Genomic DNA, 68,916 nt, shown 5'->3' with positions numbered 1-68,916 from the left:
ACCTCCCTTCAGCTTGTTGTGGAGAGCGATGAGGTCTCCCCTGTTCCTCTTCTGCAGACTAAATAATCCCCGTTCCCTCAGCTGCAGCTCATCAGGCCCATAGTCCGGACCAGCCAGAGCTTAACTGCCTTTCTCTGAACACTCTCCAGGGCCTCACTGTCTTGTGGTGATGTGCCCAAAACTGAACTCAGTGCTCAAGGTGCGGCCTGCAGGTGCTGAGTACGGAGAGATGATCCTTTCTTTGCTCCAGTTGGCAGCACCACTTCCATTAAAGGCTGGGTGCCGTGGGCCTTCTGGACCACCTGGAGTCACTGCCAGCTCTCCTTCTGATACACCTGCTACCAACGTTGGGTGGTATGGAGCATTCAGCTGCCCCGGTTCTGTCTCCTCCTTGTGCCTTCCCAGTCCCTCACTGGCAGCGCTGTCTGCTGGGCTGAGAGCGATGGAGGATGACCGGAGGGTCTGTGGTCGTGGTGCCCCATCCCTGGAGGTGCCCGAGGCACTGGGGAGGTGCTGGGCAATGTGATCCGGTGGGGCTGGATGGTCTTCAAGGCCCCTCCACGACCCAACCGTTCTGGGAATGTGAGCAAGGGGCCAAATTGCAAATGCTCGCGTCGAGCCAAGAGAAGGCAGAGAGGGAAGCCGCCTCCAAACGAAGGTGGGGCGGGGGAGGAAAGGGATCTGGTACCCGCACGCTGTCGTGGGGTGCTGTGCTCTGGGTGCTCCGGAGAAGCCCTCTCTGACCTCTCTCTGTTGTTCTGGTTTTCCAGGTGAAGACGAGAAACTTGCTGCTTCTTTGCTGGATGGGAAGTTTCCGCGGAGCACGTCGATGCAAGACACCGTTAGGGAAGGGCACGGGATCCCACCGCCCCCCCAGACGGCCCCACCCCCGCCTCCTTCTCCATACTACTTCGACACGGGCCCCCCTCCATCCTTCTCTCCACCTCCGCCCCCAGGGAGAGCTTACGACACCATCAGGTCGAGCTTTAAGCCCAGCCTGGAGGCGAAGCTCCACGGGCTGCCGCAGGTCATCAGCGCAGCTGAGATGTACGATCAGGCGAGGACGTCCATCCCCTATCCCGAAAGGCAGAAGAGGGCCCGATCCATGATAATCCTGCAGGATTCCTCCCATCTCCCCGTGGAGCCGACGGAGATCCCCCGGCCCGGCCCGGCCGCAACCCCTCCGGAGAAGCTGAAGAGGAAGGGGAGGGTGATCGACAACCCCTACGCCAACATGGGGCAGTTCAACGTCAGCCTGTTCGCCCCCACCAAGCCGCAGAGGAAGAAGAGCCCTCTGGTCAAGCAGCTGCAGGTGGAGGACGCGCAGGAGAGGGCGGCCCTGTCCATCACGGGGGGCTTCGCCAGGGAGCCCTCGCCCACCCGCAGGAGCCATCGCCTGAGCGGCGTGGACTATCAGCACCACGCCGGCATCGCGCAGGTCGAAGCCACGAGCATCCCCTTCGCCACTGCCATCGCTGGGGTCATGAAGGACAGAGACCGACGTCTGGACGAGAAGCGCAAATCCACTGTCTTCCTCTCGGTCGGGGCCATCGAAGGCACCCCCCCCAGCAGCGACATGCCATCCCTGCAGCAGTCCAGGTCTATCGATGAGCGGTTGTTAGGAAGCCGAGATGTTCTACTGCCTTCCCCCGTCTCAGCTTTAAAGCCATTAATTAGCAGCTCATCCTCTACGTTCATCCACCCCCTGACGGGAAAGCCCCTGGATCCCAACTCGCCACTGGCGCTTGCGCTGGCCGCAAGGGAGAGGGCCCTCTCCACCCAAGTCCCATCCCGGTCGCCCACCCCGATCCACAGCCCGGACTCCGACAGAGCAGCGCCGCTGTTCGTGGACATCCAAACCAAAGAACCGGAGAGGGTGGAGCTGGAGAGCTTGGTGTCCCCCGCCTATTCGCCCGGAGCGAAAGGGGCCGCGGCGGCGGAGGCGGCGGCTTTGACCCCCGCCAAGAGCCCGTGGGGAACTCCGTCCACGCTGAGGAAAGAGGCCGAGGCGAGGGTGGAAGCGCCCGGCAAGGAGGAGAAGAAGCCGGAAGACAAGAAGTCCATGATCATCAGCATCGTGGACACGTCGCAGCAGAAGACTGCCGGCCTGATCATGGTTCACGCCACAAGTAACGGCCAAGACGAGATCGGACTTGAGCTGAAGGAGGAGAAGCCGGCGGTGCCCGAAGCGTGCGCGGAGCCGGCGGAGCCGCCCAAAGCGGAGCCGCAGCCCAGCCCTGCGGGAAAGGCCCCGGGCAGCCCCGCCGCCGACAAGACGCTGGGGCAGGGCAGCTCGGAGGAGGAGGTGGAGCCCTACACCGTGACGCTGCCGCCGGCGCAGCTGTCCTCGAGCGACGAAGAGACCAGGGAGGAGCTGGCCAAGATCGGGCTGGTGCCTCCGCCCGACGAGTTCGCCAACGGGGTCCTGGTCACCACCCCCGGCACCCCCGTCAGCCACCTGGCGACGCCCAGCACGCCATCCGCACCAGCGGCAGCAGGAGCTCCTCCGACCGCGGGCGGAACACCCTCAGGGAAGCCCCCCGATGCCCCCGCGGCCCCGGAGTCGGCGGCCGACTCGGGCGTGGAAGAGGTGGACACCAGGAGCTCGAGCGACCACCACCTGGAGACCACGAGCACCATCTCCACGGTCTCCAGCATGTCGACGCTGTCCTCGGAGAGCGGGGAGCCCACTGACACATACACTTCCTTTGCGGACGGACAAACTTTTATACTCGAGAAGCCACCAGTGCCTCCAAAGCCAAAACTCAAGTCCCAGCTCAGCAAGGGGCCAGTTACTTTCAGGGACCCACTTTTGAAGCAGTCTTCGGACAGCGAGCTCATCTCCCAGCAACATGCGGCCACGCTGGCGTCCGCCAGCATTGGCCGGCCACGCTACCTCTTTCAGAGAAGGTCCAAGCTATGGGGGGACCCCATGGAGAGCCGCCCGATCCACGGGGCTGACGACGACAAGCCAACTGTGATCAGCGAGCTGAGCTCCCGCCTGCAGCAGCTGAACAAGGACACGCGCTCGCTGGGGGAAGAGCCGGCCGGCTCCGCGCTGGATCCCGGCAAGAAGTCTCCGGTGGTCGCGGCACGGTAAGAGGCTGCGTGGCACCCGGGTGGGCGTCGGGGCGTTCCGGAGGCGTCTGTCCTGCTCGGATGGGGAGCGGCGCGGCCGTCCTCCCCCGGGGCTGCGTGTGCTGCCCGCTGCTCCGTGCTCGGCTCCCGCGTCGGCCGCCCCTCCTCTGTCCGCTCTCGTGAAGCCGCTGCGTTCTGTCGTGGGTTTTCCTTTCCAAATGTTTTCTCCCGAGCAATTAACAGCGACGTGTGTTTCCCCGGTGCTTTTCACCTGGAAGTGCTCTGAGCGTTGTCGGGCCGCGGGGCGGCACTGCCGGTGGTGGGGCACGGCAGCGGTGCCGGCTGCGCTGCGGGGCACCGAGGGTCGGGGTTCCATTTCCCACATGGGTTTGTGCTCAGACTGACAGAACCCAGAGCTGTAGGGCTGGAAGGGACCCCTGCAGCTCCCTCCCCCTCCCCAGCAGCCCCCCCAGCAGCTGCGCACAGAGCTTCCAGGTGGGTTTGGATCCCCGCGGAGATGGAGACTCCCGCACCTCTGTGGGCAGCGGTGCCGGGGCTCTGCCACCCCCACAGCACAAAGTTCTCCCTCACGCTCACACGGAACTCCCCGCTTCCCCGCAGATCTACGTGTAAAACTCAGCAAAACCAAAAAAACTCCCGATTGCAACCTGAGGTGGGAGAGCAAACCCTCCGAAGGCTCTGAGATGCTCAGTGAGTGCCCCGCTGCCCTCCAGTGAGCAGCTCCCACCCCCCCGGTGCCCCCCGCCATGCCCACACCGTAGGGTCAGCCAGGAGCTGGGAACGGCGAGCTGAAGGGAGCATTGAGCCGAGGAGCTGCGCGTGCTGCGCTCGGTGCAGCGGCGGCTCTCCAAGCCGTGCCGTGCGCTCACAGCTGGAGGCGTTTTGGAATGGAGAGGGGGGGTACCGTGCCCTGCAGCCCCCCAGGAGCGGCCCCCGCTGCCCTGCTGACCCACTTCTGGCGGGCACCAGACCCGTGGTTGCCATCACAAAAAGGAAGGAAGCCTCTGGATCTTGCCGTGCTTTCGCTCTGATGGGTTCGGCCCCACATCGGCGCTGCGGCCGCTCCCTGCAGAGCGGTGGTCCTCACTGTGCTGCTCAGCTGGGACCCGGGGTCCTGTGCTGGGTCAGCTGCATCCGAGGGCCATCTGGAGCAAGGCGTGCACTGCTCCAGTTCTGGAACACTCTGCAGCAATGCTGGGCGGGGGGGGGGGGGTCCTGATCTTCCGCTGGTGCCCGGGCACGGTGTCTCAGTAGCCCACCTGCAGGATTTGGGCCCTTTGCTGGGAGCGGTGTGAGGCACGGCCAACTCCCCCACACCTGCTGGTGCTGGGGGCGCTGGGGTGTCCATCTCCCCCCTTTTTGGGTCTCCCGGAGCGATCAGTGAAAAGCACCCACGGCTCCCACCTGCAAACCCTGCTGTCCCGCACCCACCTCCCCCCTGCCTTCCCGTGTCCCACATCACTGCGTCCTGGTGCTGATCCCCCGGCCCCATAGGTGCGTGAATTCCCCCATTCCTGGGGACCTTTGTCCCATCCCTGCCCCTCCTCCATGCCCACGGACCACCTCCCGCACTGCAGCACTGCATCCCCACCCCCATCTCCCTTAACAACCCCCCCAAAGCTCTGCCCTGGCTGTGGATTGCTGCAGTGACCCCCTGTGCTGAGACTCTGTCCTCTTTCTCCTCCTCCTCGTCCTCGTCCTCCTCCTCCTCCTCCTCCTTCTCCTCCTCCTCCTCCCCCCCAGCTGCAGGGAACGCCTTCCCCCATCCATGCCCTCCCCAGCCTGAGCACTCCGTGTTCTGTGCTCCCATGGATTGCAGTGCTCCTCATCCCCTCGGGGAGCCTTGCAGCTCTGACATTATTTTGCTCTCGGTTGAAACTCTTGCAAAGCTCCCCAGGAAATCCACTGCAAATGGAGCACGCCATGACGTCGGCCGCTCCACCTCGTTGTGAGAATTCCTCTCTTCTATGAAACTGCTGTAAATTCAGAAGGTGATGCGAAGAACAATCGGATAAATGTAGGTGACCCATTGCAGGGCACGTGTTCCAGTCCCTGGACCTGTCCTGAGATAAACAGCATCACCCAGCACTGCCACAGCGACCGCCCCGCAGGCTGCAGTGCTGCAGCGCAGTGGGACCTGCAGCCCTGAGCCCTACAGGGGCTGTGGGATGGGCACAAGGAGAGCACAGTGCTGCAGCCAGGGCCTGTGGAAGGCAACGGGGCCGTGCCCTGCCTTGTGCTGCAGCTTCTCTGTCGTGCTCATATTTTGCACTGCTCCAGAAAGAACCGTGAGCTGAACTGCAGCTCCTACCTGCAGCCAGCACTGCTCTGGAGCCAGCACCGTTCTGGAGCCAGCGCATGTAATGGAGCCAGCACCACTCTGGAGCCAGCCAGTGTCCCGCAGGGCTCAGGGCTGAGCAGGACCCCTGGCAGAAGCCCCCCATGAGCTGCCGTCACAGTCGGTGCCTCCCCAGGCTCCGAAGTGCTGCTGCAGGGGGGAGGAGCGGGGCGGTCGTTGAGCGCTTGTGGGGTTTGTGGCTGGAGTTCATTTTGAAGTGCATCGCATCCTGAATTTACAGCAGTTGCATCCAAGAGTGAGGGATGCTGCCGTGCTGCAGTGCACACTGATGTGTTCCTGCAGAGGGCACCTCCCGGAGCAGAGGACAGAAGCGCTTTCTCCATCTCTCTAACTCTGTGTCTCCTCCCAAGGCAGTCTGTCCCAGGAGGACCTTTGACAAGAGGCACTGGAAAAGAGGCCAAGGAGTACTGAGAATGAGAACCTAAGCTCAGAGTTGAGGCAATCAATAGAGGGAACGTTTGTCCCACCCTCCCCAGCCCCTCCATCCCCGTGCAGATGGGCCGAGCGTGCCGAGGAGGCCCCGCTGCAGCCATGCCTGCGCTTTTGCTCGCTCCCGGCGCAGCCCCCCGCCCAGCGCGGCCGCCGGGTGCCCGCGGGGCCCCGCCGTGTTGTGGGACCGCGGGATGACCCCAGAGCTGGGAACACCCCGACCTCGCTCCCCTCTGACCGCTGTGTGCGGAGCAGCTCCCGGGGGCCGCCCCGAAGCCCGCAGCAGCGCGAGGGTCGGGCGCGCGGAGCTGCTGACCCCCACGCGGTTCAGGAGCCACCCGCAGCTGTGCCATCCGTTACCACAATAAAGCTGTCGTGAACCAACAGAGGTGTAACGTTTCTGATTAGCGCCCAGTGAGTCAGAGCGGCGCGGCGAGGAGCTGCACGGAGCTGAAGTCGCGCTCCCCAGCGTGACTCACAGTTCCAAGCCAGCTCTGCGTGGCTCGGAGGCGTTGCTCTTCAGGGTTCCGTTCTGCTCTTGGCCGTGGCCACCTGGCCCTGCAGAGCTGTGCCATCCTGGTGGAGCTCCCGGGCTGCAGGGCTGCGTGTGAGCTGTGCTGGCTGGAGCCAGGAGCGCGGCAAGTGCCAACACGGGGGCACAGAATCTCGGGGCGGCACGCAGCTCGTCTGATGGCAGCCCCCAGCAGCTCTGGGTTGGGCCAGCGCAGCTCTGGCTCAGTGTGGGTGTGAGGTTTTTTGTTCGCCCCTTTTGCGTCTTGGCGTTTCAGCGGCAGCCAAGCGGATGAAAAGCGGAATTTCAGCTGCAAAACTGAGTTGTTCGGGTGCTGTTTCAGGAGAGCCACAAGTGCTTTGTGTCTGTGCAGAAGGGAAAGAGAGGAGAGAAAAAAGCCTTTAGGCATCTAGCAGCCAGGGCAAAGCCTCCTCTTCCTACATAACCCAGCGGTTAAACGTGATGCAGTGAAACGCTGTGGGATGGATTTGTGCTTATCCAGAGTGGGATTCAGGAGGAGCGGAGCAGCAGGCGGCCGAGCTGTGGCTGCCAGCATGGCTGCACTGGTGGCCCAAAGGGAGACAAATGGGAGGCACTCAGTGATGGCAGCCCCACAGTGCAGGGATGTGCAGCCCGGTGCAGGAGAAGAGCTGTAAGGGGGGCTCCTTCTGGACGGAAGACCTCCAGCCCAGCTCCATCATCAGCTGCAAAACCATCTGAGGGAAAGCAGGCGGACGATGAGGTGCTCCGGAGTGGAAAGGATGAAGGGAGAGAGCTGGAAGCGCGTGTTGGAGTCCTCTGCCTCTTCTGGCTCACTGCTTGAGCACAGCATGGCACAGCACAGCATGGCACAGCACAGCATGGCACAGCGTGGCACAGCAGGGCGTGGCACAGCACAGCATGGCACGGCATGGCATGGCCTGGCACAGCAAAGCATGGCACAGCACAGCGTGGCACAGCACAGCATGGCACAGCATGGCACAGCGCAGCATGGCACAGCACAGCAGGGCATGGCACGGCACAGCATGGCACAGCACAGCAGGGCATGGCACGGCACAGCATGGCACAGCACGGCGTGGCATGGCGTGGCACGGCATGGCACAGTGCAGCATGGCACAGCACAGCATGGCTCAGCACGGTACAGCAGAGCAGGGCATGGCACGGCACGCCACAGCACAGCATGGCACAGCATGGCACAGCACAGCATGGCGCAGCAGAGCATGGCACAGCATGGCACAGCAGAGCAGAGCATGGCGCAGCAGAGCATGGCACAGCATGGCACAGCACAGCATGGCACAGCATAGCAGGGCACGGCATGGCACAGCAGAGCAGAGCATGGCGCAGCATGGCATGGCACAGCATGGCACGGCATGGAACAGCACGGCATGGCACGGCACAGCATGGCACGGCATGGCATGGCACGGCACAGCATGGCACGGCATGGCATGGCACGGTATGGCATGGCACGGCACAGCATGGCATGGCACAGCACGGCACAGCATGGCACGGCACAGCATGGCATGGCACAGCACGGCACAGCACAGCATGGCACGGCACGGCATGGCATGGCACAGCACGGCACAGCATGACACATCATGGCACAGCACGGCACAGCACGGCCCAGCATGCCATGGCACAGCACAGCACGGCAGGACAGCTTGGTGGCAGTGCCTGGCGCTCCCAGGGGATGACAGCACTTCCTCCAAGCACAGCCTCCCCCCTCGGGCCGCGCAGGCTGAGCTGGGCTCCTCCACGCACCGTTCCTCAGCTCTGGCTCAGGGACTGCGCAGGGTGCCCGGCAGCGCCTGCTGCTCGCGGTCCCTTCTTTGGCCAAGCACAGCAGCACATCCCGTGATGAGGACGCAGCAGGGCGGTGGCACTGCTCCTTCCTCCCCGCTGGATCCTGGTGCGGGTCTGAGAAATTCCTGCCAATTTCTTTGCATTGTGAGCACGACCTACGGGACGTTAACAAAAAAAGCGAAGCTGTGGATGAACCCAATGATTGCCTCGTGACGTCGGCAGCTGCCGAGCCGGTGCTGAGCTGAACCTTGGGCACAGCGAGGGCTCCAGGCTACGATGTGCTGCTGCTGGGGGTGGTGGGAGTGTAGGAGGAGCCCGGGGGGTCCGCAGTGCCCACCCGGCCATGCATTTTGCCCCACCTCCCGGCCCAGTGCTGGTGCTGTGCTGTAGCTCAGACTCCTGGCGAGGCGTTCACTCAGGCTCCTCTCCGCCGCAGCAGCGATCGTCCCCTCTGCAGAGCTGTGACTCACACGCAGAGCCCCAGCAATACCTGCTGACCTTCAGCTGTGCTCCTCACAGTCGTAAAGAACAAAGCCCTTAACACCCATACTCGGTAGGGTCCAAAGATGTTGATCTGTATTTGCCACTCTTGTTCCTGCCGTGGACCATTTTTTCTCATGCTTATGTTCTCTCTTCCCCATTTTCCCCCTCCCCTGCTCTGTCCCCGATTCTGCTCCCACCCCATCCCTCCTCCCTCCCTCCTTCTCTCCCCCCGTTCTCAGCCCTTCCAAAGAGCTCCGTCCAACTGTTCAGGCTTTGGCTGTTGACCTCACGCAATGACCGATGTCCCATTTCCCGTAGCACACACACAAACGTAACTTCAGCGAGTGCGGAAACCGCCTGAACCCAGAGGGGCCCCCAGAGCCCCTCAGCATCCACCCCGGCCCCGGAGCCGCCGGGCGGCCGCACGCCGACGTCCGCTCACTCCGTGTGGTCGCTGCCCCGGACCGGAGCTAACATTCTCTCTCATTGCTCTCTTCCTGCTCTCCATCTGCATGTCCGCGCTGCTCTGTCTATGAACCGCCTCTGGCCTCAGGAGGGTGGGCGAGTTGTGTAAGTGAGCACGTTCTCATCTCATAGCAATCTCACGTTGTCCCCGCCCGCCCCGCTCCCCGTGTGCCCCGTAGTCTGTCCGTGTCCCCGTCTGTGCCGTTGTGTGCTGCTGCTGCTGCTGCTGCTGCTGCTGCTGCCCCATGGCGACGGCTGAGGAAATTCCCTCTGGCTCTGACGGCGCTCGGGTGGGACCCCGTGCCCCACTCTGCCCTCACCGCGGCCGTCCCTGCAGGGCCGCAGCCCCCAGGGCAGCTCCTGGAGGCCCCACAGAGGGAACGGAGCGGCCCTTCGTGCTCCTTTTGCACCCAAAGCCATACAACCCAGAGCTCAGCTCATTGGCTGCCAGTGAGGGGTCTTCATGGTGGCCCACAGGGAAGTCACTGCCATGGTAACGGCTGACGTGGGGAAATCACAGCACGGAAAGTGCCCTTCTCCCACTCTGCTTACTGGTTGTTGCTGGAGGTTGTGCTGGCACAGCCCCTTGGCCTCGTTCCCTGTTGGCAGTTCTGGACTGGCCAGGTTGGAACTGGATGATCCATAAGGCCCCTTCCAACCCAACCCAACCCAACCCAACCATTCTGTGGCTCCATGATCTATAAGACCCCTTCCAACCCAACCCAACCCAACCCAACCCAACCCAACCCAACCATTCTGTGGCTCCATGATATAAGACCCCTTCCAACCCAACCCAACCCAACAATTCTGTGGCTCTGTAATCTACAAGACTCCTTCCAACCCAACTCAACTCAACCCAACTCAACCCAACCCAACCCAACCCAACCATTCTGTGGCTTTGTGATCTATAAGACCCCTTCCAACCCAACCCAACCAACTCTATATCTCTGTGATCTTCAAGATGCTTCCCAAACCAACTCAACCGTTCTATGTCTCTGTGATCTTTTAGATCCTTCCCAGCCCAACCCATTCTGTGGCTCTGTGACCTATAAAGGTCCCTTCCAACCCAATTCATTCTATGAATCTCCAGTTCCCCAGGCCGGACCAAGCCCCGAGGCCCCTTTCTCCCTGTGGGATTCCACCTGGGGCATGTTCTCCCACCCCAGGCCGCTCTCCAGGTGAATTTCCCCGGTGTGCATGGCCAACTGTGTGGTCTTGGTTGTGCTTCTTCCGTGTTTGTCTGTCTGTCTGTTCCATCCCGTTGGCTTTTTTTGACCCGTAGTGTGTTTGAACGTAGCTACATCCACCTGTGTTGCTCCCACGTGTGATAGCACACCCAGAGCTCTGGGCAGTCTCCTGTTTGATTTTACTTGTCATTTTCTGCACATTGCTGGATTTCCAAGTACGCACCCCTCGCCGGTGCCCGGCTGGACGGGGCCAGTCCCCGGGAGAGCAGAGTGGCAGCACGTAGGACTCTCAGGCCAGATGCCACCCACCACCGCTGGGCTGCCGGTTCCTCCTGGATGCCACCTGCATGGATCAGGTCTGCTTTGCTCCAGGCTGTGCCGCACCGCAGCTTCCAGCAGAGGGTGGGAACTCCAGTGCTGTCTGCCCAGCGGAGGTGGTGCAGCCTACGGCTGCGGCTGGGGACCGGGCAGTGCTCTGGGCAGGGTCGTGCCTCGATCTTAGCGCAGCACATCTCACTTTGTTCACCCATGGTTGGCAGTGGGAGGGCTCCTGTCTGTGCGCTCCGTGCTGCTGCTGCTGTCACACAGCATGCTGTAGGTGGGGAAGCTGTGGGCACGTGGGCTCTGTGATGCGGGCAGCGGTCGGGGCCAGTTTTGGGGCTGAGCAGAGCCGGCTGCTGACCCCACATCAGGACAGCACTCATCAGCATTCACGTGATTAGAGCTGTTTGCAGTGCACGGCAGGCAGTTCCATCCTCGTTCAGCTGAGCTGACATTTCAGACAATGGCACAGCCTGCACGCGTCCCTTCGGGGTCACCCAGCTGCCGCCCCGCTGCTTGGCACAGCTTCCGACAGCGTCTCACCCGAGCTCAGCACGGCTCCGCTGAGCCCTGAGTGCAGGCAGGACAGGGATGGGCACTGCGTGCAGCCCAGTAGGGCCGTGTCGGTGTGGGCAGTGGGCAGTGCCCCCACACAGCCCCTTTGTGCAGCATTGTTCCCACTGAAAACATCCAACAGCAGCGGAACGAGGTGTGCGATCCGCTCTGGCTTTCACTGGTGCTTGCTTAGCTGAGTGCCTTTTCTTAGCACAGGTTTTGCATTTACTTTTTGGGAAGGGTGGGGAGGTGTAAAACGGGGTTACTTGCTGGTTACACTGAGGAGGCTGAGTCCTGCAGCATCCCCAAGGCGTGGATGGTTCAGGTGTGATTCTGGGAGCGCGTCACAGAATCAGGGAGCTGTAGGATGGTTGTGGTGGAAAGGACCAAATCAGTCATAGAGTCATGGGATGGTTGGGTTGGAAGGGTCCTTGAAGATCATAGAGCCATGGGATGGTTGGATTGGAAGGGTCCTTAAAGATCATAGAGCCATGGGATGGTTGGATTGGAAGGGTCCTTAAAGATCATAGAGCCATGGGATGGTTGGGTTGGAAGGGTCCTTAAAAGATGACAGAACCACAGAATGGTTGGGTTGGAAGGGTCCTTAAAGATGAGAGAACCACAGAATGGTTGGGTTGGAAGGGTCCTTAAAGATGAGAGAACCACAGAATGGTTGGGTTGGAAGGGTCCTTAAAGATCATCCAGTGCCAATCCCCTGCTGTGGACTGTGTGCCCCCCAGCATGGGCTGGGCAGTGCCGGGGCCACACCGCTCTCTGATTAAATGCCTTCCTGGCATCTGACCTCGATCTCCCCTCGGTGTAAAGCCATTCCCCCACGTCCTGTCACTATCAGTGCCCCTCCTGCTCATGTGCTGCCTTGGTAAGTTCTTATAAGAGGTTTGGGAGGAGTGAAATAAGTAAAGGAACGCTGCTAGAGCAGAGGTGGAGGCAGCTCTCCCTGGCACAGTCTGTGGAGCAGGGGCAGCACGCAGCCACCCCAGTGGGTCACATCCTTTGAGCACTGTGCTGGTTCAGGACCGGTGTTGCTTGTGCTGCACCAAAGCAGCCCCCACCCATAACGTCCCGTAACTGCCCTGTTTTGCTCTCCCGTGACAACGTGCTGGCCTCAGCAGTGGATTTATGGAGAAGAATTTCATACTTCTTTTGAACTGGTGAGGCAAGAGTGCAGGAGGTGGTTTGTGGCACAGCCTTCTCTGGATTGGTGCGAGGTGCTGTTGGGTGAGGAGGGATCCGGGCTCTGCTGTGTGTCCGTGGGGCAGGAATCTCCCATCAGTGCACCCAGCTCTGCTTGCTGTGCTTGCAAGGCCTCCAGGTCTCCCCCCATCGCTCCTGTTGAGTCCACATCATCGTCCAGCCCAACACGTGTGCCTTGTTTCCATTCACACCCGCTTACCTCCGGCAGGTGTGGGTCTGCTCACTGCCCTGGCCCTGTTGTGTGTTCCATTGACAGCGTTCTGTTTCCACCTCTTCTATCTCTTCCCGACCTTCCTCTGAGCACAGAGCGTGGCTGCATTGCCGCGCTGCCGACCTGCGGGCGCAGCTGTGACCCACAGGGATTGCCAGTCCTCTGTAGGGCTCCTTAATCATTGAGTCAGAGGATCACAGAATGGCCTGGGTTGCAAAGGCCCACAGCGCTCATCAGTTCCAACCCCCTGCTGTGTGCAGGTCGTCAACCTGCAGCCCAGGCTGCCCAGAGCCACATCCAGCCTGGCCTGGGATGCCTGCAGGGATGGGATGAGCATCCACAGCCTCCTTGGGCAACCTGTTCCACTGCCTCACCACCCTCTGCATGAAAAACTTCCTCCTCACATCCAACCCAAACCTCCCCTGGCTCACTTTAAAGCCATTCCCCTTGTCCTGTCACCATCCACCCTCACAAACAGCCGTTCCCCTCTGTTTATCCGCTCCCTTCAAGCACTGAAGGCCACAATGAGGTCTCCTGGAGCCTTACTCTTCTCCAAGCCAAACAATCCCAGTTCCCTCAACCTTCCCTCACAGCAGAGCTGCTCCAGCCCTCTGACCATCTCAGTGCCTCCTCTGGACCCGCTCCCAGAGCTCCAAGAGCTTCACAGCTCCTGCTGTTCGGATGGGGATGTTCTGCTCAGCACAAGGCAGCACGGGGCCAGCCTGGTGCTCACACGGCTGTCGGTGTTTGGTTGTGCTGCTGGCAGCAGTGAGAGCCGTGCTTTTCCTGCCCTGCACAGGCCCGCAGAGGGCAGCTCTCCTGGGTTGGCCCCCAGGAGCAGGGCTGGCGATGTGGGACCGCGCGTTGTGGCACTGGGGATGCTGAGAGCGGTGAGCAGCACAGAGCGAGGCGGTGCTGTTCTGTGGGGAGAGGACAGGGATGAGGAGCAGGAGGAGCTCGATGCTGTGGGAAAAGGTTAATAGCAGAGTCAGCGTTCCGTATCAGCGTCCCATTTGGTTTTGCGGAGTTGCTAATTGTAAGAGAACCACGGTGCTTAACGAGAACTCGTGGTTTGCAGAAAACATGGAAGCCGGGGGGACACCGAGCCGTAGAATCGCAGAATCGTTCAGGTTGGATGAGACCTCTCAGATCACCACTCCAGCCCGTCCCCACCACGTCCCCAAGTGCCCCACGGAGGATTCTTCCCATGGGCAGCGATGGTGAAAACCATCTGCAGGAATGGGTTTGTGTGGATCACTGTTTCCCGTGGGGACGTTCAGGTTGGATGAGCTCCACGTTGCTTGCAGCTCCACGTGGGGCCTGAAGTCAGAGGAATGGTGGTGTTGGAGGGGAGTGCTGGGGGGGCACCTCCAGGTCTGGAGGCTGTGCCAGCGCTGGGCCGTCCTCGCAGTAAAGAACCATTTGATGTCTTCCTATGGAAAGTCTTTCTTCTTTCTGTATTCTAAGTGTGCCCATTGCTGCTCGTCCCCTCTGGGCACCGCCTCCCCCTTCTTCATTCCCTTCCATCAGATGTTTACACACTGATAGAGAGCCCCCAAAGCCTCCCTCCAGCCAAGCAGCCCCAGCTGTCCCAGTGCCTCATCGCCATCACGGCCCTCTCTTGGCTCTCCCAGAGCCCACATCCCTCTTGCAGTGGGGAGCCCAGCGCTGCCCCAGGCTCTGGGTGAGCCCTCACTGTGTGGGATTGGCTCTGTGAGCGGCCCCAGGACACGTTGCTGGCTCCTGGTCCTGCAGCACGGGGTTCTCCCACCCCCTCAGGTGCAGGATTTTGCTTTTCCCTTTGCTGGGCTTCCTGAGTTCGCTCCCAGCTCATTTCTCTGATCACCGCAGTCTTCGCAGCCGTTCAGTGCATCTGCCCCTGCACCCTATTTGGAAACAAACTGCTGAGGGGATCCTTTTCCCCATCGTCGGGGTAATTAAAGAGGACATTGGGATTTGTTGGCCGCAGCAGCACCCAGCAGCACCCACAGTTCTCCAGTGTGTGCTGCACACCGTGCTGCTGGCCCCGCTCCTGCAGCCCCGCATCTCTGCACTGGGGGTCCTGGCTGTGTGCTCACCTCAGTCGTTCCCATTGCAGCCATGCGTGCTGCCACGTTTCCCTGCCGTTCAGCAGCAGCGTCCATTTCCAGGTGACACGTGGCCCACGTGCTCTGACCTTTGCTTTGGGGGTTTCCTTTCCTTTCTCTTTCGCCCTTCCCTTTCACCTTCTGTTCTCAGAGCCAGACGAGGGGTTTCTGGCAGACCAAATCCCTTTGAAAGGAGAGCTGTAGGGTGCGATGCCGTCTGTGCGTGCACCGCCCTGCGCGGGGGGACTCAGCACCTCCAACTGCATTTGGGCAGAGAGAGAGGGGCAGTGCCTGCCTGCAGCCCACCCTGCCCATGGCCGTAACCTCTGGGCTCTCCGGGTGCTGCTGGAGAACCACAAGTGCAGCCCCACAGCTTAGTGACACTTCGGGGGTGGTCTTGGTGGGAGGAGAATCAGAGAATCAGAGAATCGGAGAATCCTAGAATGGCCTGGGTTGAAAAGGACCACAATGACCATCCGGTTCCAACCCCCTGCTGTGTGCAGGGTTGCCAACCACCAGACCAGGTTGCCCAGAGCCACGTCCCGCCTGGAGAATCCTTTTGCTGTTCCGTGATGAGCGCTGGAGGTGTTTTGGAGGGAGGATGAGAACGTTTGGGCACCAGGAGTGGTGAAAACGAGAGCAAGTGGCAGAGTTCTCCTTGTGGTGACTGGAAGGCGTTGCCTGTTGCTGGGTCTGCTTACTGCTGAAGGAATTGGGACCGAAATACCAAGATCAAAGAAAGGAGACTCAACCATCAGTGGCGTGCACAAAATCTGCCTTTTAATGCCTTCCGTCAGAGCGTTCCCAAAGGGTTCAATTAGCAGCCGGGCAAACACAGCATCCCTCTTTGCTTGGTGAGAACGTGCTTTCCTCGTGAGATGCTTCCCGTGAGAGCTGTTCCCTCTTTTTGCTGATTGCAGCCCGCGCTGTGAGACGTGTGCTGGGTCCTGGGCTCCCTGTCGGGAGGCAGAGCTGTGGCAGCCACCGTCCCCTTGCTGCTGTGGTCCTCCAAGGTGCAGCCGGAGCATCGTCGCGCACGGGAGGTGAAGAAAGCATTTCATTTTCCCTACGAAGCTTCCGGGTTGTGTTTACACTGAAATGTGCCCAAAGGAGCAGTGGGCAACACTGAAGAGACCTGGTAAAGACAAAGCCCTTGATAGAGTCACCCTAAAACAGAGCAGCACCCTCAGATGGAGCAGCTCCTGAAGACGGAGCAGCGTTTGGCCTCAGCTGGGTCCTGGCGTGTCCGTATGAGTGTGCAGACCTCTGGCCAATTGCATGATGTGCCAAGGTGAACCCACAGCGAGGAGCACTGATGCAGAAGAAGCCCTCTGAGCAGATATTGCTGCTCTGTGTGATGCGTCAGAAGGGAGGCGGTGCTGAGCCGTCGCTTGTGAAGGATCCCATCCAGAAACACCTCCCTGGCTCAGAGCAGAACTGAGTGCCTGTGAGCGAAGCACTGTGCTGGTGGTCGGTGGAGAAGTCATCTTCCAGAGCTGGGCAGCGGGGAGCGGTGTCCTCTATGGCACAGCACTGCTGGCGGAGCAGAGCTCCTGCAGGCACTGGGACAGCGGTGCTGCCAACTGTCCTCCGTGCTGAAGAGGATGAGCTCTGCAGAGCTCTTTCCTGAGCTGGCCTGACCCTGGAAGCCACTGGACACCAAAGGATTTGTGCTGACAGCCACGGAGTCCTTGCAGCTCAGCATGCTGCAGCTCTGCACCCTCACAGGCAGTGACAGCAGTGCTGAGGTCGCTGCATCCACACATGCCAACCTTACCTGGCTCTGGGGAGAGGGGTGGCCGTGACACCGGAGCACAACTGACAGCAGTGCCTCGCTGTGCCCATCTGTGGGGATTTCCAGATCCTCTGCAGGGATGCCACGTGCTTGTGAAGCTTTCCTGTTTGCAGCTGAAACTCAAAAGAAGCTCAGGACAAATTGCAGCATTAGTGGGGCAGGTCTCCCCTGTCTGAACTCCCATCCTCAGCTCCTGGGTCCTCCAGCAGTTCTTGTGGCAGAGCTTGGAAGCTCTCAGAATCATTCAGCTTGGAAAAGAGCTCTGAGATGCCCAGTCCAACCCCGGCCCATCCCACTGCCCACGTCCCCCAGTGCCACATCCTTGTGGTCACTGAACACCCCCAGGGATGGGGGCTCCCCACCGCCCTGGGCAGCTGTGCAGTGCTGACCGCTCTTTGCAGCACAGCTTCTGCCCAGGCTCCAACCCGACCCTCCCCACGGCACCCTGAGCCCATTCCCTCAACACACAACACAGCGTGTTGCTGTCCTCTGAAATCCTCTCTGCTGCGGTCGTCATTCATCCTCCATCAAGATTAATTCACATTTGGACACAGATTTTGGCTTGTTCTGCAAGTTCCATGGAAGATGAGCCCTCAGACCGTAACTAATTGCATCCCTCAGCAGCGAGGCTGTGGCGTTGTCGCATCACATTGCTCCTGGCAGCCACAGCCCTGCCCTCATTCTGCAGGTATGACAGCTGGGTGTCACCTGCTGCCTGGTGAGCATTCCTGCATGGCATCCTCGTGCTCTCCCACTGCAATCTCTCCTTTCCCAACCTCTGGGAGCAGTCCCCCCTCTCCATCCCATCTTCGCCAGGCTGAGCAAACTCTTGGCAACCAGCTGCCACTGCCTGCAGCCGCTCCTCTTCACATTTACCTTTCTTGAACGTGGGGGACCTGAACTGTCCTCCAAATTCCAGCAGAGATGGCAGCGGTGTCTGCTGCGGTGATGTGAGCTCACATGTAGGTCTTGTAGCATTCCTGCTGTGCCAGTGCCTCCGGGCTGTGCCAGCAGACCCAGAACTTTCTCTTCCTTCATCATTTCCTATGGATGAGCTCAGGCTGAAAGCAGAGATCCTTTGCCAGCCCCGTGAGCTGCATACCTTCCGTTTGTGTTCTGTTTCTCGTACCGCAGCCCTCAAGGTCAATCAGTTGTTCCTCTTTCATATTGATGGCACTTCCCAAGTGTGACTCACCGTCACGCTCCTTTGTCACTCCTGCTTTCTGTGCCAGGGTGGGAAGAAGATCAGCACAAGAGGCAGCGTGGCTGAGCCCACGGGCTGCAGGCAGCCCTTCCTATTCCTGTGAAGCTCATCTTAGTTAGCACCTATGGGCCTCTCAGTACGTGGCTCTGACGCAGCATCTGCGTTGGTGGCTTTGGGCACTGAATGCATTTCTGTTGCCGTCGGTTTGTTCCAGGAGGGGAAGGCAGAGCTGCAGGTGCCCCAGTGCCTTCCTGCCCCTCCGTGGCTGGGCTGGAGGTTGGGTTGCCGACTGGCCAGGAGCAACGCACTCCATTGGCTGCTTGTTGGCAAAGCACAGCCTCGTCAAAGAGTGGCAGTCAGGGCAGCTGGAGGCAGCACGGGGCAGAAGTGGCTGAGCTGGATGCTGGGTGCACAGAAGGACCATGCAGAGTTCCATGGCCTCGCTCAGCACCGAGGCCCCGATGGCCCCACAGGTTGCCACCCCCGGGCTCCACGGGCCGAGGGGCTCACTTTGGTCTGAGCACTCCAAGCAGTTGCCCTCTGCTGGTTTTTTGTTTCATTTATTTTCTCATTGGGAGCATCCTTGTTTATGCCAGGCGAGGTTTATGACAAGCAGGTGATGGCAGAAGGGAGGTGTTCTTGCAGCACCATTTGTCTCCTCTCAGATCCTCCAGTCTGGTGCAGAGCAGACCTTGGCTGGTGCCCAGGGACACCGCGCATCCCCGGCGTTGCTGCAGAAGGGACTGGCCCAGCACCACACTGCCCACACACAGCCCTGCAGGTCGGAGCGTTTATGCTCATGGGGGCAGAGCAAGATGCAGACAGGTCAGGCCACTCCCTGCCCCACGCACAGCCTGCAGCAGAGCTCAGCCCCATTCTGTGATGGTCGGATCCTGCTGCCCCACACCCGGAGCTTTGCGCCGGTGCCTGGGGAGGTGCTGGAAGTCCCTCTCATCCTACAGAGGGGCTCTGTCCCCGTAGCAGACGTGCTCAGGCGGTTTGTGTTGCTCTGGCTGTGTCTGTCGCTCTGCCTTAGTGAGGGGAGGTGGTCCCAGCCGGAGGGGGCAGGCGGTGGTGCGAGGTCCTCAGTGTGGCACTTCCCAGTGAATCCGCAGAGGGCTGCAGGGCCAGGGCTGCTCCCAGGAGAGCTTTGGGTGTGCGGAGCGATGGCAGTGCAGCCGAGATCCAGAGCTCCTGGAGAAAACTCCTGCACCTCTTTTGCCTCCTCGGAGCAGACCTCGCAGGGCTTGCAGCAGGTCTTGGCCAGAGCTCCGAGCCGCGTCCCCGCGCGTTGTTTGTGTGCTCTGTGTCTGGGGACCTGGCCTCACCCCGCGCTCTGCTCTCTCTTCTCTCTCTCTCGCTGTACCGTTCTTTCTGCAGACTTTTCAGTAGTTTAGGAGAACTCAGCACCATTTCCCAGCGGAGCTCCGGGACCACCTACACGGTTCGACCTGGCAGTCGCTACCCCGTAACCCGACGTACCCCCAGCCCCGTGAAGCCGGCTCTGGATCGGACAGAGCCGCTCAGCACCGTGCGGCCCTACGGCCTGACCCCTCCCACCATCCTCAAATCTTCCAGCCTCTCCATCCCACACGAGCCCAAGGAGGTGCGCTTTGTGGTCAGGAGCGTGAGCGCCCGGAGCCGCTCCCCGTCCCCGTCCCCCTCACCAGGGCCACCCCTGCACACCCTCCACCCGCCGAGGCCCTTCATGCAGAAACCCCTCCACCTGTGGAACAAGTACGACGTTGGGGACTGGCTGGAAAGCATCAACTTGGTGGAGCACCGAGACAAGTTTGAGGACCATGAGATCGAGGGCACGCATCTGCCCGCCCTCACCAAGGAGGACTTTGTGGAGTTGGGGGTGACACGGGTCGGGCACCGGATGAACATCGAGCGGGCACTCAAGCAGCTGGTAGACAGCTGACCGTGCTAGGCAGCGCCGGCCTCTTCCAGAGCCACCAACAGGGCGGGGGGATGTTTCTACCAGACTAATAAAACCCATTTTGATTCTCTTTCTACTCTGAGCACTGCACTGAAGGGTGCGGAGCCTGACGGCTCCCACCCCCTCCCAGGCGGCCCCGCGCCGCGCACGCGCAGCCCCGCTCAGCCCCGCCGGCCCCGCGACGCCTTCGGGAAAAGGAATGTTGCATGAAATACATCCTCTTTTCCGTCCCTCCCAGAGAGTCCGGCCTGTATATCGCTTGATGTGCTCTTGCCTGGGGGCGTCGCCGGTGGCCGGAAGGGCCGAGGAGCCACGTGCCGCCATGCCATGGCTCTGTGCCTGGCCTGTGGCACGGTGACACCTGGCTGGGGCTGGGGGCCGGCCCGCCGCCAGGCGAGGAGCCTGACCCTCCTGCAGGCACCTCGTGTGGCAGGTGGGAACGGGCCGGCCAGGCCCTGGGGTGTGCAGCACAGCCAGGCCCAGCAGTGCTGCCAGGCCCAGCAGTGTGGCTAAAGCCAACAGTGCAGCCAGGCCCAGTGACATAGCTAGGCTGGATGACACAGCTAGGCCTGGAAGCACAGCTAGGCCCGGGAGTGCCTCTAGGCCTGGTGGTGTGGCTAGGCCCGGTGGCACAGCTAGGCCTCGTGGTGCACTTAAGCCCAGCAGTGCAACTAGGCCCGGTGACATGGCTGGGCCCAATGGTGCACCCAGGCCCAGTGGCATAACGAGACCTGGTGGCACAGTTAGGCCCAGCAGTAAAGTTAGGCCTAGTGGCACAGTTAGGCCCTGGTGGCACAACAAGGCCCGGTGGCACAGTTAGGCCCAGCAGTACGGTTAGGCCCAGTGGCACAATTAGGCCGGTGGCACGAGGCCTGGTGGCTTAGTTAGGCCCAGCAGTACTGTTAGGCCTGGTGGCACGAGGCCCGGTGGCTCAGTTAGGCCCAGCAGTAAAGTTAGGCCCAGTGGCACAATTAGGCCCAGTGGCACGAGGCCCGGTGGCACAGTTAGGCCTAGCAGTACGGTTAGGCCCAGTGGCACAGTTAGGCCCAGTGGCACGAGGCCTGGTGGCACAGGTAGGCCTAGCAGTACGGTTAGGCCTGGTGGCACGAGGCCTGGTGGCACAGGTAGGCCCAGCAGTAAAGTTAGGCCTGGTGGCACGAGGCCTGGTGGCACAACGAGGCCTGGTGGCACAACGAGGCCTGGCGGCGCGGCTTGGCCCGGCGGCGCCGCCTGCTGCAGGAGGCAGGCAGGGTGCTGAGGGGGGGGAGCAGCCTCGGTGGCGGGGCGGCCCAGCGAGGGGTCTCAGTGCCGTGGGGGTGGCCGCCCCGCTCCCGCCCCGCTCCGCCCTGCAGCCCCTCGTCCGGCTCTCCCGGCAGACTGGAGCCGTGAGAGAGAGGAGAGGGAGCGAAACCGCATGGATTGAAGCATGTTTGGGGGGTGTCGAGGGAGGCTGGTGGGGACCCAGCAGCAAACGCTTTGCCAACGGTGAGGGTGGGGGGGTGGGGGGAGGTGTTTGGTTTCCTCTTGGTTTGGGGTCTTGTTTCCAAGGGGACGCGTTGATGGGTAATATTTAATCTCCGTGCATTTATATAGAGAGCAGCTGATGATCTACAAGAGACGATTCTGACCTACGGGATTCCCACTCTGTCCTTGTCATCCTTATTTTGCATCTTTTTAATCGATCAGCTATATATTTGAAAAGAGAGAACAAATATCTATATATCTATATCTATAGCTATAGCCACCTGATTTTGTTATAATTTTACTAAATCTATATATCTCTAGACTTGTTGAGATGCTGACGAGGCGGTGCCCGCACCCCTCCCCCAGGACGCCCATCGCTCATGGGAGTTTTTAGCGACTGACTGAATGAATGTTAAAAAAAAAAAAGAAAAAAAAAAGTCTTTTTAAAAAAAAAAACTTTAAAAAAAAAAAAAACCAACAGCTCCTTTCAGACACTCTGGATTTTAAAGATTTAGAAACACAAAGCAACGAAACCGCTCGGTTTTTGGGACACACCACGTCTTCCATCCCCGCAGGCAGAGGCAGACGCATGGAGGTGGAGAGCTTCCAGTCCCCGCTCCTGGATGCTGCTCCCCCTCCGGTGCCGGGGAACCCGCAGACCCACGGCCTGGGGCAGCCCCAGTGCTGGAGGGGCAGCAGCCCCATTCCTGTTCCCGCGCCCTATGCGCTCCCCTCGCCGGCATCGCGCGCCCAGGCTCAGGGGTGGCCAGGGGACGGCTTGGTGACTGGTGTTCCCCAAAAGCCGAGTCCCCCATGAAGGCATTAACTCTTCTGGTGCTAGAGGGAAGGACAAGGAGGTTCCTTCTGACCCTCACACATCTACGAACCTTTACAACCTTCAGCCAGTGGAAGGCCCAGGGCTGGGGCTGCGGCCCCTTCCCCTGCGCGCGGCCCCGGGCTGAGCCCCTCGGATGGGCCCCGGTGGCTGCGGTGCTGTCTCCTTACCCTGAGCTCTCGGCCTCTGAGGCTCCATCCAGAGCTCTCCGGAAACCACTGAATTCTGTGTATCCACAGCGCTTCTTCCCTCCCCAGGCGATGCCCCAGCACTTGCACGGGGAAGGCAAGGGGCTCCCAACTTGTTCCTTCTTATTCTGCAAGCAAAAATCCCGCTGTAGATACCCGGGGTACTCCAGGCCTCCCACCCAATAACGGGGGAGCCAGGAGGCATCCCAGCTTTGACTGCAGCCATCGCGTCCACCCGAGGCCACCTCCTTGCTGGCCAGCTTTGCCACTGCGCCCGCCCTCCTGTGTGTGCCAATGCTGCGCTGTCGTGTGCCCACATCCTGCCCTGTGCCGTTATCACCTCCGGTCCCATCCAGCCCTGCCACCACGCTCCCATTTGCCCTCTGTACCCCACCACACTCCCCATTCCCTCCTGATGGTCTCTTCCCATTTTGACACAAGCATCGCATTGTCCCCATCCTTCACCCTCAGCTCCCTGCAGCCCCCTGCCCCCCATTACTCACATTGCATCCCCTGTGCCCACCCTGGCGTGAGTGAGCACCCTCTGGTTACCGGAGTTTGTTGGCATGCTCGTGCACAGGGACGGTCCTGCACCACGGACGTGCAGCAGCCACCGCTGCTCCGCGCTCCTCCATGCTCTGTGTGCCCCCACCTGCTCTTGTCGTCACCTCCTGCTCTGCAGTGCCCGGATCTCAGAGCCATGCCGTGAGCCAGGTGTGTTCCCCGCAACCCAAACTTTCCTTCATGCTGCTTCTGTTCCATCAGCCCACGCCTGGCGAGGTGGCACGGCCGCATCCTGTGGGCGCTCGGCATCGCTGCATGTCCGCAGCCCTGTGCCCTGCAGGCTCTGCCACAAACCCTGCAGAACACTGGGATTTCTGCAGACCGTCAGTCCACCCTCCTGTTCCTCACGTTGCTTCTGCAGGGCCGCCCCGCGGTGCTGTGGGGCTGCGCATTGCCTGCACCGTGCCATGGGTGCATCAGCCTCGTGCCCCACGCTGTCCTCTCCTGCTGCACGTCCCATGCTTGCCACTCATGCACTGTCCTGCATGTCATAACTCATCGTACTGCAAACCTCTGCAACAATGCAGGTTCTGCCTAGGCTGCCCAGCTTGGTTCTGCAGCCCTGCTCCCACCTCCTCCATCCCCATCCTTACTCCCATCCCTATTTCCATCCCCATCCCCATCTCCAATCCCATTCCCATCCCCAACCCTATTCGCATCCCCATCCCAATTCCTATTCCCGTCCCCATTCCCATCCCCATCCCAATTCCTATTCTCGTCCCCATTCCCATCCCCATCCCAATTCCTGTTCCCATCCCCATTCCCATCCCTATCCCTATCCCCATTCCCCATTCCCAACCCCATCCCCATTTCCCTCTCCCCATTTCTGCAGGTAACGCAGACTCCAGCAGCCCCCACCCCACAGAGCAGCGCAGTCCCGCTGCCCAGCATCCCCCCAGCATGGCCCCGAGCCCCCAGTGCTTGGTGCACAGGTTGGAGTGTTCCGTGTTGCCCTGAGTGCAGGCAGCTCCTCAGGCTCTGTCTGAGGAGTTCGGGTCTCTGCCCCTTCCGCAGCTGCTTCTGGGGCGACCCACAGAGACCCCCGCCTGCAGCCGCCCCTCGCCACGAGGGGCCAGAAGACTGCAGAGCGAAACTTTTCTGCAGGACGTTCGGTCTGGGACCAGGAAGCTGGACGCCTTCTTGCCATTTCCAAAGAGCCTTCCTTGCCCCTCTGCTGCCCCGTCCTCCCACCAGGGCTGGAGATGGACGGTGGGCACACACTTCTGCCCGGCGCCCGCGCCGCCGTGTGCCCCCCAGCTCCCACCGTGCCAAGCAGCTGCAGCCGTACCTGTGTTGGAAAACACTGGGTGACCACGGGGCAAAGCCCCACGGCACCACGGCTCGTCCCAGTCAGGAAAACACAAAAGAAGGCGACACCCAACCACGGCCGTGCCATCACCCCGTCCCCACGGCTGCTCGGGTCTGCACCAAACCCTGCTTCCAGAACGGAGCAGTGCCACTTCTTCAGTGCCTGTCTCCTCCCTAGCTATATCTTCCCATCTCAGTGCCCATCCCTTCTCTTCTCCTGTCCTCCCATCTCATTGCCCATCCCTTCTCTTCTCATGTCCTCCCATCTCAGTGCCCATCCTTCTATTCCCATCTCCTCCCATCTCAGTGCCCATCCTTCTATTCCCATCTCCTCCCATCTCAGTGCCCATCCCTTCTCTTCTCATGTCCTCCCATCTCAGTGCCCATCCCTTCTCTTCTCATGTCCTCCCATCTCAGTGCCCATCCCTTCTATTCCCACATCCTCCCATCTCAGTGCCCATCCTTCTATTCCCATCTCCTCCCATCTCAGTGCCCATCCTTCTATTCCCACATCCTCCCATCTCAGTGCCCATCCCTTCTATTCCCACATCCTCCCATCTCAGTGCCCATCCTTCTATTCCCACATCCTCCCATCTCAGTGCCCATCCTTCTATTCCCACATCCTCCCATCTCAGTGCCCATCCTTCTATTCCCACATCCTCCCATCTCAGTGCCCATCCTTCTATTCCCACATCCTCCCATCTCAGTGCCCATCCCTTCTATTCCCACATCCTCCCATCTCAGTGCCCATCCCTTCTATTCCTATCTCCTCCCATCTCAGTGCCCATCCCTTCTATTCCCACATCCTCCCATCTCAGTGCCCATCCTTCTATTCCCACATCCTCCCATCTCAATGTCCATCCTTCTATTCCCACATTCTCCCATCTCAGTGCCCATCCTCTCTATTCCCACATCCTCCCATCTCAGTGCCCATCCTTCTATTCCCACATCCTCCCATCTCAGTGCCCATCCTTCTATTCCCACATCCTCCCATCTCAGTGCCCATCCCTTCTATTCCCACATCCTCCCATCTCAGTGTCCATCCTTCTATTCCCACATCCTCCCATCTCAGTGCCCATCCTTCTATTCCCACATCCTCCCATCTCAATGCCCATCCTTCTATTCCCACATCCTCCCATCTCAGTGCCCATCCCTTCTATTCCCACATCCTCCCATCTCAGTGCCCATCCTTCTATTCCCACATCCTCCCATCTCAGTGCCCATCCTTCTATTCCCACATCCTCCCATCTCAGTGCCCATCCCTTCTATTCCCACATCCTCCCATCTCAGTGCCCATCTCCTCCACATTCGCACCCTCCCATCTCAGTGCCCACCCCCTCCATGGCCAGATGCACACGGAGCTCCACGAGCGTGGGCTCAGGGCTTTGGAGACGGCCCCGCACAGCTCCCCACGAGCAGTGAGTGCGGATCGGCCCCAACAGTGGTCGCATCCCACCATCATTTCTGGTCCCACCCAGACAGAAGCGCACCGTTCCAGCTCATGCAGCTGCTGCTACTTAACCTTTTTTTTTTTTCTCAGCTGAAGCAAAGAGGGTTTTTTTCCCATGTGTAGATAGCTCTTTTCTGACTTTAGATCTACTCTGATGGCATTGGCATCTCCACCCCGAGCATCCCGGACCCAGTGAGACGCTTCGCTTTGACAAGCCATTCAGGAGGAGGCCGAGCGCGCGGCGCCCGCTGCCCTCACTGTGATGCTCATGGCTTCTCGACATTGGGTTACTTCTGTACAAAGGGAGACACTTCTTGGGGTTGTTTTTTTGGGTTTGGTTCTTTTTTTTTTTTTTTTTTTTTTTTTTTTCTGGCTTTGAAGGGAATTTTTAAGGAAAAAAAAAAAAAAAAAAGTTGTTGGTATTTTTCCTTTGTCCAAACAAAATCCATCGATCCTCATTCTTCATAACCCCTCCTCTGTAACTCTGACGTTAGGAGAAAAGGAACCAAAACCCAACGCACTTTGTTGCTGATGGCCGTGGGCAACCAAAGCCAACGTGTTTTGTTGCTGATGGCCGTGGGCAACTATAGCCAATGTGCTTTGCTGTTGGTGGCCACGGGCAACCAAACTCAATGCACATCATTGCTGATGGCCACCGGCAACCAAAGCCAACGTGTTTTGTGGTTGGTGGCCATGGGCAACCAAAGTCCATGTGCTTTGTTGCTGATGGCCACGGGCAACCAAACTCAATGCACATCATTGCTGATGGCCACCGGCAACCAAAGCCAACGTGTTTTGTGGCTGGTGGCCATGGGCAACCAAAGTCAATGTGCTTTGTTGCTGATGGCCACGGGCAACCAAACTCAATGCACATCATTGCTGATGGCCACTGGCAACCAAAGCCAACGTGTTTTGTGGTTGGTGGCCACGGGCAACCAAAGCCAACGTGCTTTGTTGTTGATGGCCACGGGCAACCAAAGCCAACGTGCTTTGTGGTTGGTGGCCACGGGCAACCAAAGCCAACGTGCTTTGTGGTTGGTGGCCATGGGCAACCAAAGCCAATCTGCTTTGTTGTTGATGGCCATGGGCAACCAAAGCCAACGTGCTTTGTGGTTGGTGGCCACGGGCAACCAAAGCCAACGTGCTTTGTGGTTGGTGGCCATGGGCAACCAAAGCCAATCTGCTTTGTTGTTGATGGCCACGGGCAACCAAAGCCAACGTGCTTTGTGGTTGGTGGCCACGGGCAACCAAAGCCAACGTGCTTTGTGGTTGGTGGCCATGGGCAACCAAAGCCAACGTGCTTTGTGGTTGGTGGCCACGGGCAACCAAAGCCAACGTGTTTTGTGGTTGGTGGCCATGGGCAACCAAAGCCAACGTGCTTTGTGGTTGATGGCCACGGGCAACCAAAGCCAACGTGCTTTGTGGTTGATGGCCATGGGCAACCAAAGCCAACGTGCTTTGTGGTTGGTGGCCACGGGCAACCAAAGCCAACGTGCTTTGTTGTTGATGGCCATGGGCAACCAAAGCCAACGTGCTTTGTGGTTGGTGGCCACGGGCAACCAAAGCCAACGTGCTTTGTTAGCAATGGCCACGAGCTTTGGCAGCAGCAGAGTGCGTCCCGGTTTTATTCCTCCAGCACATGTGCATCCCCCATTGCTGGCATGCATGTAGACATGTGCGTATATCCCCACACACACACGGCCCCCGGGCACGTGCACACTCACAAGGACTCTGCATGTGCATCGACACGCTTGCACCTCGCACACGCGTGCGCGGAGCCGCAGGCCTCGTCCCACCACCGCACTCGATCCCACCCGGACGAACTCACCTGTGGGTTTTTGTTCTGTTTTTAATTTTACAGGGTCAGTTTGACTTCACCCTTATTTTGTATGGATTTTCGGAGGAGATTTCTCCTTCTCCAGAGTCATGGAGGTGTGGCCATTCGCCTCCCGCCCTTGACGTTGTGATACACATACCCCACAGAGATCTATGTTTCTTATATTATATTATTATTATTATTATTATGTAATAAATTTATAAGAAAGCTTCACTTTGTTCCGTGCTCTCTCTCTGTCCCCACACCGGCCCCCTCCTTCCCCTCCTCAGATGAGGACCTGGGCTCCCATCACCGCAGGGCTCTGGGGCTCTGGTGCACATCCCTACGGGCAGCGCTGGGGTCTCACAGTGCCCACTGCTCACCCAACGTCTGCCCCACAGGAGCTGCTGCCAGGGGGTGCTGGGAGACCCCAGCACGGCGTCCCAGTGCCCACCACCGCCGCTGCCCCTCCTCACACGCAGCCATGCTGCCCTCCAGGCTGGCGCAGAGCTGGTGGGGGTCTCATCACAAATGACAAATCCTGTCCTCGTGGCCCAAACCTGGTCCCAGTCCTCCCCACACCACCTGACCCCACCACCCCCTCCCCACACCACACTCTGCTGTGCCCGTTTTGGTAATGGGGATGGGGTCCCTCCTGTAGGTCCCATGTTCCCATAGGGATTCTTCAGCTCCTTCCTCCAGTTTCAAGGCACAGAACTCAGCTGTAGGGACCCCTGCAGCTCCCCCTGCCCAGCCCCCCCAGCAGCTGCACACAGAGCGTCCGGCTGGGTTTGGATCCCTGCAGAGGGGATCCCCCACCTCTCTGGGCAGCGGTGCCAGGGCTCTGCCACCCCCGCAGCACAAAGTTCTGCCTCGCACTCACACTGAACTACCCAGGCTCCATTCTGTGCCCGCCGCCCCTCGTCCTGTCACCAAGCAGAGCCCGGCCCCCTCCTCCTGACCCAGAGCTCCAGCGGTGCCCCCCCATTGCAGAGCAGAGGGGAGCAGCACCTCCCCGCCCTGCTGGCCGCGCTCTGTGCAATGCACCCCGGGGTCCCATTGGCCTTTTGGCCACCTTTTGGTTGGCTCTTGGTCAGCTGTGGGCTTCCAGGACCCCCAGGTGGGGGACTCCTTCTCTGCACAGCTCCTTTCCAGCAGCTCAGCCCCCAGCCTAGAGTCATAGAATCATAGAATTGCTCAGGTTGGAAAAGACCTTAAAGATCATCGAGTCCAACCACGACCCAACCATCCCACCCCAACCCTAACAGCCCCCCGCTAAATCACGGCCCTGAGCACCACATCCAGATGGTTTTAAACACATCCAGGGCTGGTGACTCAACCACCTCAACCACTGGGCAGCCCATCCCAGTGCTTCACAGCCCTTTCTGTACAGAAGCTTTTCCTGAGATCCAACCCAAACCTCCCCTGGCACAGCTTGAGGCCGTTTCCCCTCGTCCCGTCACCTGTCACCAGTCAGAAGAGACCGACCTCACTCTGCTGCAATCACCCTTCAGGTACTGGCAGGGAGCAGTGAGGTCTCCCTCAGCCTCCTCTTCCCAGACCCAACAGCCCCCGTTCCTTCAGTCTCTCCTCGCAGGCCATCTTCTCCAAGCCCTTCCCCAGCCTCGCTGCCATTCTCTGGCCCCGCTGCAGCCCCTCCGCGTCCTTTCTGTGCTGAGGTGCCCCAAAGCGAACCCGGCACTCGAGGTGAGGCCTCAGCAGAGCCGAGCACAGGGCAGGATGACTTCCCTGCTCCTGCTCGCCGCTCCTGATCCCAGCCGGGATGCCGTTGGCTTCTTGGCCAGCTGTGCGCACCGCTGGCTCACACTCAGCCCACCGCCCGTCAGCACACCGAGCTCCCTTTCCATCGGGCAGCTTCCAGCCGCTCCTCCCGGGGTCTCCTGGGGTTGCTGTGCCCAAAATGCAGGACCCCACACTTGGCCCTATTGAAACTCGCACAGTTAACCCCGGCCCATCCATCCAGTCTGTCCAGGTCCCCCTGCAGCGCCTTCCTCCCCTCTGGCAGATGGACGCTCCCTGCCGCCCCGGTGTTGCCTGCAGACTTTCTGAGGCTGCACTCAATCCCCTCATCAAGACCGTTAATAAAGGTGTTCAGTAGGAGTGGCCCCAGCACTGAGCCCTGGGGGGCACCGCTCGTGACCGCCTGGATTTAACTCCACTGACCAAAGCCTTTGTGCCCGGCCATCAGCCAGCGTTTCAGCCAGCGGAGCGTCCGCCCATCCAAACTGTGTGCAGCCAGCTTCTCCACGAGGATGTTGTTGGGGACGGTCCCGATGTTTGGGACTGGATGATCTTGAAGGTCTTTTCCAACCCTGGTTATTCTGTGACAGTGTCCAAGGCCTTACTGAAGCCCGGGTAGACCACACTGACAGCCCTACACAGAAGGCTGCCACAGAATCACCGAAGCTGAAGAAGATCTCTGAGATCATCCAGTCCAACTGTCCACCAGGATTCCCCCACTGCCCACGTCCCCCAGTGCCACATCCCCGTGGTCACTGAACACCCCCAGGGATGGGGGCTCCCCACCGCCCTGGGCAGCTGTGCAGTGCTGACCGCTCTTTGCAGCACAGCTTCTTCCCAGGCTCCAACCCGACCCTCCCCACGGCACCCTGAGCCCATCCCCTCCCGTCCCATCCCCGTTCCCTGCCGATAGAGACCGACCCCTCCTTCCCTCCAGCCTCCTTTCAGGATGGCACAGAGCGCTGAGCTCTCCCTGAGCCCCTCTGCCCCACACCGCCCCATCCCCCTCCCTCAGCCGCAGACCTCGCAGCTCCGCTCCCCTCTCTGGAGGCGCTGCGCTGAGCTGCGGCCCCAGCGGTGCCATGCAGAGGGACGGGCACCTCCTGCTCTGCTGCCCGCACCGCTGCCGCTACGAGCCGGGACACCGCTGGCCTTCTCGGCCACCCGGGCACAGTGCTGGCTCGTGCCCTGCTGCCTTTCTGACCCCGTGTGGCTCGGCTCCATCCTCAGGTGTCCCCACGTGTGATGGCACTCGTAATGATCAGCTCCACGCCCCGGCGCTGAAGGCAGGCTGATGGGCGGCAGTTCCTTGGATCCTCCCTGTGACTCCATCCGGCCCCACGCAATCGTCAGAGTCCGGGTGAAGCTGTGGCTTCCCTGACTGCTCCCACCTGAACTGTGGGGGTTTATTCTGCTCCGCTTCTCTGGGTCAAGGTGTGGAGTGAATCACAGAATGACAGAACCACAGAATGGGTTGGGTTGGAAGGGACCCCAAGGATCACGAAGCTCCAACCCCCTGTGCCACGCAGGGCCACCAACCTCCCCATCTCACAGCAGCCCAGGCTGCCCAGGGCCCCATCCAACCTGGCCTTGAACACCTCCAGGGATGGACGGGGATCCACAGCCTCTCTGGGCAGCTGTTCCAGCACCTCCCCACTCTCACAGCAAACAACTTCCCCCTGACAGCCAGCTGAAATCTGCCCTCCCTCGCCTTCCAACCATTCCCCCGTCCTGCTGTCATCTCCCCTTTCACAGAGTTGCCCCCCTCCCACTGCCCTCATCACTTCCCAGCCCTCCCAAGGATTTCACAGCAGCCCAATGGCGCCCTGCTGTCCCGTCCCCCCCCCCCAGGCAGCTCCCGCACCCCGCGCTCACACCAAGCATATATTTTATTGAAAGACCAAGTGGATGACAAGGCGGTGGGGGGGGCGAACCTTTACCGGGGGGGTTTGTACAAGTTACAGTTGCTCAGGACTCCTCGTGGTGGTCGGAGTTGGGAGATAAATATCGGAACATCGAGCGGCGCGGAATTATCGGCACTAAACTAGCACTGGTCGGATGGGGGGCCGGCAAGCAAAAGAAATCACCAGGCACAGCAATGGGGGGGTGAACCGACCCCCCCCCCCCCCGCCTTCCCCCCCCCCGCCCGCGGGTTTTCCTCTCTTGGGGTGAATACATTCAGGCCGGGGGGGGTCCTGGGGGGGGTCCCAGCGCCGGCCCCTCCGCCCCCGGCGCGGACCCAGAATGGGGTGGGGGGGCAGCGTGGGGTTGGGGGGGGCGAGGGGGGGGAGTACGGGGGACCCCGCAGCCGGGGGGGGATCCTGCGAGGGCGCGAGGGGACCCTTTGGGGAGGGGGGGCGGTGCGGACCCGGGGGCAGCGCAGGGGTGAAGTTCGCCCCCACACGTGGATGTGTCCCCATCGCCCACCCCCACCACCGCCCCCCCCACCGCTTCCCCCCACTTCGGGACCCCCCAAGGGCTGCCCCGCCCCCCATCCCGCTCACCCCAACGCCTCCACCCCCGTCCCCCATTCTGTGCCTCCGTTGGTTTCTCATGCAGGGGGTCGGCCAACGTTCCCCCCCCCCTCCCCCCCCCGGCCCTGGGCACGGTGTTGCCCCCCATGGGCAGAGCAGAGCCCCGGCCCCCACCCCTCAGCCCCAGCCCCCGGGAAGCAGTGAGGATGCGCGGTGACTCCGTGGGTGGGAGCGTGTGCGGGAGGGGCCAAGCCGGCTGCCGTGGGGTCAGACAGAGTCTCTGGGGGGTGTGAGAGCAGGAGACCCCCCCCCACTCGCCCCCTTACTCCAGGTAAATGTCCTCTGTGGGGCAGGCGTACTCCAGGTGCTCCTGGTAATATTCCTGAAACGCACGGCTGCGAGGGGAGGGGCGACTCAGGAAGGGGAGCAGAACCTGCCCCCACCCCATCTGCCCCCCCAAACCCCCCCTCCCATCCCATCCACTCCCAGGACCCCCATCCCCACCCCCGCATCCCCATCTGCCCCCCAGGACCAACTGTGCTGTCCCTGTGCAACCCCAGCCACGGCTCCATTTGCGCCCCAATATCCCCCATCCACCCATCCTTCCAGGATCCCCATCCCAATCCCCACGCCCCCCCCCCAAGACCCCCACCCGCCCCCCAGCCCCCCCCCCACCTACCCGACGCACTCGGCGACGTGCCGCATGGATTCCTGGGAGACGAAGACGTGGCAGGCGAAGCGGCTCAGCACCGGGTGCTTGGTGATGAACCCAAAGTAGCTGCAGGGGAGGGGGCACAGGGTGAGGCGGGGGGGGGTCCTATGGGACGGGGGACCCCTGCGATGCACCACGGGGTCGGGGGCTCACCAGCTGTTCCGGGGGTGGCACCCACAGAAGGAGATGTTCTTCATCTGGAAGAAGTGGCTGCAACGCTCAAACTGGAAGAGAAAAGGCAAACACTGCAGTGTGGGCACTTGGATGGATGGGGGGAGGGGGCATAACCCGGGACCCCCCCCGGTTGCCCCCCGCACCTCCTCATCCCGGCTGTACTCGTTGACTGTCAGGATGAGTTTGATGCCCTGCAGTGTGATCTCCAGGTCGCAGCTGGCCGGCGGGCGCAGGTGAACCGTCAGCTTCCTGGTGGTGGCAATCTGGGGGGAGAATCGGGGGTCTCACACGGCCTCAGCACAGACGTTCCCACAGCCAAAAAGCGGGGCTGGTGCCCACCCGGTGCCCCCAGACTCACCTTCTGCATGGCTGCACAGAGGATGCCGTTGCCCTGGTGGTACGGCACCTCCACCGAGCCCAGGAATTGCACGTTGAAGCGCTCCACCCAGCACGGGTTCCTCTTCAGACCTGCATGGGAAAGGGGATGGGGAGACAGCGCCGGGACCCCCAGTGGCCTCAGACCCCCATGGGATGTGGGCTGTGGGACCCCCAGGGGATGTGGGAACCCCAGGGGATGTGGGAATCCAATGGGATGTGGGACCCCCAGGGATTGTGGAACCCCCATGGGATGTGAGAACACAGTGGGATGTGGGACCTCCAGGGGATGTGGGAACCCAATGGGATGTGGGACACCCATGGGATGTGGGACCCCCATGGGATTGTGGGACCCCCATGGGATGTGAGAACACAGTGGGATGTGGGACCTCCAGGGGATGTGGGAACCCAATGGGATGTGGGACCCCATGGGATGTGGGACCCCCAGGGATTGTGGAACCCCCATGGGATGTGAGAACACAGTGGGATGAGGGACCTCCAGGGGATGTGGGAACCCAATGGGATCTGGGACCCCATGGGATGTGGGACCCCCAGGGATTGTGGAACCCCCATGGGATGTGGGACCCCATGGGATGTGGGACACCCATGGGATGTGAGACCCCATAGGATGTGGGATCCCCAGGGATTGTGGAACCCCCATGGGATGTGAGAACACAGTGGGATGTGGGACCTCCAGGGGATGTGGGAACCCAATGGGATGTGGGACCCCATGGGATGTGGGACCCCCAGGGATTGTGGAACCCCCATGGGATGTGGGACCCCCATGGGATGTGGGACCACATGGGATGTGGGACCCCCATGGGATGTGGGACCCCCAGGGATTGTGGAACCCCCATGGGATGTGAGAACACAGTGGGATGTGGGACCCCCATGGGATGTGGGACCCCATGGGATGTGGGACCCCCAGGGATTGTGGGACCCCCATGGGATGTGGGACCCCCATGGGATGTGGGACCCCCAGGGATTGTGGGACCCCCATGGGATGTGGGACCCCCATGGGATGTAGGACCCCCATGGGATGTGGGACCACATGGGATGTGGAACCCCTTGGGTTCATTGTAGGACCCCATGGGTTGAGAGAGACCACGGTTTGAGGGACTCCCATGGGTTTTGGGACCTCACATACAGTGGAGTTGGGAGCGCTTCCTACCGATGACATCCCTGGCCTGACCAATGACTTCGTGGGCGTAGAATGCAGGGAAGATGCCCCTCTCTCCCGTCCGCATGTTGTAGCCGCGGTACCAGTAGTCGTCCTCCTCCAGCTCCACCAGGATGGGGTCGTCCACGTCCAGCTCCAGCTCATCCTCGTGGCGCGGGATGAACCTGTGTGGGTGGGCGGGCGGGAGGAGAGACCCCCTCTTTGCCCCGTGGCCGTGGGGTGGGGAAAGGCCGGAGGGGGACGTGGCCACGCGGTGCTCACCTGAACACGGCGCGGTGGGTCTGCTCGCGCTCCTCTCCGTTCACCATGCAGGAGAACAGCCCGAAGGACTCTGTGCCTGGGGGATGGGTAGGGGGAGGGAGCGTCACCCAGGGGCAGAAGACCCCCGGCGCAACACAGGGCCGCACAGGGAGAGCCCCCGCTGACCCACAGCCCCTCAGCAGCACCGCAGCTGCCCCACACTGTAGCGCTGGGCTTCGTCCGTGGCATGGAGATGGCAGAGGGCAGCCAGACATGGCCAGCATGCAGAACAGCATGGGGCCGGCACGGTGCTGCATGGCATGGCACGGCACAGCGCTGCATGGCATGGCAAGGCACAGTGCAACCCGGCACGGTGAATCAGAGCACAGCAGGGCATGGCGTGGCACAGTGCAGTGCAGTATGGCAATGTTTATCACGGAACGGTGCAGCACAGCACAGCAAAGCACACGCAGCACAGCAGGGCACAGCACGGCACAGTCACTCACTGGAGGAGCGGGAGGTGCTGTTGACGAAGACGTTGAGGAACTTTTTGGAGAACTGCAGGTCGGCCTCGGGGGAGGAGTCCTCGGAGGAGCTGTGCACGTCGGGGGCCGCCAGCCCGTCGCCGAAGGCCGCCTCGTCCTCCTCCAGCTCGCAGCGCTCGCAGGCCCGCAGCAGGTCGCTGTCGTCGCTCAGCACCGACGTGCAGCGCCGCAGGCTCACCAGCTCCAGCTGCGTGTGCTCGTCCACCACCAGCGTGTACTTCACCGCGTCGTAGGCCAGCGACTCGTCCCGCGGCTCCAGCGCCTCCAGGGCGGGCGGCAGCTCCTCGGGGAACAGCGATCCCCGCAGGTGGGGCACCGCGTCCTCTTCTGTCCCGTAGGCCGCGGCGAAGCAGCGGTTGGTCTTGGCCGTGGAGACGTCCGCGGCGGTGGAGTCCCGTCCCCCCGGCTCTAACCGGACGGCGTCGATCAGATCGCCGGCCTCCGGGACGCCCGAGCGCGGGCTCCGCTCCGCGGCGCTGTCCGCGGTGCCGAAGGCGCTGTCCGCGGTGCTGAAGGCGCTGTCCGCGGTGCCGAAGGCGCTGTCCGCGGTGCTGACGGGACCGCGGCGGCCGATGGCGGCGGTTTCCCCGCTGCCGCCCAACCGCTCGATGGAGACGGGGCGCCCCGGGAAGACGGGAGCGATGGTGTCGTGGGTGGGGTTGCTCAGGAAGAGGAACGGCCCCGATTCTTCAGCGTTTTGCTCCAACGGCGGCTCCGTTCCGGCCCCCAGTGCCCGCTGGTCCTCAGCGCGCTGCAGGGAGCTGCGCAGCGTCTCCATGTCCACCAGCTCGATGGGGCGCGGGGTGTGGGGCAGCCCCTCGGGGCCGGGGGGCTCAGCATCCAGTGCCTCGCTCAGCTCAGGCTCCAGGTCGGACGCCGGGGATATGGTGTCGCAGAGCGAGTGTTGCTGCTGGAAGCATTCATCGGGGCACTTGATGGGGTAGGAGCCCTCCGAGATCATCTTGTTCACCAGGTTGCTGAGCAGCCACGGCGAGTCCGAGTCCTCGCTCAGGTCGGGCTCCGACTCTGAGTCAGAATCGTACTCGCTGTTGTCGTCGTCGTCAGCCGCAGGCAGCAGCGGGGGCCCCACAGGCAAGTAGAAAGAGCGCCGCACGCTCTCCAGGCCGTGGTCGGGGTCGAGCTCCAGGTGCAGGGCGCTGGGGGAGGGCACGTCGGTGTGCTCGGGGGGCACCGAGGGGTCGGTGGGGTTCAGGCTGTCGTAGTACCCCTCCGTCTTCAGCTCAGCCGGGCTGCCCCGCTGCTCCAGCGCCTCCTGCTCCTCCCTGCCCGCGTCCCGCAGCAGCGCGCCCTTGATGCCCATCACGCCGGGCGCCTCCAGCTCTGGCTCCAGCTCTCCCTCCGAGCCGGGTGAGCTCGCCTCTTCGATGGAGTTGGTGAGGTGCGAGGAGCGGCCGCTGCTGCTGGCGCTGCTCAGGTCCAGCTCCGTCTCCGAGATGGAGGAGATCATGTTGCTGAGCAGGCGCCCGCCGAAGGCCTCCATCTCCCCCTCCACGTCCGAGTCGGAGCCGGGTGAGCTCAGCCCCTGGTGCCGGGTGCCGGGCGGGAAGCCCTTGGCGGTGCGGCGGGTCATGTCGGCCTCGATGCCGGGGTCGGAGGACGGCGACGTGGTCTCGGAGGAGCCCGTGGGGCGGCTGCGCGCGCTGCCGGGGGGCCCCTCTCCATCGGAGCTCAGCGGCTCCGTGCGGGACCCCAATCCCTCGCCGCGCCCGGCGTGACCCCCAGCTGAGGGCTGCTCGTGGGGCGCGGGGACGCCGTGCTGGGCGCGAGGGGAACCCGGGCTGCCGACCCCCGGCTTCGGTGCGCCGCGCTCGGGGCTGTGGCGCTGCGGGTCCACGCGGGCGGGGGCCGCGATCCCGGCCGGAGACGGGCGCGGCTCGGCGGTCGGTGTGCGGCGCGGGGGGGGATGCGGTTGTGGCGCAGAGCAGACGACGTTCCTGTTCACGTCCTCCTCGGAGCGCTCGGGCGAGGGCTCGCCGTGAGCCGCCGGCGTGCGGCTGTTGCCGTGCGAGTCGAAGTGGGGCGGCGGCGGCGGGGCGGGCGGCTGCGTGGCCCCCCCGGGGCTCAGCCCCACCGCACACGGCGCATCCTGGAGGCAGGCGTGGGGCGAGGAGCGGCCTGCGGAGCACAGCGGAGTTAACCCCCCCCCGCAGACCACACACACGTCCTCCCCCCTCAGCCCATCCCACAAGGGAGGGGAGTCGTGGCCCGGCTCCCCCCCACCCTGCACGTGGCGTATTGTGGAGCCCCCAGACCCGCGGAGAGCCCCCAGGGGTCCTCCGACCCTACGGCAAGCCCCCAGCCCCATCTTGGAGGGTTTCGGCACGAAGGACCCCCCCTCGGCTTTGGCCAAAAGGGAGCAGCCCCCTCCCCCCTCAGCCCCACTTTTCGATGCTCACCGGTGTGTGAGGAAGAGGAGGAGGAGGAGGAGTGCAGCAGGGCGTCCTGCCAGCTGGGGCGGTGCGCGGGGGGCGGGAAGCTGCCGTTGTTGTTAAGGGAGTCCTGCGGGGAGACAACGCTCGTGGGCCGGAGAGGTGGGGGGGGGAGCGGTGGGGGGCACTTCGAGGGCTTCGGTGCGGACGGGAACGGTTGGGGAGGTCGGGGAGACCTCGAGGGGGATCCGGGGGGAGCGGATGAAGGCACACGGCGGGGTCACCGCGACGCCCATCCTCAGCCCCGCCGCGGCACAGCAGCGCTCCGGACACGAGCCCGGCGCCCATCCGGATCACGGCCGCGATGTCCCGAGCGCAGCGATACGGGGACGCCCCGGCGCCGACCCCGAGCCGCAACGCAACGGAGCCCCGCGACCCCCCCTTTCCCCTCCGCCCCGCAACAGGAGGGGACCCCAAAGGGCCGGAGCTGCGGGGCCGCTGCTGCGGATTAACGCTGGTGGCAGCGAGAATGAGGCCGGAGCTTAACGGGACCGCGACGTGCGGGGCGGCATGTGGGGGGGGGAGGGGTCACAGAATGACAGAAGGACAGAATGACAGAATGACAGAACGGTTTGGGTTGGGAGGGACCCCGAGGGTCACGAAGCTCCAACCCCCCTGTGCCATGCAGGGCCGCCAACCTCCCCATCTCACAGCAGCCCAGGCTGCCCAGGGCCCCATCCAACCCGGCCTTGAACACCTCCAGGGATGGACGGGGATCCACAGCCTCTCTGGGCAGCTGTTCCAGCACCTCCCCACTCTCACAGCAAACAACTTCCCCCTGACAGCCAGCTGAAATCTGCCCTCCCTCGCCTTCCAACCATTCCCCCGTCCTGCTGTTCTCTCCCCTTTCCAAGAGCTGACTCCCCTCCTGTCTGCAGGCTCCCTTGAGGTCCTGCAGGCTGCACTGAGGTCACCCCGCAGCTTCTCTTCTCCATGCTGAACAGCCCAGCTCCCTCAGCCTGGCTTTGCAGGGCGGTGCTGCACCCCCTGCTCATCTTTGTAAAGAACCTTTGGGGGTCCGGGCCGAGGAACCACAAGCGGCGGTGCCACGGGAAAGCACGCATCCCGAGGATCGGGGGCGGGGGGGGGGCCTCAAAAGACCCCCAAAAACGGGGGGGGGGAGGGGGGACGGAGCCGAGCTCCCCAGCGTTCTGGCAACGCTCCGATGCAGCAGCAGCACCGCTGCCCACACACTGCGGCGCTGCCACGTCTGCGTGCGGGGACAAGCGGGGAAACCCCGCAACGCCGGGACACCGAGGCCGCGGGGGGGTGGGGGGGTGCTGGGAAGGGGTGGGGGCAGCGGGCACGTGAACCTGCCGTGCAGCCCCAGCCGTGCGCACACACACACACACACACGCAGCCGTTGCACGCTTGTGTGCAAGCTGTGGCCGCGCGCAGGGCGCTGTGACCCCTGGGAGACCCCGAAACCCCGGGTGTGGGGACCCCAAACTGCGAGCAGCGCGGAGCACGCAGGGACCCCCGCAGGGACCCCACCCGGACCCCAGCGTCTCCATCTCAGCCCCCCGCTGCAGGGATGGAGCCGGTGCTGTCATCACCCCGCGGCCCTGCAGCCACACAGCCCTGCGTGCAGCCCCGCAAGCCTGCAAGCCTGCAGCCCCACAGATCTGCAGCCCCACAGCCCCACAAGCCTGCAGCCCCACAGATCTGCAGCCCCACAGCCCCACAAGCCTGCAGCCCCACAGCCCTGAAGCACCACAGCCCTGCAATCCCACAGCCCCACAACCTTGCAGCCCCACAGCCCTGCAGCCCCACAGCCCTGCAGCCCCACAGCCCTGCAACCCTGCAGCCCTGCAACCCTGAAGCACCACAGCCCTGCAGCCCTGCACTCCCACAGCCCTGAAGCGCTACAACCCTGCAATCCTGCAGCCCCGCAGCTCCCTGACCCCACAGCCCTGCAGCCCCACAAGCCTGCAACCCTGAGATCCTGCAGCCCCACAGCCCATGGGGTGTGGGCAAAGCCCTGCAACCCTGCAGCCCTGCAGCCCCACAACCTTGCAGCCCCACAGCCCCTCAGCCTTGCAGCCCCACAAACTTGCAACCCCACACCCCTGCAATCCCACAGCCCCGCAGCCCCACAACCTTCCAGCCCTGCATCCCCGCATCCCCACAGCCCTGCAGCCCCACAAGCCTGCAGCCTCACAGGCCTGCAACCCTGCAGCCCCACATCCCCACAAGCCTGCAGCCCCGCAGCCCTGCAATCCTGCAGCCCCACAGCCCAGCAATCCCACAGCCCTGCAGACCCACAGCACCGCATCCCACAGTCTCACAGCCCCACAACCCTGCAGCTCCACAGCCCTGCAACCCTGCAGCCCCACATCCCCACAAGCCTGCAGCCCCGCAGCCCTGCAATCCTGCAGACCCACAGCACCGCAGCCCCACAGTCTCACAGCCCCACAACCCTGCAGCTCCACAGCCCCGCAGCCCCACAGCCCCGCAGCCCCGCAGCCCTACAACCCTGCAGCCCCGCAGTCCCACAACCCTGCAGCCCCGCAGCCCCACAGCCCCGCAGCCCCGCAACCCTGCAGCTCCACAGCCTTGCAGCCCCGCAGCCCCGCAGCCCCCCAATCTGCCCTCCCTAAGCCCCCCAGCCCCATCCCCAGAGCCCACCTGCGTGCCGGGCGCCGTCAGGTTGAGCGTGGTGGGACGCAGCTTCTGGGTGTCCTCCAGGGCGGGTGAGGGGATGGGTGAGGCCGAGGGGGACGGGGGGACCTCCAGCGCGTTGCCTTCCTCCTCTTCCTCTTCCTCCCCCTCCTCCTCCTCCTCCTCGTTGTCGTCGATCATCTCGAACTCCTGGAAGTCGTCCTGGAAGGTGCAGACGGGGTGCGGCTGCTCGCCGCGCTCCAGCACCAGGCAGTCCTGAGGGGATGCATGGAGGATACCGGGGGTCAGACCCCCTTATAACAACCCCCCCCCCCCACGGCGCCCACTCCTCACCCCGCAGGTGGGGGCGGCCGTTGCCCCCCCGGGGGGCTCCGAGCGCAGGGAGAGCTGCACGTTGGGCTTTGGGGGCCCCCAACGAGGGGCACGGCCACGTGGCAGCGGCCCTGGGGCTGCCGTGGGGCTGAGCAGCGCTGCTGTGGGGAGGGCACCCCGCAGACCCCCCCACCCCACTGCATCGGGGGGGGGGGTCCCGCAGCGTGTGGGGGGGTCTCACACCTTCTCGTAATGGTCGGAGTCGTAGTTGAGGCCGATGCCGCAATCGTCGGTGATCTCCGAGAGATCCTCGTCGTCAAACTCCTCCAGGCTGATGTCCTGGGGGGGCCTGGGGGCAGCAAAAGCTCAGGGTGGGGGTCCCTCCGCCCCCCCCCCCGCCCCCACCCCCACCCCGCAGCTCCGCCGTTGCTGTTGTGTGGAGACGTTGGTGCCAAACGGCGCCCAGGAGCCCCACGGCATCTCTGCCCCACAGAGCGGTGCCACAAGGGGACCAAGCCTCGGGGGGGTGGGGGGGCACGGAGTGATGGGGGGGCAATGGGGGTGATGGGGGGGCAGGGGGTGATGGGGGGGCAATGGGGGTGATGGGGGGCAGGGGGTGATGGGGGGGCAGGGGGTGATGGGGGGCAGGGGGTGATGGGGGGCAATGGGGGTGATGAGGGGCAGGGGGTGATGGGGGGCAATGGGGGTGATGGGGGGCAATGGGGGTGATGGGGGGGCAATGGGGGTGATGGGGGGCAGGGGGTGATGGGGAGCACAGAGTGATGGGGGGCAATGGGGGTGATGGGGGGCAGGGGGTGATGGGGGGGCAGAGGGTGATGGGGGGCAGGGGGTGATGGGGGGCCACAGAGTGATGGGGGGGCAGGGGGTGATGGGGGGCAGGGGGTGAGGGGCGGGAGGAGTGATGGGGGGCAGGGGGTGATGGGGGGGCAATGGGGGTGATGGGGGGGCAGAGGGTGATGGGGGGGCAGGGAGTGATGGGGGGGCAATGGGGGTGATGGGGGGGCAGGGGGTGATGGGGGGCAATGGGGGTGATGGGGGGCAGGGGGTGATGGGGGGCAATGGGGGTGATGAGGGGCAATGGGGGTAATGGGGGGCAGGGGATGATGGGGGGCAGGGGGTGATGGGGGGCAGGGGGTGATGGGGGGGCAGGGAGTGATGGGGGGGCAATGAGGGTGATGGGGGGCAGGGGGTGATGGGGGGGCAATGGGGGTGATGGGGGGGCAATGAGGGTGATGGGGGGCAGGGGGTGATGGGGGGGCAATGGGGGTGATGGGGGCAGGGGGTGATGGGGGGGCAATGAGGGTGATGGGGGGCAGGGGGTGATGGGGGGGCAATGGGGGTGATGGGGGCAGGGGGTGATGGGGGGGCAATGAGGGTGATGGGGGGCAGGGGGTGATGGGGGGGCAATGGGGGTGATGGGGGGGCAATGGGGGTGATGGGGGGCAGGGGGTGATGGGGGGCAGGGGGGGATGGGGGGGCAATGGGGGTGATGGGGGGCAATGGGGGTGATGGGGGGCAGGGGGTGATGGGGGGGCAATGGGGGTGATGGGGGGGCAGAGGGTGATGGGGGGCAGGGGGTGATGGGGGGGCAATGGGGGTGATGGGGGGCAGGGGGTGATGGGGGGGCAATGGGGGTGATGGGGGGCAGGGGGTGACGGGGGGCAATGGGGGTGATGGGGGGGCAATGGGGGTGATGGGGGGGCAGGGGGTGATGGGGGGGCAATGGGGGTGATGGGGGGCAGGGGGTGATGGGGGGGCAATGGGGGTGATGGGGAGCAGGGGGTGATGGGGGGGCAATGGGGGTGATGGGGGGGCAGAGGGTGATGGGGGGCAGGGAGTGATGGGGGGGCAGGGAGTGATGGGGGGCAGGGAGTGATGGGGGGGCAGGGAGTGATGGGGGGCAGGGGGTGATGGGGGGGCAATGGGGTGATGGGGAGGGGGTGATGGGGGGGCAATGAGGGTGATGGGGGGCAGGGGGTGATGGGGGGCAATGGGGGTGATGGGGGGGCAATGGGGGTGATGGGGGGCAGGGGGTGATGGGGGGCAGGGGGTGATGGGGGGGCAATGGGGGTGATGGGGAGCAGGGGGTGATGGGGGGGCAATGGGGGTGATGGGGGGCAGAGGGTGATGGGGGGCAGGGAGTGATGGGGGGGCAGGGAGTGATGGGGGGCAGGGAGTGATGGGGGGCAGGGGGTGATGGTGGGGGCAATGGGGTGATAGGGAGGGGGTGATGGGGGGGCAATGAGGGTGATGGGGGGCAGGGGGTGATGGGGGGCAATGGGGGTGATGGGGGGGCAATGGGGGTGATGGGGGGCAGGGGGTGATGGGGGGCAGGGGGTGATGGGGGGGGCACGGAGTGATAAAGGGGGCAAGAGGATGACGGGGGGGTCAGGCGGTGATGGGGGGGTTATGGGGTGATGGGGGGCAGGGGGTGATGGGGTGGTAGGGAGTGTTGGGGGGGGGCACGGGCTGATGGGGGGCGCAGAGTGTTGGGGGGGGAACGGAATGATGGGGGGCGCGGGGTGATGGGGGGGGACACAGAGTGATGGGGGGGGCACGGAGTCGGGGGGGGGGGCACGGAGCGATGCGCGTCCATGGGATGCGGGCACAGCATCCCCCCCTCCCCCCCCGCCACGCACAGAGCAGCGCTGCGGTGACGCTGGGAGGGGGGAGGGGAGCACAGATGACCCGGAACCCCGCAAACCCCCCTTCACCTCCCCCGACGCCGCACCGCCTCCCTGCAGCCCCGCAAATCCCCCCCAGAGCCCCGCAACCCGGGCGCGGATCCGATTCCCGTCTGCCGGCGGTGCCATGGAAACGCGACCTCCGCGCGGTGCGAAGGCGGATCCTCCGAGCCTCGGATGCTCGGGGAGGGAGGGGGGGTGGGGAGGGGATGCGGCTCGGGACCCCCCCTCGGCCTCCACCGCCCGACCCCGCACCGCCCCGCATCGCCCCGCTCTTCCGCGGAGCGCAGCGCAGCGCCGCGCGGGGCGGAACCTCCGGAGGGGCTGGGAGCGCAGCGGCAGTGCGGGGACGGAGCGCACAAACGGACACACGGACGGACACACGGACGGACACACGGACGGACACACGGACGGGCACACGGACGGACACACGGACGGGCACACGGACGGACACACGGACGGACACACGGATGGACACACGGATGGACACACGGACGGACACACGGATGGGCACACGGACGGACACACGGAGGGACACACGGACGGACACACGGACGGACACATGGACGGGCACACGGACGGGCACACGGATGGACACACGGATGGACACACGGACGGACACAGGGCCGGACACAGGGCCGGACACAGGGCCGGACACACAGACGGACACACGGATGGACACACAGCTGGGTGCACAGTCAGACGCACAGACGGACGCACAGCCACACCGCATGGCTGGACACACAGACGGACACAACCGGACACACAGACGGACACAGCTGGACATACAGCCAGACACAGCCGGACACACAGCCGGACACAGACAGACACACAGCCGGATGCAGATGGACACACAGTTGGATAAACAGCCGGACACACAGACACACAGCTGGACACACAGATACACAGCTGGACACACAGCCAGACCCACCACCCACAGTTGGACAAACAGCCAGGTGCACAGCTGGACACAGATGGACACACAGCCGGACACACAGACACACAGCTGGACACAGATGGACACACAGCCGGACACACAGACACACAGCCGGACACAGATGGACACACAGCCGGACACACAGCCAGACCCACCACCCATAGTTGGACAAACAGCCAGGTGCACAGCCAGACACACAGCCAGACACAGATGGACACACAGCCAGACACACAGACACACAGCTGGACACACAGCCGGACACACAGACACACAGCTGGACACACAGCCGGACACACAGCACACAGCCGGACACAGATGGACACACAGACAGACACACAGACACACAGCTGGACACACAGACACATAGCCAGACGCACAGATACACAGCTGGACACACAGACACACAGCTGGACACACAGCCAGACCCACCACCCATAGTTGGACAAACAGCCAGGTGCACAGCCAGACACACAGCCAGACACAGATGGACACACAGACACACAGCCGGACACACAGCCAGACACACAGACACACAGCTGGACACACAGACACACAGCCGGACACACAGACACACAGCTGGACACACAGACACACAGCCGGACACACAGCCAGACACACAGACACACAGCTGGACACACAGACACACAGCTGGACACACAGACACACAGCCGGACACACAGCCAGACCCACCACCCATAGTTGGACAAACAGCCAGGTGCACAGCCAGACACACAGCCAGACACAGATGGAAACACAGCCGGACACACAGACACACAGCTGGACACACAGACACACAGCTGGACACACAGCCAGACACACAGACACACAGCCGGACACACAGACACACAGCCGGACACACAGCCAGACACACAGACACACAGCTGGACACACAGCCAGACACACAGACACACAGCTGGACACACAGACACACAGCTGGACACACAGCCAGACACACAGACACACAGCCACACAGCCGGACACACAGACACACAGCTGGACACACAGATACACAGCTGGACACACAGCCAGACACACAGACACACAGCTGGACACACAGACACACAGCTGGACACACAGCCGGACACACAGCACACAGCCGGACACAGATGGACACACAGACAGACACACAGACACACAGCTGGACACACAGACACATAGCCAGACGCACAGATACACAGCTGGACACACAGACACACAGCTGGACACACAGCCAGACCCACCACCCATAGTTGGACAAACAGCCAGGTGCACAGCCAGACACACAGCCAGACACAGATGGATACACAGCTGGACACACAGACGGACACACAGACGGACACAGACGGACACACAGACAGACACAGATGGACACACAGACAGACACACAGCTGGACACACAGCCAGACACAGATGGACACACAGCCGGACACACAGATACACAGCTGGACACACAGACACACAGCCGGACACACAGATACACAGCTGGACATACAGACACACAGCTGGACACACAGACACACAGCCAGATGCACAGATACACAGCCGGACACACAGATACACAGCTGGACACACAGACACACAGCCGGACACACAGCCAGACCCACCACCCATAGTTGGACAAACAGCCAGGTGCACAGCCAGACACACAGCCAGACACAGATGGAAACACAGCCGGACACACAGACACACAGCTGGACACACAGCCAGACACACAGACACACAGCTGGACACACAGACACACAGCCGGACACACAGCCAGACATACAGACACACAGCTGGACACATAGACACACAGCTGGACACACAGCTGGACACACAGATACACAGCCAGACACACAGACACACAGCCGGACACAGCTGGACACACAGACGGACACACAGACAGACACAGATGGACACACAGACAGACACACAGCTGGACACACAGCCAGACACAGATGGACACACAGACAGACACACAGACACACAGCTGGACACACAGACACACAGCTGGACACACAGCCAGACCCACCACCCACAGTTGGACAAACAGCCAGGTGCACAGCCAGACACACAGACACACACAGATGGACACACAGCCAGACACAGATGGACACACAGACAGACACACAGATGGACACAGCCGGACACACAGCCGGACACACAGCTGGACACACAGCCAGACACAGCCAGGCACACAGACGGACACACAGACGGACACACAGACGGACACACAGCTGGACACACAGACGGACACACAGCCACCCTCGGACCCCAACCCTTGGAGCTCAGGGACATCGCAGACCTGGATCCCAAACCCTGAACCCAACGCACCGGATCCAGATCCCAGAATCAGAACTGCAGCCTTCTGACCTCAAACCCACAACAACACCCCCAAACCCACAACACCTCCAAACCAAACACCCCAAACACAACCCCAAACCCACCCACCCCCAAACACAACACCCCAAACCCACCACCCCAACCACAAAAAACCCCCCCCCACACCAACACCACCAACAAACCAACCACACACCAACCACAACAACACAAACCCACAACACCCCAAACCCAACCCCCAACCCCAAACCCCCAAACAAAACCCCCAAACCCAACAACCCACCCACAACCCAACCCCCACACCCCAAACCCCCAAAACCCCAACACAAACCCAAACCCACACCCCCCACCACCAACACCCCCAACAACAAACCCCACCCACACCCCAAACCCCCAACCAAACCCCAACAACACCCCCACACCCACACACCACAACAACAACCAACACCCCAACCCACAACCACCCCAACCCACCCACCCACCCCAACCCCAAACCCACACACCCACAACCAAACCCACCCCAAACCAAAACACACCAAACCACAAACAAAACCACAACCCCTCACACAAACCACAACAACACCCCAACCCACAACCAACACCCAACCCCACCCACACAACACCACAAACCCCCCACACCACCAACCACAACCCAAACAACCCCAAACAAAACCACCAACAACCCCCCCAAACACCCAACCAAAACAAAACACCCAACCACCCACCCCCAACACCACAAACACCAACCCCCCAAACCAACCCCCAAACCAAAACCTCCAAACCCAAAACACAAACCACAACACCCAACCCACAAACTAAACAACACTCAACCCAAACCCCCACCCACAACCCAAACACACACCTCCAAACCCCACCAAAAAACACCCAAACACCAAACACCCCAAACACCCAAAAACCACCCAAACACAAATACCAACCAAAACCAAAACTACCAACACCACCCACAACCACAAACACCCAACCCAACCCCCAAAAACACAACCCCCCCACAAACACCCCAACCCAAAAACCCCAAACCCAACAACACCCCAACCCAACCCCACCCCCCAAAAAAACACCCAAAACCCCCCCACCCAACCCCCAAAACCAAAAAACCCCCCCACAACAACTCCAAACCACAAAACCCCACACAAACAAACAAAAAACAACCAAAACCAAACCAAAACCCACCACAAAACAAACACACAAAAAACAAACCACCACAAAACACAAACCAAACAAACACCCAAAACAAAACCACCCCACCCCACCAAACCCCAAACAACCCAAACCCCAAAAACCCCAACCACACAAACCACCCCAACACCCACACCCAACCCAAAAAAAAAAAAAAAAAAAAAAAAAAAAAAAAAAAAAAAAAAAAAAAAAAAAAAAAAAAAAAAAAAAAAAAAAAAAAAAAAAAAAAAAAAAAAAAAAAAAAAAAAAAAAAAAAAAAAAAAAAAAAAAAAAAAAAAAAAAAAAAAAAAAAAAACCACCCCAACCCACACACCCCACCCACCAAACCCACACCCCAAACCACACCCCCAACCCCACACAAACACAAACACCCAAACCACAAACACACCCCAACCCACAAACCCAAACCACAAACCACAACCAAACCACCAAACCCACAACCCCCCAACACCAAACACCACCCCACCAACAACCCCAACCAAACACCTCCAAACCAACAACACCCAACCAAACACCAAACCACAACACCAACAACACACACCCCACCAACCCACAACCCCCCAACCCAACAACACCCACCCACAACCACCACCCCACCAACACCCCCAAACCAACACCTCCAAACCACACACCCAACCCAACACCAACCCACAACACATCCAAACCCACAACCAACACCCCAACACAAACACCCAAATACAACCCAACCCCATCCAAACCCCAACACTCCAACCCAAACCCAACCCAAACCAAACCCCATCCAAAACCCAACCAAAACCCCAACCCCAACCTCCAAACCCACACAACATCCAAACCCACCAAACCATCCCAAACCCAACACACCCCAAACCCACACACCCCACCAACAACCCTCCAACCCAACACCCCAAACCCACAACACCCCAAACCCACAACACCTCCAAACCACAAAACACCCAACCCCACAACCTCCAACCAAACAACACCCAAACCAAACAACACCCAAAACCCACAACACCTCCAAACCCAACAACACCTCCAAACCCACAACACCCCAAACCACAACAACACCTCCAAACCCACAACAACACCTCCAAACCCACAACACCTCCAAACCCACAACAACACCTCCAAACCAAACACCTCCAAACCACACACCTCCAACCCACAACAACACTCCAAACCCACACACCTCCAAACCACAACACTCCAAACCACACAACACCTCCAAACCCACAACACCCCAAACCCACAACAACACCTCCAAACCCACAACACCCCCAAACCCCACAACACCTCCAACCACAACACCTCCAAACCCAACCCCCAAACCCACAACACCTCCAAACCCACAACAACACCTCCAAACCCACAACACCCCCAAACCCACAAACCCTCCAAACCCACAACACTCCAAACCCACAACAACACCTCCAAACCCACAACAACACCTCCAAACCCACAACAACACCTCCAAACCCACAACACCCCAAACCCACAACACCTCCAATCCCACAACACCTCCATTCGCCAGATCCGGATCCCAGACCCAGAACCCCAAACCCAAAACTTCAGCCCAGACCCCAGATCCAGAGCCCCAGACTCCAGACCCCAAACCCAGAGCTCCACATCAGTTCCAGACCCCAGGCCTCAAACCCCAGATCCCATACCCAGAACCTCAGACCCCAAACCCAGAAATCCAGACCAGACCCCAGATCCAGAAGCCCAGACTCCAGACCCCAAACCCAGAGCTCCAGCTGCCAGATCCAGACCTCAGGCCTCAAATCCCAGAGCTCCAAATCCAGAACTCTGTATGTCAGACCCGGATCCCAGACCTCAAATCCCAGACCCATACTCAGATCCCAAACCCAGACCCCAGATCCAGAAGCCCAGATTCCAGACACAAAACTCCATATATCAGACCCAGACCCCATGCTCAGAACCCCAGACCCCATACCCAGAACCCCAGACCCCATACCCAGAACCTCAGACCCCATATCCAGAAACCCAGACCAGAATCCAGGTCAGGAACCCCAGACTCCAGACCCCAAACCCAGAGCTTCATTTGCCAGACCCGGATCCCAGACCTCATATCCCAGAAGCCCAGATCCCAAACCCAGAACCCCAGACCTCAAACCCCAGACCTCGCATCCCGGACCCCATGTTCAGATCCCAAACCCAGACCCCAGATCCAGAAGCCCAGACCCCAAACCCAGAACTCCATTTGCCAAACCCAGACCCCAGACCTCAAACCCCAGACCCCATACTCAGACCCCAGATCCAGAACTCCATACTCTGGACCCCAAACCCAGAACTCCATTTGCCAGATCCAGATCCCATACTCAGAACCCCAAACCCTGAAACCCAGACCAGACTCCAGATCTGGAACCCCAAACCCAAAACTCCATTTTCCGGATCCTGATCACAGACCTCAAAACCCAGACCCCAAACGCAGAACCTCAGACTCATGTCCTTAGACCCCATACCCAGAACCCCAGATCCCAGATCCAGAAGCCCAGACCCCAAACCCAGAACTCCATCTGCCAGATCCAGACCCCAGGCCTTGGACCCCAGACCCAAAACCTCAGCCCAGACCCCAGATCCAGAAGCCCAAACCCAGAGTTCCATATGTCAGATCTGGACCCCAGACCTCCAACACCAGACCCAAAACCCAGAACCCCAGAAACCCACATCCTTAGACCCCATACCCAGAACCCCAGACCTCAAAGCCCAGACCCCATATTCAGAATCTCAGCCCAGACCCCAGATCCAGAAGCCCAGACTCCAGACCCTAAACCCAGAGCTCCATTTGCCAGACCCGGATCCCAGACCTCATATCCCAGAAGCCCAGATCCCAAACCCAGAACCCCAGACCTCAAACCCCAGACCTCGCACCCCGGACCCCATGTTCAGATCCCAAACCCAGACCCCAGATCCAGAAGCCAAGACTCCAAACCCAGAACTCCATTTGCCAAACCCAGACCCCAGACCTCAAATCCCAGACCCCAAACCCAGAACCCCAGACCTCATATCCAGAACCCCAGCCCTCATATCCAGAACCCCATACTCCAGACCCCAAACCCAGAACCCCAGACCTCATATCCAGAACCCCATATTCCAGACCCCAAACCCAGAACCCCAGACCTCATATCCAGAACCCCATACTCCAGATCCCAAAGCCAGAACCCCAGACCTCATATCCAGAACCCCATACTCCAGACCCCAAACCCAGAACCCCAGACCTCCCATCCCAGACCCCATACTCAGACCCCAAACCCAGAGCCCAGATCCAGAAGCGCAGACTCCAGACCCCAAACCCAGAACTATGTAATGCCTGCTCCAGACCCCAAACCCAGAACCCCAGACCCATACCTCAAACCCACACCCCCAGACCCCAAACCCAGAATCCCACGGCTGGACCCAGACCCCACAGACGTCACCGCGAGGGGTCCCTGCCCGCACTGGGGGACCAACTCCTCCACTCCCCCCCCAACCCCCGAGAGCTGAGCCCCCAGCCCTGGGCTGTCACCTCGTGTCACATCACGGGGCAGCGGCCCCACATCCATCCCAAGGGGGATCCCAAAGGGAGGAGCCCCCCCTGCAGCCCCCTCCCCAACTCCACCAGGGCTGCTGCTTCGCCTCTGCCCAGAACCTGGGAGAGGGGGGGGGGGGGAGGGGGGCACGGCCAGGCTGGACCCCCAGGTGGCCACAGTGCTCCACTGGGACACCAATGTGACACTGGGACACCAACGTGACACTGGGATGGACCCCTATGTGACATTGGGACACCAACGTGACACTGGGATGGACCTCCATGTGACACTGGGACACCAGTTTGACACTGGGATGGACCCCCATGTGACACTGGGATGGACCCCCATGTGACACTGGGATGGGCCCCCATGTGACACTGGGATCCCCATGTAACATTGGGACACCAACGTGACACTGGGATGGACCCCTATGTGACATTGGGACACCAACGTGACACTGGGATGGACCCCCGTGTGACACTGGGACACCAAGGTGACACTGGGGTGGACCCCTATGTGACATTGGGACACCAATGTGAACTGGGACGGACCCCCATGTGACACTGGGACACCAGTTTGACACTGGGATGGACCCCTATGTGACATTGGGACACCAACGTGACACTGGGATGGACCCCCGTGTGACACTGGGATGGACCCCCATGTGACACTGGGACACCAACGTGACACTGGGATGGACCCCCATGTGACATTGGGACACCAAGGTGACACTGGGATGGACCCCCATGTGACACTGGGATGGACCCCCATGTGACACTGGGACACCAACGTGACACTGGGGTGGACCCCCATGTGCCACCAGGACCCCCTGGTGACATTGGGATGGACACCCATGTGCCACTGGGACACCAAGGTGACACTGGGATGGACACCCCTGTGACACTGGGACACCAAGGTGACACTGGGACCCTCATGTGCCACCGGGACCCCCTGGTGACATTGGAATGGACCCCAATGTGCCACTGGGACATCAAGGTGACACTGGGATGGACACCCCTGTGACACTGGGACACCAACGTGACACTGGGATGGACACTCATGTGTCACTGGGACACCAAGGTGACACTGGGACCCCTATGTGCCACCGGGACCCCCTGGTGACATTGGAATGGACCCCAATGTGCCACTGGGACACCGAGGTGACACTGGGATGGAAACCCCTGTGACATTGGGACACCAAGGTGACACTGGGATGGACCCCCATGTGTCACTGGGACACCAAGGTGACACTGGGACCCCCATGTGCCACCGGGACCCCCTGGTGACATTGGAATGGACCCCAATGTGCCACTGGGACACCGAGGTAACACTGGGATGGAAACCCCTGTGACATTGGGACACCAAGGTGACACTGGGATGGACCCCCATGTGTCACTGGGACACCAAGGTGACACTGGGACCCCCATGTGCCACCGGGACCCCCTGGTGACATTGGAATGGACCCCAATGTGCCACTGGGACACCGAGGTAACACTGGGATGGAAACCCCTGTGACATTGGGACACCAAGGTGACACTGGGATGGACCCCCATGTGTCACTGGGACACCAAGGTGACACTGGGACCCCCATGTGCCACCGGGACCCCCTGGTGACATTGGAATGGACCCCAATGTGCCACTGGGACACCGAGGTGACACTGGGAGGGACACCCCCGTACCATTGGGACCCCCACGTGCCACTGGGACCCCCACGTGTCACCAGGACACCCCCGTGCCATCATGCTTCATTGGGACCCTCACATGACGTCGGGACCCCCAGGTGCCACCAGGACCCCCTGGTGACATTGGGACGGACCCCCAGGTGCCACCAGGACCCCCAGGTGCCACCGGGACCCCCCCCCGTGCCACTGGGACACCGATGTGTCACTGGGACACCCTTGCTTTATTGGGACCCCCCCCCATGCCATCATGCTTTACTGGGACCCCCAGGTGCCACTGGGACCCCCTGGTGACATTGGGACGGACCCCCATGTGCCACCAGGACCCCCATGTGCCACTGGGACCCCCCCCCCATGCCACTGGGACACCAACGTGTCACTGGGACACCCTTGCTTTATTGGGACCCCCCCCCCCAGTGCCATCATGCTTTACTGGGACCCTCAGGTGCCACTGGGACCCCCTGGTGACATTGGGACCCCCTGGTGACATTGGGACAGACCCCCATGTGCCACCAGGACCCCCAGGTGCCACTGGGACCCCCCCTGTGCCACTGGGACACCAACGTGTCACTGGGACACCCTTGCGTTATTGGGACCCCCCCCCCAGTGCCATCATGCTTCACTGGGACCCCCAGGTGCCACCAGGACCCCCAGGTGACATTGGGACCCCCTGGTGACATTGGGACGGACCCCCATGTGGCATCAGGACCCCCATCTGCCACTGGGACCCCCCCCCCGTGCCACTGGGACACCAACGTGTCACTGGGACACCCTTGCGTTATTGGGACCCCCCCTCCATGCCATCATGCTTCATTGGGACCCTCAGGTGCCACCGGGACCCCCTGGTGACATTGGGACCCCCAGGTGACATTGGGACGGACCCTCATGTGGCACCAGGACCCCCAGGTGCCACTGGGACCCCCCCCCCCCGTGCCACTGGGACACCAACGTGTCACTGGGACACCCTTGCGTTATTGGGACCCCCCCGTGCCTTCATGCTTTACTGGGACCCCCAGGTGCCACCGGGACCCCCAGGTGACATTGGGACCCCTGGTGACATTGGGACGGACCCCAGTGTGCCACCGGGACCCCCCTATGCCACTGGGACACTGATGTGTCACTGGGACACCCTTGCTTTATTGGGACCCCCCCCCAGTGCCATCATGCTTCACTGGGACTCCCAGGTGCCACTGGGACCCCCTGGTGACATTGGGAACCCCTGGTGACATTGGGACGGACCCCCATGTGCCACCAGGACCCCCAGGTGCCACTGGGACCCCCCCTGTGCCACTGGGACACCAACGTGTCACTGGGACACCCTTGCATTATTGGGACCCTCCCCCATGCCATCATGCTTCATTGGGACCCTCAGGTGCCACTGGGACCCCCTGGTGACATTGGGACCCCCTGGTGACATTGGGACGGACCCCCATGTGCCACCAGGACCCCCCTGTGCCACTGGGACGGACCCCCCCCGTGCCACTGGGACACCCTTGCATTATTGGGACCCCCCCTCCATGCCATCATGCTTCATTGGGACCCCCAGGTGCCACCGGGACCCCCTGGTGACATTGGGACCCCCTGGTGACATTGGGACGGACCCCCATGTGCCACCAGGACCCCCCTGTGCCACCGGGACCCCCCCCCGTGCCACTGGGACACCGATGTGTCACTGGGACACCCTTGCTTTATTGGGACCCCCCCCCATGCCATCATGCTTTACTGGGACCCCCAGTGCCACTGGGACCCCCTGGTGACATTGGGACCCCCTGGTGACATTGGGACGGACCCCCATGTGGCACCGGGACCCCCCTATGCCACTGGGACACCGATGTGTCACTGGGACACCCTTGCTTTATTGGGACCCCCCCCCAGTGCCATCATGCTTCACTGGGACTCCCAGGTGCCACTGGGACCCCCTGGTGACATTGGGAACCCCTGGTGACATTGGGACGGACCCCCATGTGCCACCAGGACCCCCAGGTGCCACTGGGACCCCCCCCCTCCGTGCCACTGGGACACCAACGTGTCACTGGGACACCCTTGCGTTATTGGGACCCCCCCGTGCCTTCATGCTTTACTGGGACCCCCAGGTGCCACTGGGACCCCCTGGTGACATTGGGACCCCCTGGTGACATTGGGACGGACCCCCATGTGCCACCAGGACCCCCAGGTGCCACTGGGACCCCCCCTGTGCCACTGGGACACCAACATGTCACTGGGACACCCTTGCATTATTGGGACCCCCCCCCAGTGCCATCATGCTTCACTGGGACCCCCAGGTGCCACTGGGACCCCCTGGTGACATTGGGACCCCCTGGTGACATTGGGACGGACCCCCATGTGCCACCAGGACCCCCAGGTGCCACCGGGGCCCCCCCCCCCCGTTCTACTGGGACACCAACGTGTCACTGGGACACCCTTGCATTATTGGGACCCCCCCCCATGCCATCATGCTTTACTGGGACCCCCAGGTGCCACTGGGACCCCCTGGTGACATTGGGACCCCCTGGTGACATTGGGACAGACCCCAGTGTGCCACCAGGACCCCCATGTGCCACTGGGACCCCCCTGTGCCACTGGGACACCAACGTGTCACTGGGACACCCTTGCATTATTGGGACCCCCCCCATGCCATCATGCTTCATTGGGACCCCCAGGTGCCACTGGGACCCCCTGGTGACATTGGGACCCCCTGGTGACATTGGGACGGACCCCCATGTGCCACCAGGGCCCCCAGGTGCCACCGGCCCCCCCCCCCCCCGTTCTATTGGGACACCAACGGGTCACTGGGACACCCTTGCATTATTGGGACCCCCCCCCCAGTGCCATCATGCTTCATTGGGACCCTCAGGTGCCACCGGGACCCCTGGTGACATCGGGACCCCCTGGTGACATCGGGACGGACCCCCATGTGCCACCAGGACCCCCATGTGGCCCCGGGACCCCACAGCCATTGGGACCCAAGCTGACACCGAGAGACCCCGTGTGCCACCCCCAGCCCCCCCGCCTCCCCCCCTCCTCCTCCAGCACCAGGGGCCACGCGGGGGGGGGGGGGGGCAGCGCTTCTGTGCAGCCCCACGTGGGGGGGTCCCAAAGGCCCGGCGGTGCTGCGGGACCCCCCTTCCCGCACCCCCGGCCCCGCAGAAGGTCGGGACCCCGCACCCCCCCCCCCCCACCCCCCCCGCGTTGCGATGCTGCGGGAGGGGCCGGCTGTGCTCACAGCGGGGCCGCCGCACCGCTGCGGGGTCAGAGCCGGGGGGGTGGGGGGGGGGGGGGCGGTAATTCGGCCTCCCGCAGGATGGCACCGAGCCCCCCCTCCCGCCCCCCCCCCCCGCACCGCACCGCACCGCATCCCGCCCGACCCGACCCAACCCAGCCCAACACGCGCATCCCGCACCGCCCTCATCCCTGTCCCCCTCCCCCCTCCTCGCCCCCCCCCCCCACTTCGGCACCCCAAGGTCGGAGAGGTGCGGGGGGGGCTCTGGGGGGACCCCACCCGCTCTGCGTAGCGGCTCTGCGGGAAGGTGACCCGCACGGTGCGGCCGGGCCCGGCGCTGGGAGGGGGGGGGGAGGGAAGAACGGAACCGGAGGGGGCGGGGGGGGGGTGGGGGGCGGCTTTGGGCCTCTCGGGGGGGGGTGGGGGGGCCGCACGGCGCCCCGTCGGGAAAACAAACCCCCCCAACCCCCCCCCCCCCCGCGGCGCTCCGGGAGACACAAAAGCCCCGCACCGGAGCACCGGGGGGGGGGGTTGGGGGGGGGGGGATGAGGGGGTGGGTTGTTGGTTGCGGGGGGGGCACCGCGACGCCGAGCGCTGCCCCGCACCTCCGGGATGCGCAGCCACGGATTGATGGGCCGCCCCCCCCCTTCATCCCCCCCCCTCCGCCAGGCCGCGATGCGGGGCGATGCGGGGCGATGCGGGGTGAAGGTTCGGCCCCGCCGCAACGCGGATCCGCGGCCTCCGCCCGCATCGCCCCGCACCGCCCCGCACCGCCCCGCACCGCCCCGCATCGCGGCCCGGCCAAGGGCGGGCAGAGCCGAAGGGCCGCAGCGCAGCGCCGCACCGCGTCCCCCCCCCCCACCCCCCCCCGCAACGGAGATCCCCGCACCCACCTGCAGCCCGGCGGGGACAGAGAGTGGAAGGTGGAGAGAGAAAACATCTCGGCGCGATCCGCCATCTTCTGCTCGGGCCGCCGGGCGCCGGGGTGGGGGGCGCGGGGGGGCGCGGCGGGGAGGGGGAGGGAGGGAGGGAGGGAGAGCGGCGGAGAACGGAGCGGGGCAGAACCGAGAGAACGGAGCGGGGGGGGGAGGGAGGAGCCGGGGGGGGGGAGGGAGGAGGGGCGGGGGATGCGGGAGGGGGAGGGAAAAGGGGAGGGGGAGGAGAGGGGGGGGGGGGAGAGGATGAGGGATGGGGAGGGGGGATGTGGGGGAGGATGGGGGGGCGGGGGGGTGATGGGGTGGGAAAGGGAAAAGGATGTGGGGGGGTGATGGGGGGGATTTGGGAAGGCGGGGGGGGGCTGGGAGGGGGGATAGCGGTGGAATGGGGGGATGTTATGGGGGGGAGTGGGGTTGGGATGGGGGATGGGGGGGGGCTGTGGGGAAGAGGGCTGGGATGGGGGCAGGGGGTGGGATGGGGGGGTGATGGGGGGGTGGGGGTGGGAAGAGGATGGGGTGCCCTGAGGAGGGGAATTGGGGGGGGGGGGGGAGGGATGGGGTGAGGATCCGGGGGTAAGGAAGGGGTGCGAGAGGGAGGGTCGTGTGGGGAGGGGGCGGTGGGGGGGTGGGAGCAGAGGGGAGATGGGAGATGGGTGCTGGGGGGGGATATGGGGGGTGGGGAGAGGGGGGGTCTCCAGGGAGGGCGGGGTGGAGCAGCGGGGGCTGAATGGAGCGGAGCCGCTCGGGGGGGGCGGGACGGGGCGGGGAGCGGGATGGGAGGGGGGGGTTGGGGGGAAACACGGGAGGGGAGGGGGCTGCAAGGGGGGGGCGGGGGGGAACACGGGAGGGGAGGGGGCTGCAAGGGGGGGGGTCGGATATGGGGGGGGCGGCGGGGGGGGGGCGCAGAGCGGAGCGGGGGCGGCGGAGCTGTCCGCCCCGAGGTGCTGAAACTCGGCGCCCATCGGCCCGAGGTCGGGACCGAACGACGGAATCCCGCACCGGAACCGCCGGATCCGGTCCCGGAGATCCGGAACCGCCCCACCCCGTGGTTACCGCTCGGGATCGAGGTCCCGGTGAGGGGTCCGAGGGGGTCTGATGGGTCCGTTTGGTTCCGCTGGGTCGGGTCACGTCAATACAGAGGGGCTCTGGAGGTGGAGCCGCAGCACGTGGGGACCCCAATGTGCCACTGGGACCCCCGCGTGCCACCCATGTGCCATTGGGACACCAACGTGACACCGGCGTGACACTGGGCCCATGCCATCGGGACCCCCTGGTGACACTGGGATGGACCCCCACGTGCCACTGCAGGCAAAAGTCCGTCCCCAAAACGTGGGTGAAGGCCTCCGTGCGGGGGTCAGAGCACGACGGGAGGGACGGGAGGAGATGGGGGGGGGAAGGGGGGGGGTGCAGATGGCGACACGACGGGGCTGCGGGGGCAGCAGGTCCGTGTTTGGGGTCGGAGCGCAGTTGGGGGGCATCTGGGGGTCGGTGGGGGGCGCAGCTGACAGCACAGCTCGATTTGGGGCGCTCAGGAGGCTTCGGGGCTCCCGTGTGTTGGGGGCAGGGTGAAATGGGGGGGGGGGCTGGGAGGGAGATCCGTGAGCCTTAATGTGCCCCATGGGGCTCAGAGGTAGAGAGAAATGGGGGGGGGGTCCTGAGATGTAGGACAGGAAGGCGCCGGGGGGGAAGGGGAAGGTGAGGGGGGGGCAATTGGTGCCTTATGGGGTTACAACGTTTGGGGCACGGAGTGGGACACAAAGGGGAGATTTGTGCGCTGGGGGTCCCCAAGGATGGGGGGGGGATCTGAGGGGCACTGCTGAGGGTGTGAGCATGGAGCACAGCGAGGGGGGGGGGGTCACAGAATCACAGAAAGGCCCGGGTTGGAAGGGGCCTCAAGGATCACGAAGCTCCAACCCCCCGCCACAGGCAGGGCCACCAACCTCCCCACTTCAGAGCAGCCCAGGATCCCAGCAGAGGCTGAGAGGAGCAGAAGGGGGGGGGGACTGGAGGGGGGGGGGGGGGGGGGGGCGACCCATGTGTCGTGGAAAGAATTGAGGGGAGGGGGGGAGGGTCCCGGTGCTGCCGCCCCTCTGGGCTCCCTAAGGACCCCCAGCACCACGGGGCCAACGCAGGGGGGGGGGGGGGGTTGCTGGGTAAACCTGGGGGGGTGCTGGGCCACTCCAGGAGGTGATGCTGGGTCAATTCGGGGGGGAGGGATGCTGGGTGAAGCTGGGGAGGGGGGGGGGGGTGCTGGGCGCTGGACCACCCAGCTCAACCCCCACTCCAAACCCCGTCCCCTCCCCACGTAGCAGAGGAGCTCCAGCGCTGCCCAGCCCCCTCTCTGCCCACCCTCCTGCCGTCAATGGGGGCCACGCAGGGCCGGGGGGGGGGGAAAGCAGGGGGGGGTCCTCACACAGCAGCGACCTTTGCAGCTCACAGCAGGGCTCAGTGATTCCTGCAGCACAGCCAGAGCCACGATGGGCAGCTTTGGGATCCATCCCTGCTGCCTGCAGGGCAGAGAGGAAAGCTGCCCTCGTGGGGGATGTGGGGAAGGGAGCTGGGGGGCTGGGACACAACAGGGATGTGGGGACGGGAGGTTTTGGGGTGCTGGGATTGGGATCCTATGGATCTGGGAGCCAGAGGTGCCAGAATGGGGGTGGAACCTGGGGGTGTCGGGGTGGGACCTGGGGGTGTGGAAGCAGCAGAACTGAAAGAATGGGGATGTGGGGATGGGATGGAATTTGGGGGTGCTGGGAGGGCTGGGACACAACAGGGATTTGGGGACGGGAGGTTTTGGGGGTGCTGGGATCGGGATCCTATGGTTCTGGGAGCCAGAGGTGCCAGAATGTGGGGATGGGATCTGGGGGTGTCGGGGTGGAACCTGGGGGTGTGGAAGCAGCAGAGGGATGGGAATGGAGAAGTGGGGATGTGGGGGTGGGATCTGGATGCTGGGAGGGCTGGGACGCAACAGGGATGTGGGGACGGGAGGTTTTGGGGTGCTGGGATTGGAGGCTGGGAATGGGAGCCTCTGGTTCTGGAAGCCAGAGGTGCCAGAATGTGGGGGTGGGATCTGGGGGTGTCGGGGTGGAACCCCACAGAAGTGGAGGGGGGGGGACGTGGGATGGGATGGAATTTGGTGCTGGGAGGGATGGGGCACAACAGGGGTATGGGGACGGGAGGTTTTGGGGTGCTGGGATTGGAGGGTTGGGAATGGGAGCCTCTGGTTCTGGAAGCCAAAGGTGCCAGAATGTGGGGGTGGGATCTGGGGGTGCTGGGGTGGGACCCCAGGGGTGTGAAAGCAGCGGAACTGGAGGGGTGGGGATATGGGGATGAGATTTGGGGGTGCTGGGACACAACAGGGATGTGGGGATGGGAGGTTTTGGGGTGCTGGGATTGGAGAACTGGGAATGGGGCCGTGGTGCTTCCAGGACCCAGAGGTGCCAGAATGTGGGGATGGAACCTGGGGGGTGGAACCAGCAGAACTGAAAGAATGGGGATGTGGGGATGGGATGGAATTTGGGGGTGCTGGGAAGGATGGGACACAACAGGGATGTGGGGACGGAAGGTTTTGGGGTGCTGGGAATGGGAGCCTCTGGTTCCACAACCCAGAGGTGCGAGAATGTGGGGATGGAACCTGGGGGGTGTTGGGGTGAGACCCCTGGGGTGTGGAACCAGCAGAATGCTGGGAATGGAGGAATGGGGATGTGGGGAGGGGGGGGGGGGGGTCCGTGCAGACACCCCTCCTCCCCCCCCCAGCCAGCTCAGCACCTCCATCCCCGCACTGTGGGGCTCAGGAAAGCAGGGATTGTGGTCGGGGGGGTTGTGTCCCATAAAGGCTCGCCATGAGCCCTCAGCAGCCAGATGGGATCCGGGGGGGGGGGAGGCTAGGGGGGGGGAGTTGACACAGCTGCTGCCACAGCCTGGACCCCCCCTCACCCCCCCAGAGCACGGTCACACACCGGGGGGAGGCGGGGGAGACGGGACTAATCCTGGCTTAGGGCTGAGCGCCGCCAGGAGGGATCACCGCAGCTCCATCCACAGCTGTGCCACCCCCCTGCCCTCCCCCAAGTCTAAGTCCACCCCCTCCCCCCCCCCCCTCCCCCAGCCCGGTTCCGACGTGACATCAGCGTGGGGACACAGATGGCATCTGGTAGAGCTTTATTGGGCAGCTGCAGCGCACCGCCCTGCCAGCAGGGGGAGCTCAGCAGGGGGAGCCCAGCAGGGGGAGCCCAGCAGGGGGAGCTCAGCTCAGCTCCGGCCCCGCAGCCCCGACCCCCCGGCCCCCCCGGCCCGCAGCAGATCCAGGTACGCCCCGCTCACCAGATCCTCGTCCCTCACCCCCAGCTCTGCCATCAGCTCGTGGGCCAAACGCTCACCGTGCTCCAGGCTCTGCCCCTCGCTCAGCACCACCTGCGGAGGGCCGATATGGGGAGGGGGGAGCCGGGTCACGGTGTGCCCCCCCCCTCCCCTCCCTCCACCCTCCGCCTCCCGACCCGGCTGCGCCACGCTCACCTCCAGCTCCAGGAAGTCTCCCAGACCCTCCACGCTGTCCAGGTGCACTCGGGTCTGTCCCACCAAATAAAGCAGCCTCTGCTTCCTCACCGCGCCCAGCACTCCCAGCGCCCGCCTCAGCACCGCCTGCGGGGCAGCCGTGAGATCCCAGCTCGTGGGGGGGAGTTTGAGGGGGGAATGGGGACGGGGGGCAGCCCCAGCCTCCACTCACCTCCAGCCCATCCGGGTCAGCCGTGGGGGTGATGCTGAACTGGGACAGTTTGGGGCCGGCGGCGTCGGGACGCTCGTAGAAAATCAGCTCCCCCCCACCGTCCTGCGGGCAGCGCGGGGCTCAGGGCAGAACCCCGGACCTGCTGCCATCCCGTCCCACATCCCATCCCATCCCACATCCCGTCCCACGTCCCGTCCCATCCCACATCCCGTCCCATCCCACATCCCGTCCCACGTCCCGTCCCGTCCCACGTCCCGTCCCGTCCCACGTCCCGTCCCACATCCCGTCCCATCCCACGTCCCGTCCCGTCCCACGTCCCGTCCCGTCCCACGTCCCGTCCCATCCCACATCCCGTCCCGTCCACGTCCCGTCCCGTCCCACGTCCCGTCCCGTCCCACATCCCGTCCATCCCACGTCCCGTCCCGTCCCACGTCCCGTCCCATCCCACATCCCGTCCATCCCACGTCCCGTCCCGTCCCACGTCCCGTCCCGTCCCACATCCCGTCCCATCCCACGTCCCGTCCCGTCCCACGTCCCGTCCCGTCCCACGTCCCGTCCCATCCCACGTCCCGTCCCACGTCCCGTCCCATCCCACGTCCCGTCCCACGTCCCGTCCCACGTCCCGTCCCACGTCCCGTCCCATCCCACGTCCCGTCCCATCCCACGTCCCGTCCCACGTCCCGTCCCATCCCACGTCCCGTCCCACGTCCCGTCCCACGTCCCGTCCCACGTCCCGTCCCACGTCCCGTCCCATCCCGTCCCACGGCCCATCCCACGTCCCACCCCATCCCATCCCGTCCCATCCCACATCCCGTCCCACGTCCCGTCCCATCCCGTCCCACGGCCCATCCCACATCCCACCCCACCCCATCCCGTCCCATCCCACATCCCGTCCCGTCCCACGTCCCACGTTCCGTTCCGTCCCACGTCCCATGTTCCGTCCCACGTCCCATCCCATCCCACGTCCCGTCCCGTCCCACATCCCATCCCACGTCCCAACCCATCCCACACCCCACATCCCGTCCCGTCCCACCCCACGTCCCCACCCCTCCAGTTCTGCTGCTTCCACACCCCTGGGGTCCCACCCCGACACCCCCAGATCCCACCCCCACATTCTGGCACCTCTGGCTTCCAGAACCAGAGGCTCCCATTCCCAGCCTCCAATCCCAGCACCCCAAAACCTCCCATCCCCATACCCCTGTTGTGCCCCATCCCTCCCAGCACCAAATTCCATCCCATCCCACGTCCCCCCCTCCCTCCACTTCTGTGGGGTCCCACCCCGACACCCCCAGATCCCACCCCCACATTCTGGCACCTCTGGCTTCCAGAACCAGAGGCTCCCATTCCCAACCCTCCAATCCCAGCACCCCAAAACCTCCCGTCCCCACATCCCTGTTGCGTCCCACCCCTCCCAGCGTCCAGATCCCACCCCCACATCCCCACTCCTCCATTCCCAGCCCTCTGCTGCTTCCACACCCCTGGGGTCCCACCCCGACACCCCCAGATCCCATCCCCACATTCTGGCACCTCTGGCTCCCAGAACCATAGGATCCCAATCCCAGCACCCCAAAACCTCCCGTCCCCAAATCCCTGTTGTGTCCCAGCCCTCCCAGCACCCCCAAATCCCATCCCATCCCCACTTCTCCAGCTCTGCTGCTTCCACACCCCAGGTCCCACCCCGACACCCCCAGGTCCCACCCCCACATTCTGGCACCTCTGGCTCCCAGAACCAGAGGCTCCCATTCCCAGGCCTCCAATCCCGATTCTGTTTCCCAGCCCCTATCCTCCCTACTCCCGATTTTGCTCCCCCCTTCCATTCCCGGTCCCAGCCGATGTCCCTCTGTCCAACCCCAAACCCCCGGCTCCGCCCCATCACCCCGCGATGAACCTCGATCCCGACCTTCGGACTCCAGCTCCGCTCCCATCCCCGGTCCCGCTCCCCGGTCTCGTTCCCGGTCCCGTTCCCCGGTCCATCTCCCCGGTCCAGCTCCCCGGTCCAGCTCCCCGGTCCAGCTCCCCGGTCCCGTTCCCCGGTCCAGCTCCCCGGTCCCGTTCCCCGGTCCCGCTCCCCGGTCCAGCTCCCCGGTCCAGCTCCCCGGTCCCGCTCCCCGGTCCAGCTCCCCGGTCCCGTTCCCCGGTCCAGCTCCCCGGTCCAGCTCCCCGGTCCAGCTCCCCGGTCCAGCTCCCCGGTCCCGTTCCCCGGTCCAGCTCCCCGGTCCCGTTCCCCGGTCCCGCTCCCGTCCAGCTCCCGGTCCCGCTCCCCGGTCCCGTCCCCGGTCCAGCTCCCCGGTCCCGCTCCCCGGTCCAGCTCCCCGGTCCCGCTCCCCGGTCCCGCTCCCGGTCCAGCTCCCCGGTCCAGCTCCCCGGTCCCGTTCCCGGTCCCGTTCCCCGGTCCAGCTCCCGGGTCCCGTTCCCGGGTCCCGTTCCCGGTCCAGCTCCCCGGTCCAGCTCCCCGGTCCCGCTCCCCGGTCCCGTTCCCGGTCCCGCACCGCGCCGCGCCGCAGCTTGAGCCGCCCCCGCGGCACGACGAAGAAGCAATCCTCTTGGTGCAGCACTCGCCCCCCCGCTCCACTCAGCCGCTCGGCCGCGCCCCGCACCGCCGCCACATCCCGCAGCCGCGCCTTCAGCTCCACGTTGCGGCGCATCGCGGCGCCTCCTGATTTCGTCACATCCGCTTTCCTCTCCCATTGGCCAGCCTCCTCCCCGCCCCCTCTGCTGGCCAATGAGCGCCGCCGCCGCCTCCCTCAGCCTCGCCTTGCGTTCCGCGCCGAAGGGCGTCACGGCGCCGCCTCATCGCGTCACTTCCTCTCCCTTCTCCCATTGGTCCGGCGGATCCCCGCCCCCTCTCGGCTGACCAACGGGTGTCGCCGAGCGGCTCCGGGGGGCGGGGCGCGGCGCGGCGCCATGGCGGCGGGGCGCGGCGGCGCTGGGATGGCCGCACCGGTGCCGGTAGCCGTGGCTGGAGCCGGTACCGGTGCCGTTCCCGCCGCCACCCGGCTGCAGGCCTACGCCTGGTGCCGTGAGTTCCTGGCCGGATCCTGGAAGCTCATCGGCCCCGACGAGTTCGCCATTGCGCCCGTCAGGTACGGCGGGCGGCGCGGGGTCCGACCTCGTCCCGTCCCGGTTCCGCCCGGTGTCCCGGTTCCGCCCGGTGTACCGGTTCCGCCCGGTGTCCCGGTTCCGCCCGGTGTACCGGTTCCGCCCCGTGTTCCGGTTCAGCCCGGTGTCCCGGTACCGCCCGGTGTCCCGGTTCCGCCCGGTGTCCCGGTACCGCCCGGTGTCCCGGTTCCGCCCGGTGTCCCGGTTCCGCCCTCCCAGCTCTCCCCGTGGCCGCAGTGCCGCCGCTGTCCTTCCCCGTGCCGCCCCCGGTGCCCCCCCACGCCGCTCCTGGGTGCCCCTCAGTGTCCCCCCATTTGTCCCCTGGGTGCCCCCCGATGTCCCCCCATTGTGTCCCCTGGGTGCCCCCTGATGTCCCCCCATTGTGTCCCCTGGGTGCCCCCGGTGCCCCCCACGCCGCCCCTGGGTGCCCCTCAGTGTCCCCCCTTTTTGTCCCCTGGGTGCCCCCGCTCTCCCCCCATTGTGTCCCCTGGATGCCCCCCGCTCTCCCCCCATTGTGTCCCCTGGGTGCCCCCGATGTCCCCCCATTGTGTCCCCTGGGTGCCCCCCGATGTCCCCCCATTGTGTCCCCTGGGTGCCCCTCAGTGTCCCCCCATTGTGTCCCCTAGGTGCCCCCCGATGTCCCCCCATTGTGTCCCCTGGGTGCCCCCCGATGTCCCCCCATTTGTCCCCTGGGTGCCCCCCGATGTCCCCCCATTGTGTCCCTTGGGTGCCCCTGCTCTCCCCCCATTGTGTCCCCTGGGTGCCCCCGATGTCCCCCCATTGTGTCCCCTGGTGCCCCCTGCTCTCCCCCCATTGTGTCCCCTGGGTGCCCCCGATGTCCCCCCATTGTGTCCCCTGGTGCCCCCTGCTCTCCCCCCATTGTGTCCCCTGGGTGCCCCCATGTCCCCCCATTCTGTCCCCTGGGTGCCCCCCGATGCCCCCCCACGCCACCCCTGGGTGCCCCATTACCCCCCCCTCCCCCACCCTTAGGCACCCCCTGCTGCCCCCCATCCCCCCCCTTTCCCCCTCACATTCCCCACTCCTCCCAACATCTCCCACTGCCCCCACCCCCCCGCCCCCCCCTTGACCCCCACCATCCGTGTCCCCCCCCAGCGGTGGTCTCAGCAATCTGCTCTTCAAATGCTCTCTGCCCGACCACGTGCGCAGCGTTGGGGACGAACCCCGCCAGGTTCTGCTGCGCGTCTACGGGGCCATCCTACAGGTGAGCCCCCCTCCGACCCCCCCGGACCCCCTCCGGCCCTTCTGCCCCCCCCCCTACGCCGTGCCCCCCCCCGCAGGGCGTGGATTCCCTGGTGTTGGAGAGCGTCATGTTTGCCATCCTGGCTGAGCGGGCGCTGGGGCCGCGGCTGTACGGAGTTTTCCCGCAGGGGAGGTTGGAGGAATACGTGCCGGTATGGGGGGGGTGTGCTGGGATTGGGGGGGGGGGTTGGGGTGGGGGGGGGGCTGGAGGATGTGGGGCAGTGGGAGGCGTTGGGAGGAATGGGGAATGTGAGGGGGAAATGGGGCGTGATGGGGGGCAGCAGGGGGTGCCTAAGGGGTTGGGGGGGGTAATGGGGGGATTTGGGGGGCTGGGGGGGGATATGGGGGACTGGGGGGGATTTTGAGGGGACTGGGGGGGATTGGGGGGACTGGGGGGGGATTTTGGGGGACTGGGGGGGATTGGGGGGAGGGGTGGTTGACTTTGTGGCTGGGGGGATTTGGGACTGGGGGGGGATTTTGGGGGACTGGGGGGATTTGGGGGACTGGGGGTCGATTTTGGGGGGACTGGGGGGGATTTTGGGGGACTGGGGGGGGATTTGGGGGACTGGGGGGGGATTTGGGGATGGGGGGGCTGGAGGATGTGGGGCAGTGGGAGGCGTTGGGAGGAATGGGGAATGTGAGGGGGAAATGGGGGCGTGATGGGGGGCAGCAGGGGGTGCCTAAGGGTGGGGGATTTTGGGGTCTGGGGGGGGATTTTGGGGGACTGGGTGGGGGATATGGGGGACTGGGGGGGGATTTTGGGGGACTGCAGGGGATTTTGGGGGACTGGGGGGGGATTTGGGGGACTGGGGGGGGATTTGGGAACTGGGGGGGTATTTGGGGGACTGGGGGGGGATTGGGGGGACTGAGGGGGGATTTTGGGGGGACTGGGGGGGATTTAAGGGGATTGGGGATGGATTTGGGGGACTGGGGGGGATTTTGGGGGGACTGGGGGGGATTTGGTGGGGACTGGGGGGGATTTGGGGGACTGGGGGGGGCTTTGGGGATGGGGGGAGCTGGAGGATGTGGGGCAGTGGGAGGCGTTGGGAGGAATGGGGAATGTGAGGGGGAAATGGGGGCGTGATGGGGGGGCAGCAGGGGGTGCCTAAGGGGTGGGGGGGTAATGGGGGGGATTTTGGGGGCTGGGGGGGGATTTTGGGGGACTGGGGGTGGATGTTGGGGAACTGGGGGGGGATTTTGGGGGACTGGGGGGGATTTTGGGGACTGAGGGGGGATTTGGGAACTGGGGGGGATTTTGGGGGACTGGGGGTGGATTTTGGGGACTGAGGGGGGATTTGGGAACTGGGGGGGATTTTGGGGGACTGGGGGTGGATTTTGGGGACTGAGGGGGGATTTGGGAACTGGGGGGGATTTTGGGGGATTGGGGATGGATTTTGGGGGACTGAGGGGGGATTTGGGGGAACTGGGGGGGATTTTCGGGGACTGGGGGGTGGATGTTGGGGGACTGGGGGGGATTTGGGGGGACTGGGGGGTGGATGTTGGGGGACTGGGGGGATTTGGGAACTGGGGGGGGATTTTGGGGGACTGAGGGGGGATTTTGGGGACTGGTGGGTTGATTTTGAGGGGACTGGGGGTGGATTTTGGGGACTGGGGGGATTTTGGGGGACTGGGGGGTTGATTTGGGGGACTGCAGGGGATTTTGGGGGACTGGGGGGTTGATTTGGGGGAACTGGGGGTGGATTTTGGGACTGGGGGGGTGGATTTTTGGGGGCTGGTGGTAGAGCTGCCGTTCGATAGGGGTGGGAGCGGCGCTGTGCAGCATCTCCATCAATCACAGGGTGACAGAAGGGGTTGGGTTGAAGGGACCCCAAAGGGTCACGAAGCTCCAACCCCACACCGATGTGGGGCCACCAACCTCCCCGTCTCAGAGCAGCCCGGGCTGCACGGGGTTCCGATCACAGCGCCGCAATGGAGCCCTTTCCCAGCATCCCAATCTGTGCCCCGCGTCCCCCCAGGGTGGGTTTTGCTGCCCTGGAAGCCGTCGCCCTGGTGGGTTAGGGTTAGGGTTTAGGGTTAGGTAGGTGAGTTAGGGTTAGGGAGGGGGAGGGTAGGGTTAGGTCAGGGGGAGGGTAGGGGAGGGTCAGGGTCACGGTTAGGGTTGGGGTAGGGTTAGGGTTAGGGGTAGGGGTAGGGTTAGGTCAGGGTAGGTGGTAGGGGAGGGTCAGGGCACGGTTAGGGTGGGGTAGGGGTAGGGGAGGGCAGGGTCAGGGTTAGGGTTGGGGTAGGGGTAGGGTAGGAGTAGGTTAGGTCAGAGTTAGGGGTAGGGGTAGGGTTAGGGTCAGGGTCACAGTTAGGGTTGGGTAGGGGTAGGGGAAGGTAGGGTCACGGTTAGGGTTGGGTTAGGGGTAGGGTTGGGTTAGGTTAGGGTAGGAGTAGGGTTAGGTCAGGGGTAGGGGTAGGGGTGGGTAGGGTTAGGGTTGGGGTAGGGGTAGGGGTAGGGTTAGGGTCAGGGTTAGGTCATGGTTAGGGGTAGGGTTAGGTCAGAGTTAGGGGTAGGGTTAGGTCAGGGTCATGGGTAGGGTTGGGTTAGGGGTAGGGTAGGGGTAGGGTTAGGGTTAGGTCATGGTTAGGGGTAGGGTTAGGTCAGAGTTAGGGGTAGGGTTAGGTCAGGGTCACGGTTAGGGTTGGGTTAGGGGTAGGGTTGGGGTAGGGTTAGGTCAGGGGTAGGGGTAGGGGGAGGGGAGGGTCAGGGTCGTGGTTAGGGTTGGGGTAGGGTAGGAGTAGGGTTAGGTCAGGGTTAGGGGTAGGGTAGGGGAGGGTCAGGGTCACGGTTAGGGTTGGGGTAGGGGTAGGGTTGGGTTAGGAGTAGGGTAGGGGTAGGGTTAGGTCAGGGGTAGGGGTAGGGGTAGGGGAGGGTCAGGGTCACGGTTAGGGTTGGGGTAGGGTAGGAGTAGGGTTAGGTCAGGGGTAGGGGAGGGGAGGGTCAGGGTCACGGTTAGGGTTGGGTTAGGGGTTAGGGTTAGGGTCAGGTTTAGGGTAGGGTTTAGGGTTAAGGTCAGGGTAGAGTTAGGGTTAGGAGGAGGGGGAGGGGGAGGGGAGGGTCAGGGTCACTGTTAGGGTTGGGGTAGGGGTAGGGTAGGAGTAGGATTAGGTCAGGGGTAGGGGAGGGGAGGGTTAGGGTCACGGTTAGGGTTGGGGTAGGGGTTAGGGTTAGGGTCAGGTTTAGGGTAGGGTTAGGGTTAGGGTTTAGGGTTAAG

The 68,916-nt window shown here is 63.3% G+C and overlaps 4 protein-coding genes, 1 long non-coding RNA gene and 1 pseudogene across 14 annotated transcripts in view; 3 read left to right on the top strand and 3 right to left on the bottom strand.

Annotated features, from left to right (window-relative positions):
* The window catches only part of SHANK3 (SH3 and multiple ankyrin repeat domains 3), a 306,860-nt gene extending 279,338 nt beyond the window's left edge, over positions 1–27,522 (top strand). For 3 of the 9 annotated variants that reach the window (XM_085233499.1, XM_085233558.1, XM_085233618.1), the window contains exons 22-23: positions 771–3,096; positions 19,102–27,522. In XM_085233499.1, the coding sequence (XP_085089625.1) occupies positions 771–3,096; positions 19,102–19,645 (2,870 nt within the window). In that variant the 3' untranslated portion in view covers positions 19,646–27,522. Of the gene's footprint in view, positions 1–770; positions 3,097–5,808; positions 6,272–9,234; positions 9,252–19,101 lie in introns of those variants that run through there. The other 6 variants (XM_085233936.1, XM_085233890.1, XM_085233682.1 and 3 more) reach the window with 6 other exon arrangements.
* Positions 22,566–27,522, top strand: LOC146545146 (uncharacterized; annotated as a pseudogene).
* A 3,398-nt stretch (positions 27,523–30,920) lies between these two features.
* MAPK8IP2 (mitogen-activated protein kinase 8 interacting protein 2) lies at positions 30,921–56,682 on the bottom strand. 2 transcript variants are annotated; one of them, XM_085233271.1, is made up of 12 exons: positions 56,575–56,682; positions 40,377–40,482; positions 39,828–40,076; positions 37,167–37,269; positions 34,711–36,885; positions 34,226–34,301; positions 33,956–34,128; positions 32,768–32,877; positions 32,553–32,672; positions 32,389–32,459; positions 32,203–32,301; positions 30,921–31,918 (listed from the first exon to the last, which is right to left on the bottom strand). In XM_085233271.1, the coding sequence occupies exons 1-12, from the start codon at positions 56,637–56,639 to the stop codon at positions 31,846–31,848; spliced, it is 3,420 nt and encodes a 1,139-aa protein (XP_085089397.1). In that variant the 5' UTR covers positions 56,640–56,682; the 3' UTR covers positions 30,921–31,845. The 2 variants fall into 2 exon arrangements, with proteins under 2 accessions (XP_085089397.1, XP_085089355.1); XM_085233229.1 differs by having other exon boundaries at positions 32,389–32,672.
* Positions 42,543–48,537, bottom strand: LOC146545145 (uncharacterized). The gene is made up of 3 exons (XM_085215778.1): positions 48,511–48,537; positions 48,321–48,377; positions 42,543–46,142 (listed from the first exon to the last, which is right to left on the bottom strand). Exon 3 carries the CDS (start codon positions 46,029–46,031, stop codon positions 42,543–42,545), a length of 3,489 nt encoding a protein of 1,162 aa, XP_085071904.1. The 5' UTR covers positions 46,032–46,142; positions 48,321–48,377; positions 48,511–48,537.
* Positions 56,683–57,490: 808 nt separating the features above from the next.
* On the top strand, positions 57,491–61,215 carry LOC146545144 (uncharacterized). Its single transcript, XR_014885555.1, has 2 exons — positions 57,491–57,689; positions 60,722–61,215. It is a non-coding gene; the product is annotated as an uncharacterized LOC146545144 (long non-coding RNA).
* LOC146545143 (uncharacterized) lies at positions 60,758–64,021 on the bottom strand. Its single transcript, XM_085233063.1, has 4 exons — positions 63,829–64,021; positions 61,340–61,441; positions 61,129–61,254; positions 60,758–61,026 (listed from the first exon to the last, which is right to left on the bottom strand). Exons 1-4 carry the CDS (start codon positions 63,982–63,984, stop codon positions 60,865–60,867), a joined length of 546 nt encoding a protein of 181 aa, XP_085089189.1. The 5' UTR covers positions 63,985–64,021; the 3' UTR covers positions 60,758–60,864.
* Between the last annotated feature and the right edge of the window lie 4,895 nt (positions 64,022–68,916).

This window comes from Meleagris gallopavo, chromosome 1 (assembly GCF_905368555.1).
Source record: "Meleagris gallopavo chromosome 1, MGAL_WU_HG_1.1, whole genome shotgun sequence".
Taxonomy (NCBI): Eukaryota; Metazoa; Chordata; class Aves; order Galliformes; family Phasianidae; genus Meleagris; species Meleagris gallopavo.
This window is presented reverse-complemented; position numbering and strand designations above follow the sequence as displayed.

Bases quoted from the DNA above. Each gene is read 5' to 3' on its own strand.
- LOC146545145 (XM_085215778.1), bottom strand. From the start codon at position 46,031: ATGTCCCTGAGCTCCAAGGGTTGGGGTCCGAGGGTGGCTGTGTGTCCG.
- MAPK8IP2 (XM_085233229.1), bottom strand. From the start codon at position 56,639: ATGGCGGATCGCGCCGAGATGTTTTCTCTCTCCACCTTCCACTCTCTG. The intron at 32,302-32,388 runs GTGAGCCCCCGA...CCTCCCCTGCAG, and splicing joins TGCCACCCCCGGAACAGCTG to CTACTTTGGGTTCATCACCA. The intron at 31,919-32,202 runs GTAGGTGGGGGG...CTCCCCTCGCAG, and splicing joins CACGTCGCCGAGTGCGTCGG to CCGTGCGTTTCAGGAATATT.
- LOC146545143 (XM_085233063.1), bottom strand. From the start codon at position 63,984: ATGCGCCGCAACGTGGAGCTGAAGGCGCGGCTGCGGGATGTGGCGGCG. The intron at 61,442-63,828 runs GTGCGGGACCGG...CGCTGCCCGCAG, and splicing joins TCAAGCTGCGGCGCGGCGCG to GACGGTGGGGGGGAGCTGAT. The intron at 61,027-61,128 runs GTGAGCGTGGCG...GGCCCTCCGCAG, and splicing joins GAGACTTCCTGGAGCTGGAG to GTGGTGCTGAGCGAGGGGCA.